Source organism: Momordica charantia (genome assembly GCF_013281855.1).
Source record: "Momordica charantia cultivar OHB3-1 chromosome 11 unlocalized genomic scaffold, Mcharantia_2.0 BLBB01000011.1, whole genome shotgun sequence".
In the NCBI taxonomy this organism is placed as follows: domain Eukaryota; kingdom Viridiplantae; phylum Streptophyta; class Magnoliopsida; order Cucurbitales; family Cucurbitaceae; genus Momordica; species Momordica charantia.
In genome coordinates this window covers 7562966-7632287 of record NW_028275159.1, presented here as the reverse complement: position 1 = coordinate 7632287, position 69322 = coordinate 7562966, and the positions used below count along the sequence as shown (strand labels likewise).

The window sequence follows — 69322 nt, the reverse complement described above, 5'->3', positions numbered from 1 at the left end:
ATTTATTTTGCCCTTTTTTTTCCTCTTATTAATAGCTAACATTTTCCAAGCATATTTGGTTTAAATTCTAATTTGTTCTGGATATTTTTAGCTTTTCTCAAAACTTGAGTCTATTAACTTTTTATTTCTTTCTATTTTTTATTATTGTGTGTTTTCTAATTCTCCCTTTTATCACTAAACTATTTTGGTAAAGTAACAAAATACTCTTCTTATACTTTTAATCTTACCATTAATTTTTCATATCTAGAAAAGTTTGTTTCATCCTCTAAAATCATTCCTCTTAAAAAAGTTTAGGTATTTGCTTAGGAGAATTAATGTCGTTGAAAAACTATTTTTGACTTTTTAAAAAACAAATAATTTTGTCTTGAATATAAAACACAGGTTTTGATGTGTTAAGGAGTTTTTTGGATGCATGTTTAAATTTTTGTTTTAGAAGAATTGTTTTGCTAACTGATTTTAAAGTTTTTAATATTGTTTTTAATTTTGAAAATATTTTGTATTTTGTGTTTCATTTTTGTTTTTTTTTAATAGGTTAACTTAAAAATACAACACATTTAAACAAAATTTTAATTAAAAAGACAAGTAGTGATTACGTACAATTAGTTAATTTTAAAAATATATGTAAACAACAAAATACTTTTTCTTATTTTAACTATCTTTAAAAGTCATCATACCAAATCAGTTTTTACCCTTAAAAATTCTATTTTTTAATTACTTTGAAAACAGATTTTAATTTCTCAAAATAACCTTTTTTTTTGTTTTTTGTTTTACTCTAACAACTATATCAACACAAACCTGTCGAATTAGTTAAAACATTATAATCTTAATAAAAATTCAGAAAATCAAATTCCAACCCACAAATTGTTGAACTCCAAAGAAAAAAATATATGACAAATAACTTTCAATAATTATTATTATTATTTATTTTTTTTACAAAAAGTTAGAGTATAGAAAAATAGATTTAACAATCGCCAAATAAGACGTACCAACTAGAAAGTTATCCACACAACTAAATAACAAAAAAAAAAAAAAAACAACAAAAGAACGCCACATACCTCATAAATGAAAGCTTTAAAAAAAATGAAAGAAAAAATAACAACTCATTTATGGAAATAAACTTCAAACAGACTCTATCATTAGTGGAGAGTTAAAATGGATACTAGATCTCGTCAAGTTGTAGCTCGGGTATAAACATCACTCTAAACAAGATGTAATTAATAATCATCAAGACTAGATAATCGGACTACTATTTATTTCCGATTACTTTTTCTTAAAATTCATTTATAAATAGTTGAGGTAGGACTAAAATAACTCAATAAAATCTATTGTATTTTGACTTAACATCTCTTTGCAAAATAAAAAATAAAAGTGAGCAAATTAAACTTAACCCCACGTAATTATTATAATAAGAAAAAAAGTTTTATTCTTTTATCCCCATATTTTAATGCTTTATACAGGCTGTGAGGAATCAAGGCACGAGGTTATATATATATTGTATCAAATAGTCTTTCACTTGAAATAATGTATTTAAAATATATATATTTGAATTATTAATCTTAATTTGTGAATTAATTATTGATGATTCAAAAGCATCCAAAGACAATGTCTATAGATAGTGGGAAGGAGGTTTCTTACACATATTGATATTATTGATGTGGTATTCTATTTCTAATTCTACCCAAAAAAAAAAAAAAAGTCTTTTAATATTTTATTTTATAAATATTTGTCAATGATTCTTCTAGAAGCTACAACTAAATGTAACATTTCTTTTTATTTCTTCTTTTTCTTCCTCCTTTTGGAAAATTTCTGTTTAAATACTATTTTGGTTCTTATACTCTCGACTTTGATTCATTTTGGTATCTATATTTTTAAAATATTTATTTTAATCTATATACTTAAAAAAAGTGATCATTTTTGTCCTTTCATTTTTAATTTATTTTTTCTTACTTCTTTTGATCATAATTTTAACATGACACTACTCACTAAATTTCTTAAAATGTAACCACAAACTTGTGTTAAAGAGTTTCCAATGTATATAAAATTTGTGTTAGAATTATGAAGATAAAACACTAAATTTGTCATATTTTAAAAGTATATTGATCAAAATAGATATTTTGAAAGTACAAAAACTAGAATGAACAAAAGTTGAAGGTACACAGAAACTAAAATGAATGTTTTAAAATTATTGGAACCAAAAACTAAAATTACACGGAAACAAAAATTCAAAAGTACATGACTAAAATACCAAATTTGACGATCCTTCGTTTTGGGTTTGGATAATCACTTAGACAAACCTGAAATCGTTTACTTTCAACTCCAATCATCATATTTTGTATTTGTAAATTAGGAAATTTAATATTGCTTGGGTTTAGGTTTATACATTCATTCCAATCTTATGATTTTAACTTAAATTGTATGATAAAAATTTTGAAAAAAAAATAGTAGAAGATATTTTGTAAAATTATTATTTTTTTAGTATATCACGGGATTGTGGAAATTATTTTGATCACATAAACATAGTTTATATAAAGAAAATAAAGACGATCACACATGTTATTTAAAAGTAAGAATAACATTTTCTGAAACATCTTCATCACACCAGATGGTGTCTAATAACATTATTAGATTCGAAAACAAGTAAGTTTTTAGAAATCCAAAAGAAAGAAGGAAAAAAAAAACTAAAATAACCCACCAAAGAGATAAGATTTAAACCTAATTTTTCCTTTTTGGAAAGGATTTAGACCTAATTTATGATACATGGAATGCAATTATAAAACATGAGGAAAGTACAATATGAAAGAACAATTCATTTGACCTCAAAAATTAATTTTGTTTGGAGACTGAACCTATCAGAAAAAAAAGGCTGCTCCAATTCCACCCAAATAATTAATCACACTACTCAAGAAACACCATTACAACACACACAGCCTATGGCTGTGTGCTTCCAAATCCCAAGAACTCTTAAGATTTTTTCTTTTCTTTTTTCTTTTTTGGTGAAAAAAAGCTCATTGGCTATATTTTTTTTTTAATCCCCACTTAAAGGGTTAAAAGGAAAAGATCAATAAATATTTAGCTGAAATTTTGGGAACATTTATAACACAAACTTAAATAAGCTTTGATAAAAATTTCTATTTCTTGTGTCTCGTTCTATGGTCTGAACAAGGCGTACATACGTCTTAGTATTGTTGTTTTCTGATGTTGAAGGGATTCTGTAGTAAAATTATATAGTTGAGCCTTCGATGTAGGTTAAATTGGTCCAAATACTTACAAATATATTTTAAAACATTCCGATTTTACCTAAATTTTTTGAGTGTACATTTCATTTTTTGATTATGGTATCTAGTTCCATTTTTCGGTTATTTTATTCTCAATGGTCAAAAATTTGATTAACCTCTTTTCATTGCTTCTTAATGATCTATGGATTCTACTTTTTACAAATACTTGAATTCTTATTTTAGTCTATCAATATTATAGTTGTTGTGGCTTATAAATTATTTACCCAAAAAATTGAATCTATTTTGAAAATTAAAATTTGATCTATTACATGTGCTTTCAAATACTTCTATGCAATAAATGTCTCCTAATTCAACTAACATAAGCATAGTTCAATTGATTAAGACATCTATTATTCGACTAAAAGATCGCAAGTTTGAATCTCCATCCTCACATGTTGTACTTAAAAAATATCTTATAATCATATAAAATTAACAAAAAAAAAACATGCCTATAATATATTTCCCTTAAATACTTTATATAAAATATATATCATGAATGATAACAATTTTTAACGTAAATTTTAGAGATAATTTAGATACAGTGTATTTGAAAGTTTGGAGACTACTTTATTTTTCTACTATGTCTCAAAATAATTGTTAGTTAGATAAGTTTAGAGATTGATTTTCAAAATGGGTCTCGTATGGTTCGTTACTCACATATTTTCAAAACTAAACATTAAATCATACAATTTCAGTTTGTGAGTTAAAAAATAAAGTGATACCATATTTTCAAAACTAATTTTGAAATAATAAAAATTGAAAATTATTTTGAAACAATTTCTAAATAAATATTTGAAATTTTTGCTTATAACTCTCCTATTAATTAATTTTATTATTTCCATCCAATTTTTTTTCTAAAATAATATATAATAAGAAAGAGAAATTAAGAGTTTGTTGGATAACATTCATGATTTTTTTTTTCATATTTCTCCTTTCTAGTTTTTAAGAAACAAAAATATATATATTGGAGAAACACAAACATTTAATAACTATTTTCAATTGTCTGTTTCGCATTCTTAATAAGCTTTCTAATAATTGTGCATAAATTTTATAAACAACAAAATCAAGTTTTTGTTTTTGGTTCTTATTTCCAAATACTATGACGTAAATAAAAAAAATTATTCTATCATTCTTAACTTATAAAATGCATGCTAAATATGTTTAGAAATAAATACAATGTAAAATTTTTTAATATTCGATTTTAAAAATTAATTTTCATACAAAAGATTTTCTTTTTCTAATTTAAAATTTTAGAGTAGGAAAAACAATAAAATGTTATCAAACATTTTTTTAAAAGACAAGAAATAATAAATAATTATAATATAGTTCTATTTTTATATATTAAAAAATAAAAAACGAGAACGATAAAACAACGTTGCCAAATATGTTTGAAATTATAAAAAGAAACTAATAATATTCCTATCACCAAACACATATATGATCAATCATAGTTAAAAAAGAAAAAGAACATACACTTAATATTTTCACAACAAAACAAAACCATCATTATTCCTCTACATCACTATCACATCTTTATGAATCATATGCTATAAATTCAATTCAATTGTATCAATCACCAAAAATAATATGCCCTAAAACCTTATTATATAACAACCACACTCAAAAAAGAAATGGCTACACTCAATACCCATACATACTATGCAATATATATCATACAAAAATGTGAAGAGATTATTTTTCTCAATCTCCAACACAATCAAAAACTTTTAATGCTGCAGCTCAAGATTCCCAATCTGATATATATATATATATATATATATATATATTAATTTTTGAATGGTACAAACAAATATCTGATGGGGTTGGAAAAATCACCCAATCAAAATGAATGCTTTTGACTTTTGTTTCTATGTATGGACAACATTGTTACTATCCCCACTCTACCTGTTCTCTCCCTTAGCCTTTTATTTATTTTTGTACTCGTACTCTCATTCCCCTACTACCCCCTCCCCCACCTAACCCCATGGCTCAAAATCACCCTTTTCGATCTCGTTCGGTCTCTCATTAGTTCGATTTTGAATTTGGGATTTCCTTTTTCTCTCTTTCTACGTTCAACGATGGATCGAAAGCAACATCAAAAACTTCGAAATAGGTCTGATTCTGTTAGATTGGATAAACAGTGAAAAGGACAACACAAAGTTCGAGGAGAGATGCGTTTTTTGAATTTGATATGTTTTGATGATTCAAAAAGTCAATCAATAAATTCGTGGAACTACCCTCTGGATATATCTATGAACTTGTATTTTTAAGAAAAGACACTATAGAAATCAAAACAAGTTACAAACTTTATTATCCAATCAATCCAAGCAGAGCACAATGGTTAAACACACATATACATATCTCCCTTGAGGTCAAATGTTCAACCCTGAAAATCCAGATATATTGACATGTCAACAGATAACTCAAACGTTAAATGGAACAATACGAAAACGAACCGAGAGTCATTGGTTTCGGGATCGAGACAGGTCAAAGTAAATGGGTTTGGTTTTAAAAAGTCATCTAGCAAGGCTAGTTTAGAGAGAGGAGAGAGAGAAAATTTAAAAAAAAAAAAGTTTTCAGAGAAGCATTGATAAGATGGTCCCTAAAGTAGTTATAGCCTTGGGGTGTCAACTTCAGTTACCAGTAATGGGCTGGACAGCTTGAGGACGGTTGGGAGTACAGTAACTAGTTCACCATAATAGTTTCTACATTTCTGCCCTTTCCACTTCTTCATTTCTTGGGCTTCTCAAAAGCCCACTTACCATTTTTTTTCCACCAAAAAGTATAATACAAAGTTTAGAGACGTAATTGAAACTTTTTAAAGTTTAGACACGAAATATATTTATGTGGTTGCTACCAGAGCATAGTCGAGCGGGTTAAAGTATATGTATATAACTATGAAGTTGATAGTTCGAATTCTATCCCCACATGTTGTACTAAAAAAAGATTTATAAGGTTAGATTACAAATTTAGTCGTTTATCTTTTAAGATGGCAACTTGAAAGTTCATGAACTAAATTTGTAAACTTTAATTTATTGTTGAACATATTTATTAACCTACCAACAAACATAGTACAATTAGTAAAAATATTTATGAGTTTTAGTAAAGATTGGAGATTTGAACTTAAACGAGAAAAGAGCTCATTAAACATCTTAATAATTGTTTTCTTTCTTTTGGTCGATAAGAGATCAAACTTTTGATCTTAAAGAAAGCAATGGGTGTCTAATTTACTCGCCATGCTGACAAGTATTTGATTAGTGCTTGTACAACGGACAAAATAAGGTTTTTATTAGGAAGAAATGAAAGAGAACTGTGGCCTTGGCCTTGGTTGGTTTAGTACAGTAAAACTGTTGGGGGATTGACATCTTGGGTTCTTCCATTCTAAATGCCTCTTTTCTTATTTTTAATTGACAAAATTCTAATTGCCTGTTTTGAGAAAAAAGAAAAGAAATAAAAATGTAAACTTGTTAAAAGAGGTTCCGTCCATGTTCTTGTTGCATAATAATAATTTTAATTCCGATGGTTTCTTTTTGGTGATACCCAGTTGGTGAAGAGAAGAGAAGAGACGAATTTTATTCCTTAATCCCACATTTTTCTTTTTGGTTTTGGTTTTGTTTTTCCATTGGAAATCGCTCGCTTTTTCTCTCCGTATGCGTGTTGGTTTCTGGGTGTGTTATAGTTCTCCAAAGTTCCCAACACAGACAGCGCAAAATCCAACTCTTTTGCACAACCCCAGCATAGGGCTTCGTTCCCCCACTCCCTCTTCTTTCTCTCGCTCTTTTGTTGGATCTGACTAACGAACCCATAAGTTTTTTCTCAGTTCCATTCTCTTCCCGTGTCCGATCCCCTTAAATTTCTCCCTTTCCCTCTTCCCCCACTGCTCTCTCTGTCCTGAAACTTATTGGGGGAAGACCCATTAACTTGGGATTCAGGGGGGGCGGCATTTGGGGGAACCCCATCTCTGATCCGATCGTTTTTGGGGCATTTTCCATTGAGATGGCAATGCCCATTGAAGGATGAGCAAATCCGGGGACGAAGACGACGAAGAAGAGTGTTTCTACGAGTCCCTTGATCGCATTGCCTCCTCATGTTCCTGTTCCACTTCCAATTCCGATGACGACAGAGATTCCAACGCCAACTCCCCTAATTATGATTCGGAGCACCCGTTTCCGATTCCCAAATTCCCAATGGCCGTTTCCAACTATGATATTTGGATCTCGGAGCCGGCCTCTGTGTTGGAGCGACGGAGTCGTCTTCTCCGAGAAATGGGTCTCAGCGGCGACCCATCTCTCTCCCGGGCTAATACGGCGTCGCAATTGGATCACACGGAAAAGGGTGTCGGGGATTTCGGTCGATCGGCGTCGTCGGACTACTTGAGTCGTCAACAACAGCCGCCGCCGCCCCCTGCCATCATCCGCTCGAAATCGGATGGTTCGGCAGATTGCAGCAGGAACAAGAGCTCTTCACAGGCTTCCGGCAGTGATATTGGTGATAATCAGTGTAATTATTCGTCGTCCATTAATTCTCCTTCAATTCTTTCATTTCATTCGGTCAATGAGACCTCCACTTCATTTGAAAATAACCGTAATCATGTAGTTGTTAAGTCGCGAAGCTGCAAGAGCGAGGGCGCTCCATCGGTTGCTTATACTGTTTCACAGCATAAGCCGCCTTCTGGGAAAAACTGTAGATTTGCGGATGAGATTCGAAGCGATTCCTTGGTTTTGAATGCCAATTCTGATCCTAATCCATCGTCAATGTATCAGAATGCCGACAGTAGACGAGTGCTTAGAGAGGACTCGGCATGTTCTACTAGTGGCAAGGTCAATGAGAAAGCCTGCACTATCAAAGATCTTGACAATGGGAAAGAGTTCGTTGTGAACGAGATTAGTGCAGATGGTATGTGGAACAAGCTCAAGGAAGTGGGCACTGGGAGGCAGTTGACCATGGAGGAGTTTGAGATGTGTGTTGGGCATTCACCCATTGTTCAAGAACTGATGCGGCGGCAGAATGTGGAGGACGGTTGCAACGAGAACATCAATTTAAATGTGAATGGGGTTATCGGTAGCAGTTCGAAAATGAAAAAGAAAGGAGGTTGGTTTAAGAGTATAAAGAGCACGGTGAAGGGCCAAAAGGAGAGACGGAGCAGTGATGAGAGGGATACTTCATCTGAGAAGGGTGGACGGAGGTCAAGCTCTGCAACAGATGATAGCCAAGATGTTTCCTTTCATGGACCAGAGAGAGTAAGAGTTAGGCAGTATGGAAAATCAACTAAAGAATTTTCTGCACTCTACAAGAGCCAAGAGATACAGGCCCACAGTGGGTCAATATGGACAATTAAGTTTAGTTTGGATGGAAAGTACCTTGCAAGCGCTGGAGAGGATCGTGTAATTCACGTTTGGCAGGTAGTTGAGTCGGAGAGAAAGGGGGATCTACTGATGGAGAAACCAGAAGAAGGGAATTTGAGTTTCTTATTTGCAGCTAATGAGTCGCCAGAGCCCACTTCATTATCTCCAAATGTGGATAGCCATCATGAGAAGAAGAGAAGAGGGAGATCTTCTCTAAGCCGGAAATCAGTCAGCTTGGAACATATCATGGTGCCGGAGACTGTATTTGGGCTTTCAGAAAAACCAATCTGTTCATTCCAGGGGCATCTTAATGATGTGCTTGACCTTTCTTGGTCCAAATCACAGGTTAGTTTGTACTTGAATTTCTGTTGATGCATTTTTTGTATTCTGGTGGTATCGATATTTTGGATGCTATATGTGCCCCTCTTTTGGTACTCATCTTCAAATTAGTGATTTCTTAGATCCACAATATGAAATATTTTCTGGACATATTGACAGAAAAATATGAAGTAGAAGGCAGTAGCTTATATAATTCTGCATTGTAAAATATTGGAGATTCCTTGTCATGCTGTTTATCATCAACCAGCTATTTAATAGGAAAACTTTTACGCAGTACTATTGTTGTAGAAACTCGTTAAAATGAAGTAGGATGTGAGGGAATGATTTCATCTGTTCATATCTGAAAAATGATATATAGAGATCTCACCAGGTTATAACTTCTGAAAGTGACTTCCACTTCCAATATTTAGAGCTAAATATGTGAAACTTGAAAGTAAATAATTTATGATATTATGTGGACATGCTGATTCTTGTGGATATTAAATTATATTTAAGGTTTAAACGCTATATTTATTAGAGAAGGAAGTCAACTTAGATTTAGTACTTATTTTGACTACTCCAGGTGATAACTGAAGCCTCTGGGCTGGGGCATTTACTTAGTATCAGTGCCCAGAATGGTGGAATGGTATTCTCAATATGGTATCTCAATAGATGAGATTCTTACTTCAAATATTTGCGTCATTCATCCTCATTTTTTAAATTTACAGTTTCCATATTGGGCCCTGTTGGTCAATTTTGAAGCCAGAGCTCGTTTGGAAGAGGGAGATTGGGAATTAATTTGAATTAATAAATTACCGTTAACCTAACAACTTGAGCTTCTGGGATTCGTATATTATATGAATGATTATAACTAGATGTGACAACCAATTGTGTCAATGTACAAAGGATGTGGATAAGCCGGTGAGTTTGTTGGATCTAAGAAAGATATTGAAAATGACAACATGGTAAATAAGGGATTGGCATTTTTAACTATGCTGCTTTATTTGTAGTAGTAGCTAATATTGTTTAATACTTCAACTTTTCTCATGTGTAAAAGGGGACAATATTCACTAGATGGAAATTTGACAACCTTTTCACATTTATTTTTTTCTACTTTCTCATATTTACTTGACTTTATGGAAGAGTAATATGTTTCTTGAACTCAGAAACATTGCGGCTGCTTGGAAGCTAATATGAAAAGTAGTTTTCCTTTTTTTTTTTTTTTTTTTTTTTTTACTTTCACCCCTTCTCTACAATTTATAGAAACTTATGTTTGGCCATCCTTTTATACGGAAAGCTAATAAAATGTGGTATTGCTCAGGAGGCTCTACATTAGGAATGTTGATTGGAAAAAAATAAGAGCGCCTTTATATATATATATGTGGTTTGTTTAGGAAATTTTATATATATATATATATATATATATATAAAATAAGAGCGCTTTTATCATGTTGATAGCATTAGATTGCTAGCTTTTATTTGGTGAGCTCTTTCTAAAAACTTATGTAATTATAGTTATACTCTCTTTTTGACATACGCCAGTTGGAGCTTCTTTCGCAAAGCTCATTGGCTTTAGGAAGGATGTCTTATCTCCACTTCTGTATGTCCTCTAGTAGAGTAGAAGTGTCTAATGTAGTGGAATGTAGTGGAATATTGTAAGAAGTTATTGAAAATGATTTAAGGGATTTCTTGTGCAATGTTCTTGGTGCAGATGAGGAGAGTCTTTTAATGAACTCAAAAATGTTTTGCAGACCTCTATCCTCAAGAGGCTTAGCCCTTAGTGTAGAAAATCCCAGATGTAAGAATGTAGTCTTTATCTAAATGGCTTCGGGTATTTTGAGAGATACAGATCTCTATGTTGCAAAATCACTTCCAGCTAGTTTGGGGAGGATGCTTTTGTTTGGTTCATGGATTTTTCCTCCCATGGTAATTCTAGATGCCCATGGCACTAAATTGCTATGTGTTGGTTCTTCTTTTGGCCAATACATTATTTGAGTGAAGGTCAGTAGCTTGATGACAATGCCTTTGTATGTTAACTTTCCTAGACTCTATAGAATTACTAATAACCATCTGATAAATGGTCATGAAGTTTGGAATTGGGATAGATGAAGCCATAATGCTAGGAGGCCCTTGCCAAAGTCAACAAGTCTGATTAAGTCGAGATGGAGATCCTGAATTTGACACTTCTTCCCAGATGATTTTTGTTTACAATAGAAGTGGAGAAGATCAAAACCTTATTTTGTAGACCAGTTTCCACCTTTTCAATCGGTGTCCTCCATCCTGTATTCAGATGTGCGTCATGCAATTATTTATAGGCCACAATTTCAAAGGGAAAACAAATTCTGTGGGTTGAATATAGTCATGGTGTGTGTTCCTTGGCTTAAACAGAATTGTAGGAATTGAGAAGTAGCCTAAAAATGCTTATTAAAACTTTAAAAGAGAGACAAAAGTCGTCTAAGAATGAGGTTAAAGTTGATTGCTACATAATGTATTATGTCTTGAGAAATTTACTTTTTTTTTTCCCCATTATTTGAACTAATTGGAGACCTTTTTTGGTGGTCTCCTTTAGTTTTGAAGAGGGTAGAATCAATAGTATAGAAATGTGTGTGCTTTGTGCTGGAGTGCCCAAGAGGCTCCTTGCTTCACATGATGCGAGGCAACCTCAAGGAGAGTGCCTTGCCATCTTTGGTTGTGCCTCTCTGTTTCTCTCTAATTCTAAGGAAAGAATTCCAGAGTGCCTATTTCTGAAAATAATCACTTTTAACCGTTGAGGTGCAACAAACTGGCCTAGGCTCATTTCTTTAACTTTTCCTTACCTGCCTATATTGAAATTTTTGCTACAGCATAATTTTGAGTAGATGATTAGTGAAGCATCTTTCCATTGCCATGCTCTTGGAGCATGTGGAAGATAAGCCGAATGTCTATTTTGAAACACAACTGTAGTTATAGTTTGTCGTAGTACATGTGTATATATATGTTCATTCGGATGCCTATTTAGGTTTACTTTGGATGAGAATATTGTTTTCCCAAGTGTGGTAACTGTAGATGGTTTGAGGCAGCATCTTCCAGTGCAGAGTTTTGAAATGCACGTGTAGTCGCATCTAGGCCTGGGGCGCAAGGAAGGAGAGGCAAGGCATCCTTTGGACGGCGCGTGCGTGTCTATTTTGAAACACAACTGTAGTTATAGTTTGTCGTAATACATTTGTATATATATGTTCATTCGGATGCCTATTTAGGTTTACTTTGGATGAGAATATTTTTTTCCCAAGTGTGGTAACTGTAGATGGTTTGAGGCAGCATCTTCCAGTGCAGAGTTTTGAAATGCACGTGTAGTCGCATCTAGGCCTGGGGCGCAAGGAAGGAGAGGCAAGGCATCCTTTGGATGGCGCGTGCTGTGGCACACCTGTAATTTTGAAACTTTTTTTTTGAATTTTTGTTTATATGGGAAGAAAATAGCTTCTGGTTCCCTTTATATTTATTCAATCTCTTTGAAAAAAAGCCCTCATATATATTTTTTTCATTATCTCATTCTTCATAACGCTATATTTTTCAATTTTCATATATAAATCTATTTTCATATTGTACGCTTCAATAGAAACAGGCCTTTTTTTTTTCCTGGCCCCTAAGGACTATTGCATTTCTATCTTTAAAAGTCATTGTTCCAGATCCATTTCATTTTCATCTATGAACCATCAGGCATCAATAAGGCCAGATGTCTACTATTGGAAGTTTGGAGCCTGAGATTGGTTGAATCAGAAGGTGCTAATAGAAGCCTGAAAGTCTAAGAAAGTATATTTAGGATTTAACAGGACAATGGAAATGGCTGTGATAACTGATAAGGAGAGGATTTCCCACTTGTGGTGTTACCTAATTATATGGAAATTTGGATGTTGTATAATGTTATTTTTGGCTGAATGAAAGTTTCGTCTTCTATTTATCATCTCTTCTTTTAGTCTTCCCTTTCACTGATTGGAAATTTAGAACTTGAAAACTTGTATTCTGGTTGAAGTACTTTTGTGTAGATATAGATATACCAATTGTAATTCCCAATACAAACGGGAGCGTTATTGTTTGAATTGGGCTCATTTTAATCTTCACAGGTCTGGAAGGTTTCTCAGTGCTTGCTATATTTAAAATTTTCTTGGACATTATAAACTGAATATGCCATTGAATTATTTTCCAGACTCTTTCCTAAGTCCTAATATTGTAGTATAAAATCTTGGCTTTTAATTTTTCAGCATTTGCTCTCATCTTCAATGGACAAAACTGTGCGGCTCTGGCAGTTGTCAAGCAAATCCTGTTTGCATATCTTTTCGCACAGTGATTTTGGTAAGTTCCCTACATGTATTTCTTTTGCTTTGTTTTTTCCCCCCATCTTTCTGTTTAAAACCATGTGCCCTCTAATTCTATTAAGTGACGACCCAATGAAAGCTTTTATTTTTTCTTTTTAAGCTCGATTTATCAATCAGAAAACAATTACAACCCAACTCAGGAAGACTTTGGCCATCTAAAATGCCCAAGGAATATTTTTAAATTTTCTATGGTCTCTTGATGAACTGACTTGTAGCTAATAGCAAGTTTGTTTCTCGCATGTACCTTGCCACAGTAACTTGCATCCAGTTTAATCCTATTGATGATAGATACTTCATTAGTGGATCGTTAGATGCTAAAGTTCGTATATGGAGTATCCCAGATCGTCAGGTTGTTGATTGGAGTGACTTGCACGAGATGGTGACCGCCGCTTGCTATACGCCCGATGGCAAGGTTGAATAGTTGGTAACTTTGCCTTGTTTCTGTATAACCTATAGTTCTATTTATTGCTCAAAAAGATTCTTTTTTCCCACTTTAAAGGGTGCATTGGTTGGTTCTTACAAGGGAAGCTGCCGATTGTACAGTACCTCTGGTATATTTATATTCTGTCAACTCAATTATTCCTTCCTCTCCTAATTTCCCAAAAGTATATACGTGTGAATGATATTTAAAATCGACAGACTGAGTTCTTCTGTGCATTTGGTCATTGACTGAATGATGATTCTATTTTTCCAATTTTTTTCCAGAGAACAAGATGCAGCAAAAAAGTGAGATAAATCTGCAGAACAAGAAGAAAAAGTCCAGTCATAAGAAAATCACTGGGTTCCAGGTAATTTGATGGGTTATTTTAGTGTTGTTTTCTTCCCATATTTTTCCTACTAGCATGGACTGAAATATGTTGTTACTACCCCTTCGGCCCTGTCCACTCGGCTGAAGCATGCACACAAAAAAAGAAAAACTAAAACATTGCTATGATTCCCAACTTTTCTTCCAGTTTCTGATCATTTCCAATTTACAGTTTGCTCCAGGAAGTTCTTCAGAAGTGCTCATTACCTCTGCAGATTCACGCATCCGAGTGGTCGATGGTGTTGATCTGGTACAGAGGTTCAAAGGTATGGTTTAAGTTCATTAAGATGTTTTCAAGGATTACTTTTCAGAGTTCTAGCAACTGTAGAATATTTTTTTTTAAATTTTTTTAATTTTAATTTTAATTTTTTAAAAACCATTACTATGACTGGGACTAGTTTTGTGGTAAGCTCCTTGAACCGTGGAGATTGAAGCGAAATCGCCAACACTCTGAGAATTTGGTCCTTGTTTAATTTTCACAAGTTCAGTCGACTTGTCGCCATGTAAAATGTGACTCTGCACAATATCGGCACATGGCTCCACAATCTTGGTCATCCTATTTTTTACCGGCATGCTTAAATGAAGTTTTAGAGATGGATGATCCTACAAATATTTGTTTCCCACTACATTATTCTTCTGGCCATGCTTTTTGTGATCATTTGAGTTCGGTTCCTTTGCCTTTATTCCTTGCTTTCGGATTCTATTTTCACAATTCTTTTATGAAGCTCTAGAACTCCCTTTTCTGTGCATCAGTTCATTGCTGCAATGTCTCTACTCCAAACGTTTTAAGAAAACCAGTTAAATTGACCTCCAAAGTTCATAGGTTCATCTCTAACAATTGATGGTATTGGATTGTATTTACTGCATTTTAATGGGATTTGATTGTGATCGTCTTCAAAGTTCAGTTTCTATGCTGCTTATAAATTTGCATATCTCACTGGCTTGGATCAAAGAATGATTATTTCTACATCAGTGGTTGTTATGTCTATTATTTAAGATTGTTAAGTTTGTAACAGGGTTCCGAAATACGAACAGCCAAATCTCGGCCTGCCTTTCGGCGAATGGCAGGTACGTGATATCGGCCAGCGAGGATTCTCATGTGTGCATATGGAAGCATGAAGCTGATGCTCGGCCTAGTAGGAGCAAGGGTGTGACAGTCGTTCGATCGTACGAGCATTTCCACTGTCAAGATGTCTCCGTGGCCATACCGTGGCCCGGTATGGGCGATTCTTGGGGACTTCATGACGATTATTGCGGAGACAACAATGCGATCGAAAATCACCTCGACGAAGTCTACTCTGCTAACCATCCCCCTACACCCGTGGAGGCAGCAAACGGCAGTGAGGATTCCCTATCGGCATCTGGTTGCACGAACAGCCCTCTTCACGGAACTCTTTCGAGTGCAACCAACAGCTACTTCTTTGACAGAATCTCAGCAACATGGCCGGAGGAAAAGCTTGTTCTGAATCCTCGGAACAACCGTAGCCCTCATTCCAGTGTGGACATTGCCAGCGGAATGTTTCAAGGCTCTTCGGCATGGGGTATGGTGATCGTAACTGCCGGGCTCCGAGGCGAGATCAGGACTTTCCAGAATTTTGGATTGCCAGTTAAGATTTAAAGAGAGGTTGTGAAAATGAAACTGGAAGCCTCTTAGAACCAAAACCCAAATGGGAAGGGAGTAGAAAACTACTCCAATGCCATTACCATTGCCATTGCCATTGCCATTCATGCCCCTCCCCACTGATTGGAAAATATGTACAGAGACAGAGAGATGATGGGGTGACATTTGTAATGTTAGCAGAATTAAGTGTCTAGTTACCCTGTGCTCACGCTCCTCGGGCGGAGCAGAGATCGAGAGCCAGTCGAGTGGAGTGGCGGGAAAGAGTATAGATTTGTGAAGAGAAAAACTGAAAAAGGGGAAGAAAAAGAAAAAGAAGAAAGAAAAGAAAAGAAAATTTACACTATGAATTTAGCAACAGATGATGTGATTTCTGTAATCGGGAATTGTAGAGTTTTGAGCACTGCAAAAGCCTTATTGAATTGAAAAGGAGAAGGAAAAAAGAAAAAAAAAGAGGATTTTTTTTTTTATCAGGAATGTTGTTTGGATTGGTTTTGAGGATTATTTTCTCTTAACAAAAATACACAAGGCCAAGGGTAGTCTGGTAAATTGAATTGAACTTTCCAGCTATGTTTTGTCTGAATCTGGTAATGTCAATAGTGAAACTTAGATGTTCTATATTTATATGAAAGAAGATAAAAGTTTTACAAGGACGGTGAATCATAAGATTCCTTTTTTGGAAAATCTGCACTTTTCCAAATCCAGAAATGTCGAGGATTTATCCTGGCAGTCAATACGTTTATGCATACCTCTTAACAATTTGCTTCTAGGTCAATTTGAGCATAATTCAATCAGTTAAGACACTTATCTCTGATTAAAATATTGTGAGTTTAAATTAATGTTTCTTAATTGACTTTTCAAATTAGTTTAGATTTTTAAAATATTTTTAAAAAGTAGATAATTAAGTAAAGAAATACATGATTAAGCTAAAATCTAAAAAGCAAAAAGCAAGATGATGGAAGATGAAGATTGTCATTGGATCCATTATGTCTAATTTTGTGCAAAAAAAAAAAAGATAATTATGTGTAGAAAATGTATCAGGAAAATAACATGTGCATGTCATTTTTTCCTCATCACATATTTTAACTCGAACACTTAAATACTATCACCTAATCAATTCTAAATTTACACTTAAACCCATAAAGGTCCAATTAATTTAAAATTTTGAAAGTTTTTTATTACATTCAATTTTTTTTTTAAAAGAGGGAAACTAAATTGAATAAGGTGTGGATTTAGATTCGAGCTCCCACTTCAAGTGCTTACAAATAAAGGGTTGAGTTGAGAGTAGTAGAGGATTTCAGATTGATTTGGGTGGACTGGTTAAATCAAACTCGATCGGATCAGATTTAATCGGGTGGTTCAGATGGCTCAATCTATTTCGCCTCCTTGGTCTCACTTGAAGTTAAACTAGTACGATAATTTTACCCATAACAAAATTTTAAGAATAATATTTAAGTGCTTATCTTCTTACTCACCACCATTAAATATTGATAGCTCATTTATTTTTTTAAATGATACATTTTCTATCTCTTTTAGCTATTCTATTTTCAATAGTAATAAATAGAAAAACCTAAATATTACTTAATTTTAAAAATTAAAAAGTGGGAGTTCTAGAAATCTACCATTTTTATTTTTACCATTTCACAGACAGTCCAAAAATATTTTTCTAAAGAAACAAAAGTGAAAATTTCAATAAACCAAAGCAAAAAAGAAAATCATCCTTAGAAAATTCACTACACCATAGTGATGAATGATGATAGTGAAAAAAAAAAGGAAAAAGAATGAAAATCTCCCACCCATTCCCCATCCCTTTCAGTTCTGGCGATTTTTAGCATCATCCCGTAATTTCCTTTTTCTTTCAAAAGAAAATAAAAATATATATATCTGAGGAAATCCAGTTCTCTAATTCTGATTGGTGGGTAGGAATTGATTTGGCAGAAGCCCACGTTTCACCAATTATCTTATCCCCTCTTTGATTTTTGATATCTTGAAGCCGTGACTCCTTTTTGTAGGCAATGGCTTCTGATCTTTTCCCCTATATAAACCACTCTCTAGATATTCTCTACCCAATGCTTAACCCAATTCACCTTTCAAAATCTCAAATTTCAGCTCTTTGATTTGGGTTTTAATGGCTCTCCAGGCTGCTTCTCTGGTTTCCCCTGCTCTCACTCTTCCCAAAGAGGTCTGTCTCTGTTACTGTTACTCACCCAAATACAAATGGTGATGTTTTCTTGAATCTGGGTTGTGTTCATTTTGGTCTGACATACATGCATATGGGTTTTTCCAGGGAAAGTCTGGTGCATGCTTGAAGGATTCAAGTTTGTTTGGGATTTCATTTTCAGACCATATCAAATCTGAATTCAGTTCTTCTGCATTGAGGTGTAAGGTAGTGGGTGTTTATTTTTTGTGTGTTATTTATCTGTTTTCTTTTGAAATTCCGTGAGAATTTTGTTGGTATGGCTGAGATTTGGATGTTGGTGGATTGTAATGAATGTTATGTGTTTGGTGAAACGCCAGAGAGAATTCAACCAACAGGTTGGTGCCATCAGGGCTCAAACAGCTGCTACCACAACTCCAGCAGTTAACAAGGCTGCCCCTGATGGGAAGAAAACTCTCAGAAAGGGCAGTGTTGTGATTACTGGAGCCTCTTCTGGGTTGGGTCTGGCCACAGCCAAGGCTCTGGCTGAGACAGGAAAATGGCATGTTATTATGGCTTGCAGAGACTTTCTCAAGGCTGAGAGAGCTGCAAAGTCTGCTGGCATGAGTAAGGAAAACTACACCGTTATGCATTTGGACCTCGCCTCGCTCGACAGCGTCCGACAATTCGTTGACAACTTCCGGCAGTCAGGCAGGCCGCTTGATGTGCTGGTGTGCAATGCTGCAGTTTACCTCCCAACTGCTAAAGAGCCTACCTTCACCGCTGAAGGATTTGAGCTTAGTGTTGGGACTAACCATCTTGGCCACTTCCTCCTCTCCCGTTTATTGCTTGAGGATTTGAACAAATCTGATTACCCCTCGAAACGACTCATCATTGTTGGATCGATTACGGGTAGGTTCTATTATTCGGGGTTGCTCTGAATCTGATATTTTGCCTTTTTGGGAGTGCTGAACTTTGATTTCATGATCAGGAAACACAAATACCTTGGCTGGAAATGTACCTCCTAAGGCCAACCTTGGAGACCTCAGGGGACTTGCTGGAGGATTGAATGGCCTAAACAGCTCTTCCATGATCGACGGTGGTGATTTCGATGGTGCCAAGGCATACAAGGACAGCAAAGTGTGCAACATGCTCACTATGCAAGAGTTCCACAGGCGGTACCACGAGGAAACTGGCATCACATTTGCTTCCCTCTACCCGGGATGCATTGCTACGACTGGCTTGTTCAGAGAGCACATTCCCTTGTTCAGAATACTCTTCCCTCCCTTCCAAAAGTACATCACCAAGGGCTATGTCTCAGAAGAAGAATCAGGAAAAAGACTAGCTCAGGTAACTAAACTTAACCTCACCATAGGCAACGAAAAACTATCTCGAATGTCCAATTGTATCAGTTCAAGAATCTGATCGTTTGCTCGTAATGCAGGTTGTGAGCGAACCGAGCTTGACAAAATCAGGTGTGTACTGGAGCTGGAACAAGAACTCGGCTTCATTCGAGAACCAGTTGTCTCAAGAAGCAAGTGATGCAGAGAAGGCTCGCAAAGTTTGGGATTTGAGTGAGAAACTTGTTGGTTTGGCTTAAAAATCAGAATGACTGAAGTTTCTGTGATGGTCTTTGGTTGCTAAAACTAAAGATCACTGAGCGCGGGAATTCGTAACTGTGGTGTTGTTTTGTAAACAAGTTTTCTGATGTAAAAGTAGTTGGTTGACTTGAGTTTAGTCCTTAATAAAAGGCATCATCCTCTACCAAAACTGTACGGTCCTGCTTGAACCACGAACCACGAACCACACGAGCAAGTTAGGTACGAGGGGTAGATGGCTCGTAGCCTCATAGTCGTAGCACCCCTTTTCTTGATCCAGTCTTTTCTTCGCTTCAGTTGTGAATTGCCTACTCAAAAAGGAGTGATGTTCGCACACCGTAGCCTAACCTTACATTTCAACAAGCCTTGAAATGTTTAATCAGTGGCAGTTTACCCAAATTCCAAGCTTGAAAGCCCCATCTCCAATTACAATATTAAAAAGATTGAACATATCAATTAGTATTTATTTGAGTCAATTAATATTATAAGAACGAGGGTAAATATTTAACGTTAGAAAACATTAGTTTCAATAGTATTTTTAATTGGGACAATCCGGCTAAATAGCCTTTTTCAAAGGCCCAGAAATGTGCTCCCTCTCTGTAAACATTTTCTGATATCAATTTGGTGTGAAAATACGTATTTACTCCCTTCATTTTTTTTTCCAATTTATTACTTTCTCCTCCTTCCTCTCTCGTATCGTTACAATCCCACTCTTTTTCTTCACCTTCTCTGAAAAAACAAGCAACAAGCTTCATTTATGATTTTTTTTCGATGAGAGACATGCGTTGAGAGCGAGAGCGAGAGGAGCGACAGCCTTTTTTTGTGTGTTCTATTTTTATTTTTTTTTTATGTGGGGGGAGGGGGTTTGTGTGAACTCTTTGTTCTTGGTTCTTTGTTGAGTTTTTACTTCTCTTTTAGGTGTGACCCGTTCTTTTGTGTGCTGTGTATTTTTTATTTTGTTTTTTGAATTTTAAGCTCCAACAATGGAGTCAAACAAGATTGAGAGGAGATGAATGAAAAATAAGGAAGAGAGAGGAGAGAGAAAAGTGAATGCCTTCCAAATCAAACAAAAAATCGAATGGGATGTTGTGTAGAAAAAAATGGAAGAAAGAGATATCTCAAATCATAGAGAGAGAAAAGGATCTACAGAGGAATGTAAGAATGAATAAGAGGGAGAGAAAGTTGAGAGGAAGAGGAAAGAGCAGAGAAAATGAGACAAGGGATAACTTGTAATTTCACTTGACGTAAGCAAATTGTTAAAAAACATAAAATTTGGAGCTTGTGATACATTTTATAGTTAACCTTTGAAAAAGACTATTCAATCCAATTTTCCCTTTTAATTGTCCCACTACTTTCATAAATTTAATTAAGAATTTGATAGAAAGAGAAAAGTTAAAAAATTGAGAATGACAGCTGAAACCGATAGGATTCCTCATCAAGGACTACTTTAACGACACAAGGCAAATCAACTAAAGGATGACCTATTCGAGTAACTCTCCACACTTCTTTAAGAAAGCACACCAAAATATACCTGATAATCCCCTCTGTACCAAAAGCAACATCATAGAGAAACACCCACAAAAACCATAAAACTACCTAAGGAAGTTGGAACTTCCCCAAAAGACACCTCGTCCCCAAGGTGGAAATGAGGAAATCCTCCCAAGAGTTGTCACCAGCTAGTAAATCCTCCCACAAACCTGTCGAATGCCTAAGACAGCTGCCGGATGAACCTGCCACTCCAAATTAGGTGCTGAAATGAGATGAAAGAGGTTGACGAACATACCAGTACCAACTGAGATACATGAAAAAACTGGATGAATTTGGGCCGAAGAAGGAAGATACAATTTACATGCAATCGAACCAATGCGTTGTAAAACTGGAAAGGCCCAAAATATTTAGCAGCCAACTTCTCATTGCGCCGCTTGGCCAAGGATGCCAAACGATATGGGCGTAGTTTTAAATAAACCATATCTCCCATGACCAGCTCAATATCTCGACGATGACAGTCAGCCACTTTCTTCATTTGGATTGGGCACGCTCCAAATGGGCAGATCAAGTAGTGCTTGATTGCAGGAATTTGCAGTAGTACTTTGTTAGAACCCAAACAAGAAATACTAGAACTACCAAGTAATTTGAGGTACTTGGACCCTCCCTCCTCTCTTGAGTATTCTTACTCGAGCCTAAACCATACTCAGTCCATTGGATACCTTCATCCTTGCACCTCCCTTCTATTTATAACAACACTCCCTAACCACTCTCCTATCTAATTACTAAAGTACCCTCGATACTCTAATAATATCTCTTTATTACCCTAAGGGTGATTCCTATCATACTTTGACCATAATGGACTAAAGGAGGGAGTGAGCCCGACCATACAAAACCTAAAAAATGGAGTAGTACCGGTACAAGAATTGAATGTAGTATTGTACCAATATTCTACCCAAGATAACTAATGCTGTCACTGTGTTGGTTTTTCATGACAAAAACATCATAAATAGGTCTCTAAAAACCGATTAACAACTTCCGTTTGAGGATGATAAGTACTTTTGCGCAACAGGGTTTCATGCAAACGAAACAATTCACTCCAAAAATGGCTCAAGAACACTGAAACAGTTGACAAAGCACCACTTTTACGAATACATCTGCTACTATCTTTGCAGAAAAAGGATGTTTCGAGGGAAGAAAATGAGCATATTTACTCACCCTGTCTGCAACCACAAAAACAATTGACAAAGGTTAGGTACGTGGGGTAGACTACTCGTAGTCGTAGCACCCTTTTTCTTGATCCAGTCTTTTCTTCGCTTCAGTTGTGAACTGCCTGCTCAAAAAAGAGTAATATTTGCACACCCTAGCCCAACCTTACATTTCAACAGGCTTTGAAATGTTTAACCAGTGGCAGTTATGCCATCTTTTACCCAAATTCCAAGCTTGAAAGCCCCATCTCCAATTACAATATTAAAAAGATTGACGATATAAATTAGTATTTAATTTGAGTCAATTAGTATAAGAATGAGGGTAAATATTTAACATTAGAAAAGGTTAGTTTCAATAGTATTTTTAATTCTCCCAACACTTTCATATATTTAATCAAGAATTTGATAGGAAAAAAAAAAGTTAACCTACCGAGGAAGAGTGTTTAGTATCTATAAGAGATTAAAATTTACCATAACTTATCCGCTTAAGTTCATGATACATTTCACTAAAGGCCAGAGGGAAAAAGTCTTACAAACTCTGCAGTATCTAAAATGTTGTCAAGTTTCAACTGAACTAATTTTTGTACATTGTAAGTGTCTCACTCTCAAATAAGTATAAAAAACCTTAAAGTTCATAAGATGGGAACCTTGCTACAGAGGGCTCAACCATGTCAAAAAAGAGATATGCCATTCCCCCAATTCCTTCAAACAAGGAATAAGGGCGATCTCCAGAATGCATCTTCCCCTCTGAAATTAGCCTTTCTGCATTCTGATGCAGAAAGCATGCAAATGCCTTGGCTCTGTACAAGTATTTGGTATCACCAGTCAACCTGTAGAGCGAAAGAAACACGTACGTGTTACCGCTAATTCCATGGCAGATCCCAACTCGTTTAAGCAGACCCCGGTTCCAAATGACTTCCGCAGCATCCATTGCTGCTTCCAGAAACTTGTCATCTCCAAAAATCTGGTGATTGTTTGCAAAGAGATCAGTTGATAGTTTCATTTCATATAGTGACTGAATCTCTTACTAAACTGGATAACACTTAAGTAAAAAGTTTATACTCCTCGGTTGAATCTGCCCAACCCAACAGAAGATAATCCGATTACTACGATATTACAGGCATTGTGAAAGCACGAACGGAAACGAATACCTCAACTGCTTTTATGAGGGTAAGTGCAACCCCAGGGGCTCCATGGCACCAGTGCACCAGACGGTCGGATTCATTTCCTTCGCTTGAGCAATAATTGCCACTCGGAAACCGATCTTTAATCATGTAACGTATCGTACTTTTAACATCCTCAGCCTCATCTGGCTGTAGTTTCACATTCATCAAGACATGCATAATTCCAGCTAGTCCATGGGCAGCACCCCAGTACTTCTTCCCATGCCATTCATACATCAATGGCGATTTCCCTTTCTTACCCAATTGCCTACCAGCCTCAATAACCTCATCGACAACTGATCTCTACCCAAAATCTCAATCCATTAGACGTCGAGTTATGCAGATTCTCGAGTAAAGAAGATCAAATGTAGTTTATTGTCAGCATAATAACATACCATAATGGTGTTAGATATGGTGTTGTGACCAATGTGCTTGTTTAGGAACAGACATGCCCATAAGAACCCTGCTCTGCCATACAGCAGTTCATTTGGTAAATCATCGGGTGGTTTGATCTGCTCTCACAGGCATGTAAATGGGTCTCAAGTTCAACAAACATTCATAATCAAAATGAAATGAAATCAATGGTGAAAAAGCATTACATATTCAAATTTTTCCAAGTAATGGCTGACTTGCCTTCCATTGTTGGCGAGCTTTGCTGCAACTGCACCAAGAGCACAAACTCCAGCTCGCCCACAAATGAACGATACACGCCTATACAAAGCAAGCGAACAACAAATTTCACCATAACATGGAATCAGATCAATACAAGACAAGCAAGTGAACCAGAAAGATCACCTCGAATCTGTAGAAACAGAATCACAGGCTGTGACGATCTCAGAGCATAATTTGAGATCAGTTTCATTGTTGGAAACTAGGTAGGATTTCAAAGCCAGGAAAGCCGTCCCCAATGCCCCAGTGTACAGAGTCCAATCCCGCGGATGGCTTTCTTTCGACGTCCACGTTTCCCTCACGACCTGAAACCGAAAATGTCAGACGCAGAAACAAAACCCTAGAGAACCCACAAATCCAAATTCTCAGTACCGTTTCTTTGAGGTCGAAAGCGGCCTTTCGAAAGTGATCAGAAAGCGCTGCGTAGGGCAGAGAAAGGAGCTCTGTGAGAGTGAGAGCATCGGAATCGGATGCTGCGAGTTCTTCCGCCGGCGCTTCGGCCACGAAGTCCGGCATTTGGTTTGGGAAGAAACGGTCGGCCATTTCCGTGGGCTTTCTCCGATGGTGTCGGTCTCTGCAGAAAGCTGAAGCCCGTGGCAGACGATTGCTGTTGCTGATTCCACTGCCGGAGCCAACACGTGTTCATTCATACCATTTTTTTTTCTGAAAAATACTCTGATTTTACTAATTTTTTAGTTCCCGCCAAATATACGAGCGAAAATTAAGTTTTTGTGACTAAATTGTGTCATTGTGTGTGAACAAGTTCGTGAAACTTCAAATGCAAGCGTGGCTCTATCGGACCGTCTGTTTCGATCGACATTTTGGTAAAAATTTGGACGTTTTTTGGATTGCGATTCAAGTGGGTTCATATCTACGCCTGAATGTTGATAATTTGATTAATTTCTGTGCGATTGATTAGGTATCGGCGTTTGATGGAGGTATCATCATCATATTTATCACTTTACTACACTGTAAGAACAAGAACAAGGTGGATTCGAGCTCTTCAGCCTATTTTACGAGGTCAGAAACTTCCGTCCTTCATTCTATCATACTAGTTTTTGAAGTATATCTGCCAAAACCAAATCGAGTTGAAGCTTTAGCTTTCCACAGAGTTCTACAAGGAACTACAGAAAGAAGACAGAAATGTCATAGTGCCGGCCAAGTGTTTGATAAAACGTTTCTTACATTTGAGCTTCGTTTCTCATCAAATTCACTAAGAACATCCTCAAGTTTTCATCAATTTTATTTGTTTATTCACATTTGAAGAAGTTTCTGAGCTCACTTTGGGTGACCAAGTAAGAAGGCAAAGACAAATTTTTATTCTCTAAGTTACATGAGATGTATCTAGTATCTTCTAGTTGGTGTCCCATTCAGCCCAATTAGCTTCACTGCCTCTTCTTGGAATGCTGTTCACTCTTGTATACACATCAACCTTGAAGTTGGCTCCACACATGGCTCCTTCACTGTCAATTCTAGGCATTGGCTTCATCTTGTTCAATGGATGCTCAAAGCTCATTAGACCTCCCTCACTGTGGAACATGCATCCTGCTCATTCATTCAAAACAAAATTCTCAATCACAAGAAAAATATTCCACTCCATTCCCATAATCAATCAAAAACATTACCAGTTGGGAAGGGTGCATATGACTTAGCACAGCCTTCTTTTATGACCTCCACATCATCTGATATCACCACTGACCCATCTGCTGCAATGCCCCAATACAGCTTCACTCCCCCATCAGCACCCTGCTTAGTGAATCACCCATCAATTAGCCACATTTTGTGAATGCCAAATTGCCCATTTGAAAGAGTTAGATAGATAAATGAGAGAAGGGGAAGTTGTGTAGATACCAAGGCAGCAAAAACAGCACCAGCCCTGCTGTCATAAACAACAAAGGCAAAGCTGCCATCAAGGTCCTTGAGAACCTGATCAGCTGGATAAGGACCTCTGTCCCGAAGTGTCCTATAGGCCTCAATCAAAAACATGGCCTCGTTTGAGCCTTTTGATAGACCGTATTGCTTGTTGAGTGCACATAGATTGCTTAAGCTCCCCAAGAACAGACAGTATATTTCATCAAACCCACAGAACAGCCTGCACCCAAATTCACCCAAAAAAAACTTCATCTACTGTTTGGATTCATAAATCATAACCAGTATTCTAAAGAGAGAGAGAGAAGAAGACGAAGTTACCTCTGGTGGAGAGAGAAAGGTCGGTCAGGAGGAACATAAGCTAGAACAGCCGCTTCACCAAAGTTGACAGAGAAAGTGTTGTGAGGGTGACGAGAAAGAAACTCTTTTAGTGTTTCTTCAGGAAGCTTAGGAGTCTTAGAGCCACTGAAAGATGCAGGGCTGTTGAGTTCCTCAGGTGGGTGTGCAAAAGTTTTGTGAAAAATGGCCAACATTTTGAGAAATACAACTTATTGGGGGGTTCCTCAAGATCGAAACCAAACCAGAAGCAGAGAGAGAGAGGGGAGAGGGAGAGGACTTGGAGCTACCAAAGGCCAGCCTTATAAAAGGCAAAAAGAAGGGCAGAGATGGTATGGAAATGTTGTGTAATTATTGTGGGCGTGGATTTTCCATTGTGTGATGGAATGGGATAAGGTTCTCGTTTTTCAAGGAGTGCTTATCCTTTTCTTAGTATTTTAGTTTAATGTTCGTGGGGATTGAGATTTATCTGATTTGTTAATCAACACTTCAGAGTCAGAACTGTAAATCTGTCGGCTCAGGCGGTGGTAATTGGCAAAAGGAATCCACAATATCAAGGACGTGTCAGGACAATGATAAGCATTAATGTGGACCTTAATGATACGATTGTTGCTTAGATCAAAATTTAAAACGTGATAAGTATGAATTCTCGTCCTATATCAAAATTTAATAGTGTGAATCTTGTGGTATTATTACATCCAAATTTAGAAACAATCCTCTATCAAGTGAAATCTAACATAGTTAACTAGACAATAGAAGAATCATAACATAGTTAACTAGACAATAGAAGAATCATAAGTAGATAAATGAAGAATAAAACGAATCCTTTTGAATAAAACTACAAGTAAAGTTACAAAGGATTTGGATTTAGAGTAGGACAATAATCATAGAGACGTCGGTTGTGGAAACATGTATAGATTCAAACAAACAAGCTGTCTTCACATGGGGATAGCAGCCAAGAACAGTAGAAGTTTGGTTAGAGGAATAAGTGAGTGAGAGTTGTGATGATAATGGTAAAAAAACAAACATGGAATTAGGTTGTGGTTTGGTATGAAAGGTGTCATCCAAATCTTCCAATTCTGTGGGTCTGTTTTTAGAAGATGAGCCCAACCCAGCACCCAGATATAGCTATGTCGTATTAGAGTATTATATTCTACAGGTAGTTGTTTGACTCGCTAATTTTGGACTTGGTATGACATAATTTTATCATTGTGTAGTCTATATATAAGTTTTATATTTGAAAGTATTTGGATACGTTTTTTTTTTAATATACGTGTTTCTGGAATACGTGAAAGTGGAGATGTGATTTCTCTAACGTTAAATGGTAGGGATTCGAACTCACGACCTTTTGATTAGAGATACACGTTTGAATTATGTTCAGATTGGCCATGAATTGATTCCATTAATTGATTGAATGATTTGAAATAATAATATTATGAGAGTGAAAATGACCAAATTTGTTGACAATTTGTAAAGTGGTTGAATTTTAACCAAAGGATAAATCTTAATTAAATGTATATGGATCATAACTTTTAATTTCTTTTTTTATATATAGTTTCATTCTTCAAAATAAAAAATGTAAACAAAATCATTAATAATTTGAGGATATTAATAAATTAGAAATTGAAAAGAGATCGAAATAGACCGAAATTAAAATTGAGGGACAAAAATGTAATTAACTTAGTATTTTTTGGGGCGCTCAGAAAAGGCCCAAAAGCCCAATCTCTCTAAAGGTCCACTTCCTAATAAAACTCGAAAAATAAAAAGAAACAAACAAACAGAAGCCTTTAGCCTTTACCTATCAGAGCCAGGTTTCGATCCTGGGACCTGTGGGTTATGGGCCCACCACGCTTCCGCTGCGCCACTCTGATTATTGAGAATTGAGTGCTTTAAATTATATATGATTATTAAGTTACACTTTGAGATTTTTAAATGAAATGGCTTTAATTTGGAAAAAAAAAACAAAAATATCTCGGATTTTTAAACTTCTTAATCTATAGATTTCAAATATATATATTTTTTTTCTATAAAAAGTTTAAAACTTCAAAATTAATTTCACTCTGAAATTTTATTTTACCCAATAACACTTTTAAATTAAATAAATGAATAGTTTCAAATAAGTGTGCAGCATCTTTTTTTCTTTTAGCAGCTAGATTTGATGAATTTTTTCAAATTATCAAGTATGACGCTAAATTGGTAGGATATCTAATTTTAGGTATCACGCGTTTGAACTCATTTCTTTTTAATTTTTAACTTTTTTATTGACTATTAATAACCACTCGATCACCCATTGCGGTTTATATAGTCTATATCTTGACTATGCGAAAAGAGTATGTTATAAGAATTTTAATTTTTGTGTGGCTTGTAAAATAAGTAAATTTGTACTGGCATAATCTTCTTAAGATTACATTAATTTAATTCTTAGGTCAAACAATCCCTTTAATTACTGCCCTTTTACATTTGAAAAAAAAAACAATATTTAGTAAACATCCATTTGTTTATATATATAACTAAATTAAACATAGTAGGGAGGAAATTTCAAACTTAAATTGCTGGATTTTTTTTTAGCTCAACTTTTAAAGGAAGATGTAAATACCTTAAATCCATTAAGTAATGTTGTTGAAGGAGAATTACCTACAATCCTATTGATGGTTATTTAACATTCAAAGTTTCCTTTTTGTCGACTTTTTTAAAATTTATTTATAGTTGATAAAAAAATAAACAGTGATGGTTTTGTCTTTCTCTTTCTTTTTTTTTTTTTTTTAATAATTTCTCTCCATCTTTGCACAGTTTCTCATTAATCTATTTCTTGCCATTTTCATGAATATATATATTATTAGATTTATAAATAAATATGACTCGACTTGGACATAATCTAATCAGTTATATTTATAATCTTATTGATTATATATTCTCAAACAAAATATTAATGTTCGAATGTCATATATAGATATCCCAACACAACCTTGAAAATTAAAAGGTTGATCCATCCTTGGAATTATGAGCCATTTTTAATTGGGCTTGTTGTAATCTTTTCAATTACAATGGGCCTGAAGACTGACCAGGCCCAATGGCTACTAACTAAAAAATCTCTCGTAGAGCCTAATACTTGGTTGGTTCTTAAAATTTTCTGACTTCTATACCTTTACAATTGAAGTATTATCAAAATTTCTTATCAAATGAACCAAACTGATTTGATAAATATTTGATGAATTTTGCTGATTGGTACAGCTTAGCTGTTAAAATTTAATTGATGATCGAGCAAAATATACTTTTAGTTGATAAGATTTGAGTTCAGTGTCCTTTTGATTCTTGAAATTTCAAAAGGTAAATTTTTTAATTCTTAAGATTTAAAAAATGGTTTTAAATAGTCCGTGGAGTCATAGCAATTATATGTTGATTAGGCTTACTTGCTTGACAAATTATATTAATATTATTTTTTTTTTTTTTTGGTGATTAGACTATAAGTTGACATCTTCTTCCTTTTTCTTTTTTCTCTCTTCTCCTTTTCCTTCCTTTCTCCAATGGCATTCGTTGTTGTCAGCATTATGGTCAACATGGTTGTCGTCTTGAAATCTCCTCTCTATCTCTTCTATATTCTTTTTCTTACATGGCTTTTCTCCGGCGAACTTCGCCTATGCCATCGACTTCCAAATCTAGCACGAAGTGGAGAGCTCCCTTTCATTTCAGATCGGAGAGCTCCCCCTCCCAACTTCCCCCTTCGTTCCTTTCTAGCCCTATCCCTCGTTCCAGATCGATGGAGCTCTTTTGACATTTATTAGTAAACATAATCAAATAAATTAAGGAAAGAGAGTGGAATTCATGATGTTTTAGGAGAGTACCGAGATTACCCTCTTTAGGAGGATTGATTCACAAGTTTCAAGTATGTTCCATTATTTGATTTTCATTCCATCTATTAAAATAATACGGGCTTAACAAGTGCTATAATTAAAAGTTTTTAAGTATAATTAAAAGTTTTTTTTAAGGAAAAGTAAAAGTCATGTCAATTATCCAAATGAAAAGTAAGTGTCTATAAATTTGAGACCTTGTTTCCTTGGAGAAACTCATACCACACAAAGTGCTTAAAATGACTGTCCTGAAGAAGGCAGCCAAGCATTTATTTTGTGGAAAGATAAAAATTACTTTGTTGCAATTTTTTGCCCTTCTTTTTGTTGATGTAGGAAGCAAAAGGAAAGATGCCTTTCCTTTCACCATAAATTTAATTGCAAGTTTTTCCTTTGCTGTTTTGTTTTATATGTATTATGTTTTTGATTGTTGATAATTAATTGATGGGTAAAATATATATCAAACACAGAACTTATGATATGATCTATCATTTATGAGACCAATTATTTTAAAATAAGTGATGTTAGTTTGTGACAAATGTATTATTTGTTAGGGATAGTGGAACACAACCTTCCACGTGGCAAGAGAGGAGATGTCTGAAGGAGGACGAAGTGAGAGAGAGACCTCGGACCTCAACATAACCTTTAATATATAGTTGTTGTGTGCTGTAAATTCCAAAGTAATAATATTTGCTAAACGGCATCCCATGATGGCAGAACCTGCATCCTAATTTTCGAGGAAGTGTCTGATAACCTCCAGATAGGTCCTACCTACCAACAATATAAGTAGGAGTCGTTCTCATATTTAAATACGTGCGTGATTGGTAGCTGGTCTTGAGATAAATGATTCGAGCGCTAGAGTCAGATTTTTTTTCTTTTTTTTAAGAATGAAGAAAAAGAAAATTGATAGAAACAGAATCCACGTACTCAAACCTATAACCATTAACTACCACCTACCTAGACCAACCAAACTAAGTCACATTTATTAGTTTCATTTATCACTCCCTTACGCCATGAAAAAATTATTTGTGCAAAAAATCATACAAAGTCAAGTTGTCCCAAAGAAAATTAAACATAAATTTTGAGGGACAATGCGGTCTTTTTTTTTGTGACAATATAATATGCCCCAAATCTAGGATTTGGATCAAAATTTCAGCACTTGATTGTCCTTATATTCTCCTGCAACTAGGAAGTCACTCGACTCAAGATTGTTCCAAGCCACGCACGCTTAATTTTGGAGTTCTTATGATTCAGCCACCAAAAAAGAAAGTGCAGCTTATTGGTATAGACAATCACTATTAATTCTTTTAAGTCTTTCTTAACCATGTTTCCATGTTCTCAGAATTCATCTCATTTAGATGTGGTATCGATTCATCCATATAACCCTCCTTTCTACTCGAGCATCACAAAAAATCCATTATTATTCAAAAATGGAATAGGTCATGTGAAGTAGGCATATTATAGATTTCATGAGTAAAGGTATCTAAGTCACCAAATCAAAAACATAGGATAACTACAACTTAGTTTTAAAAAAAAAAGATTTTAAAGTCAAATAATCACTTTATCTAATCAACTTTAATGTTTAATGTTTAGTGAGATGGCAAAGACTTGATTGAAAGAAACTAATCACATCAAAGATGAAATTAGAACTTTAGAAATATTAGAAACAAAAAGATGACACAATTATTATTAGGGACAAAATTAAATCTTTATCTGAAATATAAATAAAGACAAAATATAATTAAATTAAAAATTTATTATCTAAATCTAAGCATTTCAAATATCAAAATCACAATTCTCTCTCTTATATAGATTTCAGAGCTACAAAAAGTTACTCAATATGATTATTATAATTAAGGTTGTCTCGAAACAGGTTTAAAATTTTCCTGTCCCTAATAATTATTCAATATATAATACAAATTTTAAATTCTCTCTCATACTTTCTCTAATGTAACATTACAGTTCATATTGTTTGACTGTTGTAGCTCATAATTAATTTCTGAATAAAACAAATAAAAAGTAATTTGATTGGACACAAAAACTGAGCCACATATATTTGAAATCACATGAAGTGACTTTTGTTGAAAAAAAAAGGACAAAACACCAAGTAATTAACCTGTTTGAAAATTAAAAAGAAATTATGTAATATTTTTGGAACTGAATTAGAGTAGGAAAAATATAGTAACAATAACAAATTTGCAATATAGCCTGGTTTCTTCAAAAGATAAAAGTTCACTCCCTTGTATAAATAAAATAAACACTCTTTTTCCATTATTTTTCGATGATCTACTATGATTGTTGATGTTGATTTTTGGGCAAGCTCTACTTATTACGTAAGTGTCATGTAGGTGCCACGAATACTTTCGTCTACAAAATTTTGGTTACTTGCATACAAAAATCTAACACTAGTGTGGTACTCTACCAAATGCACTCTACTGCTTAGTTAGAATTCAATTTGGGGAGTAGACGGATATGGAATAAATAGAGTAGAAACACAATTAATTTCGAGGGTGAGAATTTGCTAGAGAGTGTGTGTCAAATCCTCACAAAGAGTTCTATAGGAAAAGATGACTTGCCTCAATCAGGGTGATTGCTATTTTTCTTATAAATAGAGAGCAAGCAAGTGGGAGTGGAGTAAGGTAGACAACCAACCGAGGGTGTAGGGATCCCTTAGATATTTTGTGTTTCTTTTTTCCTGCCATCACAAAGTGGTGCGGCGACATCTAGGGTACACTCTTCACACCGTACTAGATATTCGTTGGGTGAGTTTGTTGATCCCTCTAATCATATTATGGGAGTCCATACGGTGTGTTCTACATTTTCTTTTCAGTGCGCTCAACGTCTTCCTTCAGGTACGCTCGGCACTATTTCGGTACGCTCTGCTCACCTATATTTTAGGTGATGGAGGCCCGACATGTCTCACGTGGTGTCTAGCTCATAGCTCCCCCAACAATAATAGTATATATTTTTTAATTTTTGAACCAAAATAAATAATGAACCAAGGCCAATATGTATATATATTTTTGTTAAAAAAAACTCCTAAGTAACGATTTAGTTTTAAACTTTAGTTTGAAAACGATTTAGTCTTTATACTCTCAAAGTTTAGTTCTTGAACTTTAGTAGATAACAATTTAATTCCCATATATAGTTTAAAATTTGTAACAATTTAATCATTTTCGTGAAAAATCCCATCAAAATTAAATGTAGATTTTATTATGTAGCGATTTAGTATTTGTAATTTACACACACATTTGGTCATTCTTCAATTTATTAATCTACATGTATAAGAAACCTTGTTAAATCTTAACACCATTTTTTCGGATAGAGATTAGTCGTAAAAATTTTGAAAATACAAGAATTAAACTAATACATATATACTAAGTTCATTTAGAAATTTGAAATGATTAGGACTAAATCCTTACCAACTAAATTAGCTCTAAATCATTACAAACTAAAGTTAACATTTTTTGTTTTTACAACAAGTGTTGATGTAGAAGATTAAACCTTCAATTTCAATGAAGATAATTTAAATATTTATCCTCGAAGTTATGTTTTCAGTCTGAGGATGTGAACAAAGCTAGATCCATGGAAGGGTCGGGGGAACATGCCCTCCTACAATTTAGATAAAATACAATATTATGAAAAAGAAATCAGACAATTGTAATGTTATTAAATTAGTTCATTTACGAGCCTACAAATATTATGAAAAAGAAAAATCGCAGTTATGTTACCTTACCTTACTTGTATGTGTTGTGCCTCTTAAGTGAAAATTTTGGATCGGTCGTTAAATCTAAAAATTTAAATCTCCAACCTCAAATAAAAAAAGATATCGTTACTGCTAAGCTCGGTTGTCTAGAGATTATTACAGATGAAACCTAAGATTTATAGGATATAGGTAAAGGGATTGGTAGAGAGAAGAGGAGTTTTCAAAAGTGTTAATTGTACTTATCTGTCGGCATGTGAGAGGTACGGACCATTGCCTCACTTTTTCCCATTGATGATCCCACGTGGCACTTTCTCTCTCCTACGTTTTTTTTTAAAGAATCTCTCTCTCGCCATAGTTTGCTTTAGCCTTTGATCCTCGTCAATATTTAGGTAAATATTATGTTAAGTATCATTAATCAATAAACATTTATAAACGATGAGAGACTAAATTAAAAAATGTTAAAACACAATAGATTAAATTGAAACTTTTTAAACAATAGGGATTAAATTTTTAAAAAAAGTACTCGAAGAGGATTAAACATATATTTAGTCTTTTTTTTTTAATTTCTAGTTGTTAATTCTACTAGCAAAAAGTATTGATATGAATAAAACATATAAATGTTACCTAGTAACCTTCAATTCAATAAAAAAAGACCATACTATAAATATAGTAAAAATTTTTACTTGGAGAGGAAAGAAATAGTGAGAGGGGCTTTTGTCATGGAAAGAAAGAAAAAATTGGTTTGGCTTCAAATTTGTGCAATTTAGAATTATTGATTCTCTGTCACTACTCATACACATGCATGAATTGATTATAAAACAAGATTGAAGCTTTTTCTTAATACACAAATGGACAACTAATTAATTAGGGAAGATTTCATTTGTGTTAGGTTATATTTTTGTGGGTTGGCCTCATCTTGTCTTGATTGAAAGGACAAAGTGGTTTCTCAAGTCATAGTGCATGCATGTGAGAATATTCCCTTCCCCCCTAACCACAAAACTTTTACACTAATTTTAGTGGTATATGCTATAAATCATAAATATATAGCCAATCGGAGTATAGTTCACCTGGTTAACACACTTATTTTTTATCAAAAGGTTGTGAGGTTAACATCATTGACGATGTGCTAAAAATATATATCAATTTTCCTTGATGAGTAATAAGGGCTCATCAATAGCTTTAAGTTAATTGCTTCGTTTTTAATCTTTTGTTAGGAAGTACTCTTGAGAAACGCTGATTTCATGAGTATATATAATTTTGAGAATTCTTCAAATATGTTTTATTTACTCTTGTTTTTGAAGTCTTTTTCCCCCTTTTCCCCTTTATCTTTTATCATCTTTTGATTCTCGATCGTAAGACTTATTGTTTTATTATCGACAACGTCACTTTCACTACTTTAGTGATCTCTATGTTTGACATGCTCTATGTGTCGTCTCTATTCCTCTCATGTCATAAAAGATCGATAAAAAAAGTTGTAAAAAGTTTCTCTTCTTATAGGAAAGGTTAGACTTTTTTTTTAATTTAATGTAGTATAATCATGCATGAGTTGTACATATACCTTAAACTTTAGTTACGATGTCAAGCTCATTAAATTAATCAGGTGGTCCAAGATGCATAAATTATAATTAATTTAGGTGTCTTTATAATGATAAATATATTCACACCGCGAGATGGCTAGTCACCTAAAAATATATTATAGAAAATTTTCAATGTAATATACGTAATATTTTAAAATTTTAAACTTTTACCATTAACGTATTTAAAATCCTCAATGGGGTCATTTCTTCTAAATAGCAATCCCACCTGTCGAAATATCCCTATCAAACAAAAGATTAACAAGATATAAACTTTTTGTTAATAATTTTTTTCCAAAGGGTAAATTTAAAAATTTTGAAAGATTAAAAACTTAATTGTGACATTACTTAATAGATTAAAAATTATTTGATATGTTTTGTCCTACAAATTTTTGCCCTTGAAAACTCTCTCTCTCTCAGCCTTTCCAACTTTTCTGGGTGTAAACCTGACATGAGTACTCTTTATCACAATCAATGTCCATAACTACCAAGACAACAAGCCAACAACAATAAGTGCAGAAATGGTCCCATTTTTAAGTGAACACACATCCGTTATTTTACCAACCCTTTCTATTGGATATTTTTAATGCGACGTCGATGGAAACATTGAAGCCTCAATTTTATAAATATCGATTTAAAGATCAATGAGATGAGATAAATATTTCGGGAGAAATTATAAAAATTAAGGTTTCATTTGATAACCATTTTGTTTTTTGATTTTTGAAACGTTATTTTCAGTTATGTGTTTCTTTGTTGTGTTATATAGCATTCTTTAAATCTATGCTAAATTTTAAAAACAAACCTTTTTTTTTATTTTTTGACATTAACTACGAATTCAAATATGTTTTCAAGATAGCGAAAAACTTACTAGTGAAATTGTATTAAATCGAAAACAAGGATAATTTTTTAAAATAGAAATTATCAAATGATACCTAATAAATTCATAAAATATATTTAAAATTAACAAATAAACATTTCAGTCTATTTAATGAGTTAAAATTTCTTATTATTGATATTATGTTCACATTAGTGCTATTTGTATTAATGTTGAATGAACATCGAAAATTTGAAACTCTATTCTTAACACCATATAAATTAAAAACAAAACATCCCTCGAATTCTTGCCTCAAGGATAGATCCACATAGGTATCGAGGAGGCTGTGCCCCTAGACTTTGATCAGTTTAGATATATTGTACATCGTGACTAACAAAAATTCATTTGGTCGGCTGGCTTCCTCACTGCTAAATTGTTATTCAACCACGTTCCTCTACCTCCAATTCTCGTGGTCAAGCTTCAAATCCTTTGGTGTTGTTTACTAAAACTGTATGAAGAATTGAGATTATACTTTTTATGAGTGATTTTCAAATTTAAAATTATTCTACCAATTAATTTCATTCTTACAGTTTAATAAACATAATTAAATTAGAGGATGAAAATTTTGATTTAATTGTTCATGTTCTTCAAATAACCCAGGCATAAACTAAAGCCAAAAGAGCAGGGAGGGGGAGAAATTTTTTTAAGTTCTTTTGGTCAACAGGAATATAGTCAACCAAGATGGCAAGTGTTTTTTCAAGGGGCAATTATAGACCCATGTTCAATCATTTAATAACATAATAATCGTTGTGATTTTTTTTTTCAAACCCAATTTTATTTCTACCTCATTTTACAGCTTGCTATATATTAATTTTCAAATTTCATTTCACCTAATTGTTTATATTTTTTTTTCTTCTTATCAAATTAAGTTTGTTTGTCATTTTTATATTTATAAAATGCATATTTTAATTATAATACTTTCCACCGTTGTTTATTTTAGTTTTTTATTTCAAAATATTTGTTCTTTATTGTTGTATTTTGAGAAGTAACAATTTTAATGTTTATTGGTAAAATTTTAACACAAATTTTATACACGGGAAATTATTTTAATACAAAGTTATGGTTATATTTTTCACTTAAAAAATTTTCATGGTTGCCCGAACATTCACGGATATCAAAAAAGAAAAAAAATCATTATTGTTGATTTTAGCTCATAGACCATATTCCTTGTTCTTGTTACCTACTGAGAATTTTATTTTTATTTTCTAATACAACATACAGAAACATGAATTCGAACTTATGACTTTTTGACTGAATTATGCTCAAATTGACTTTTTATTTTATTTACTTATGTTCACTTTGACATGTTTTTAAATTGATTTCAGCATTTTTTGTTTAGTTTTGTGGTGAGCTTAGATATATTTTCATGGCTGAATGAACATTTTATCATTCCTACATGATTTTGAGTCTTTAATTGATTAAATATTGTGTGGTTTATTGGTCGATTCATAGATAATTTTTGTCAAATCGAACCCAACTTAGCAGTAATTGACATATATTTCTAACTCGGTTGTGAGTTCGATCCAATTTTCACTTTTATCAATACATATCAGATACTCATATCAGTAATATATCAGACATTCATATCAGTAGTAGATGTATATCATATACATATTGTACAGATACTTGTATCAGTAGTATATTAGATACATATTGCAAGTATATCAAACAATCATATCAGTAGTATATCACATATCAATAGTCATATATATATTACAAATATACTATAGATACATTACAGATATATATCATTTGGGTAAAATTGTCATTTTAAAATTGGACCTCCGTTTAAAAAAATGCTATATTTGAAAAAAAAACTAAATGTTGTTGCTATTTTGTTCATTTTACTAAATATTTTTTACATATTTACAACTGTTCCATTGTATATTTTTAACAAATTTCTAAGTTTTCATTATTGCATAATTTCAAAAAAAATTACTAAATATCTTTGTTAATAAAAAAAAATATCGTACTAAAATGTTAATTTAAATTAAAATATATATATATATATATTCATATCTGACATATTTTTAAGAAAGTACTATACTAAATGACATAAATTTAATGTGTCTATAAAAAAATCGTTATTTTTTATTTTTTATTTTTTCGAAAATACCAAAAGAGTGATTTTTTTTATGGTCTCGTATAATTGTATAAGTTCACAGTGGATGTCACTTTTATGAAATTTTAAACTTAATATTATATATGTAAAATACATATTCTTTTTAGACTATTTTTGTAATTCTCTTTTTATAAAATTGAGCATAAGCATTTAATACTTTCTAAATCAATCCGTTTTTCTTAACAAAAATAGAAAAATATCTAAATTTTAGCATTTAAATTACATGAATTGTCTAATATTTAAATTAATCTATTTTGTCTACTTTTTAAAAGTATGAATTTTTTGTTAGTATTTAAATTACACAAATGATCATAAGTATTTAAATTACACAAATTATCTATAAAAGGTATGAATTTATCTATGTTGTCTATTTTTTGGTGAAATGGTTAAGAGAGCAAAATTAAAGAGTTGTGGGATGATATAAATAAATTTCAAATAGAAATAAATTAGTTATTATATATATAACAAAGGTTAAAATAATTATATAAAAAACAAACTTCCACATCTATACTTTTTTTTATACAAGAAAACCACATCTTATTTATAAATAATTTAAATATATATTTAGTATAAATGATCGTAATATTTTATATCTACTCAAAAAAAATTTAAAATTAATTTTAATGTATGATATAATAGGCTTATCGCGTGCAAAGTTGCAAACACATTTAAAAGATTTGTACTAATAAGAGTGTGAACAAAAAGAAAAAATAAAAAAGCCTATTCTAAAATATTATAGACAGTCTATAAAATTAATTTGTTTGCTTTTTTAAAACATATTCGAAATCTTTGATGGCATGTGATATATATGACATTGATTTATTACAAAAAAATTTTACTTTAATTCCTTTTTCTTCTTCAAAAAATAAAATTATTTTGAGGGAATGTTCAATTAAATTCATTTGATCAGGAAATTGACCAACTTTGAGAATTTTGTCTTGGATTGAGAATTACTCGACGGATGAGTTAGAGAGGAGTTGAGTAGGGAACCTGCAAAACAAAACATACTCCGATGTTAAAGTCAGTAGCTGGTCGAACTAAACTCGAGAGAATTCAGTATTCGCGTACTTGAAAAGGAGACAAATAGGTTCTATTTATAAATGTCTACTCCGACAATATCCCCAACAAAGTCTCAACGGCTCTTCAAGATAGTTGTGAATTGCGGCGTGTTGTTGTAGAGTCTACCGGAGACTAGGACTGAGCCGAAGTGAAGCTAGCAATTCAACAATGAGGGAATAAGACTTTCAAGAAAGCTTGGTCGACTCAGTCATAAGAGATTTTAGCGATGTGATGAAATTTGAAGCTTATTAATGAAACTCACGTGCAACTTTCGTTATCCAATCATTATGTGCAATTTGTGCTGAAGATCACCTCCAACAAAATTTTAAAAAAATATATTTTTAATTGTATAAAATTTTTGAAGAAGAAAAAGGAATAAATGAAGTTATAAAATGGAACAAATAATATTCATTTTTTGGGGCGAATAATGAATAATTATGAGCGGGGGTAGATGACATAATATTGGTCTGTACGACGTCGTTACAGCATGGGCATGCCGTACGCGTAGCAGTGTGTCGGTCACTCTCTGGCTCGCACGTGGTGGACCCCACACTATCCGATCTTATTATTATTATTTTTATTATTATTTCCATGAAAAAAGAGGGAAAATTTGAGAAATTTTCTAAATTGATTTATTTGGTCAAGTACATTATTAGAAAGCTGATTCAAAAGAGTAGTAAATCTAGCCCGAGTTAAAAATATTTGTAACACGTATATTTGATGTAGATCAATCAAATATACATCTATATTAATAATAAATACGATAAAGTTATCACTCTTCATGTCATTTTTGTGTTCTATTTTCTTTAGAGAAGCTAATGTTCAATTGAAATTAAGAAATATATAATATTTGTTTATTTATACAAGTATCTATTTCTGTCGGTTGGCTTTCTTGCATACTTTCATATCTTTTCCCAAGAATTCGAAATTTTTACAAAGTTTACATTCGTATAATTATTTAATATACAAAATCGATAATTAAAATAACTCTACCAAAACTAATAATTATTTTTTTAAAAAAATTTGTAATGACATTTTATCTTACTCCTACCAATTTAGTACTTAATATATATTTTATAATTCATTTGACACGTATGATAATACTTTTTCCTAACAAATTTCTAAAATGAAAATCTACCATAGGTACAAATCACAATACTTTTTAAAATTAAAAGTAAAGATTGCAATTCAAGTTTAAGGTGCAATTTAATGACGTTAAAGTTTGATCCACCTTGCCAAATTCGAAGTTAATTTTAGTTTATTTCCATTATATTTATATATATTTGCCCTTGACATAAATAGTTTAGGTCTGTTAGGAGTTTATATTTAGTAAAAGTACTTCTTATAAGGCCTTTAATAATAATAGAAAAAGAAATAATTAATCATTTAAAAGTTTAATGTTTGACTTTACATTCTTAGAAACATTTTAAAGTATAGTAAGAGTGAAAAGAAAATTTTAGTTCAACACGTTTGGTGAAAAATCGAACTGTCCACTTCTCATATATGTTAATTACTGCTGAACTATGTTCGTTTTGGCAGAGAAAAAATACTTTATAAGTATTTTTAGTTTTTTTCAAATAATATTGTGTAATATTTTTTAATTAAATCGTCAGATGTGCAATTAATTAAATTAGATAAATTATAAATAGTTTTTCTTTCTCAACACTTTAAATCATGTTTAAAATTTTAAAATTACTATTTCATGTTTGACCTATTAAAAATAATTATTCATTAAATAATGACAAATCATTATTAAATAGTTTGATCTAAAACGTGAATTGGACGTTGATTGATTATTTTTCTTTTTTACTTATCTCTCTAAACAAAGTTTGTTAGGTAATATTTAGTCATTTTAAAAATGCAAGTTGTCTTGAAAACCCTTCTTTACTTTTCTCACATATGAATTAAATATAGTTTACCGAATTCCGATCAGTGTAATTTTTATTATATAACAATCTTGAGTATTAATATATACAATTTTTAGAATTATCGTATTTTTTTTAGAATGGCAGGAAATATAACCATCTTAAGCATATAAAATTGACCTTTTAATATTTAGCAACCAAATAATGAAAATATTGTTATATTTAGCAATGAAATGGTATAATGTCACAATACAAATAACGTATAAGGAAAAAAACGACGAAAATAAATCGTTGCATAGTTATTTTTGCTACTTTTGTCGTTGGAGCTACCGACGAAAACTAGTTTCATCGCTAGATGCAACCACGAAAGCAGTGATGAAAGCTACTTTCGTTGCTAGAGGCAATAACGAATGGTGTTTTCATCACTGAAGTGTGCAGCGCTTTTCGTTTTCGTCTCGGGATTCTTCTATTGATCTTGTTCAAGCGAGATGGCGACCAAAATCTCTCTTCAGTGATGAAAATACTTCGTCGCTAAAGTCAATTTTTCTGGTAGGGATTCTTTTGCTCTCTTACTATTTTTTTTAAATAGATATTTTTGTTAAATTATAGTTGCATGTATTTCACTAATTTCAACCGTTTAGTTCCTAACATTTATTTTTTCAGAATACATTTTATTTATTTTATTTGTTCAAACTGTATAAATTTAGTTTCTAACGTTAATTATCTAATTAAATGATAATCAAGAGTAGATCTTACACTCTTGGATGTCAATTTTTGGGTCTTCTCTGGACGTCCAAAATCTTGATGATGTCAAAATGCGTTAATCACGCTTCTTTCATTTTAGTATTGGACACTTTTCTTTAATTATTTTCATTGTTTTTTAATTCTAATTTTTTTTGAATGAGTTTTTTAATTCTAATTTAAACATATATACCACTTTATAATTTGTGAGACATCGACATGATGCATTTTTAATAGTCATGATCACATCAAAGTTGTATCAATCGAAAAAAATTCACTACCTAAACATCTTAGCCCTCTTGACTTTTCCAAACAAATGCTATCCCGACACGCCTCTTGAAACTCCTTTGCACGTTTAGGTTGGAAAGGAAGTTTTCAAAGTCATTTGAAGTTGGAACTAAAACGGGAGTTCTAAAATTTAGAAGAGACAAAATTAAATTAATTCCCGTTTTTTTTTTTGTTGAGAATATAAGTTGAAAATAAATCCTTATATTTTTACTATACTCATCACGACTCTCTAAAAAATTACTAGATTATTTTAAATAGTTTAATAATCTCTCTTTCAATTTAAAAATATTAAACACTTTTGTTTAATTTTTCTTTTATATAATTTAATTTGAACATATCACGTTACAATTTGTGGTAAGATATGCATTTTTATAAATGATGACTTATTTTTTTAATATAATAAATATGGAAATGAGAGGTTGAATCTCCCACTTACCTGCTGAACTAATGTCCATATTAGTTATTGTTTATGCAAGGATATGCACAACAGTGTATTTCAGATTGCAGCTCGAACTCGGCCTCCGGACCGATCTGAATACTTGGGCGGACCTGCACAAAAAGGTGAGCACTCCGACGATCAAGTCAGTATAGGTCGGATTCCCAGTTTAGTTCGAGGTCAGAAATCATCGTACCTGATCGTGGAGTGAGGTCCTCTACTTATGGGTGGTAGTCTCGCTAATCTCACGACGGTTACACCCGGTAATCTCGGGATCGTCGGTTACACCCGGTAATCTCGGGACCGACGGTTACACCCGATAATCATGCCGCTGACAGTAGCTCACATCGGCCCCTACCGAGCTTCCCGGTAGGTCGGACCTCGGCCAGGTTCACCTCGGCCCTCATACTTAGCATCTGTCAACGCTAGTGGTGGTGATCTCGACGGTCCGAGCTGGGCATGACTCATGAGTCATCTTGGAGCACCAATAGGGGCCTTCCACGTGTCCAGGGTATTCTCTTCCCCAAACATTGGCCCCCTCTCTGTCTGGTCCGATCTCGACTTGGCAGAGAAGTTCATTCGACTTGCTTTGGACGCGTGGCGACTTCCTATTCGTGGGAAAATATAGTCGTTGCGGTAGATTTATCGTCGGAATATTCAAATATTCCGACGTTTCGGATCTCAGGGAGGATCCTAGCCGCTCGTTGATGACACGTGTACGGTGGGGAAATTTTTCCGACAAGCTATAAATACTCCCAATCCCTTAGGTCATACCTTACGTTCCCTGAATTCTTGGAGTTCGATCTGAAGGTAGCTCGAACCCTTGGTAGGTCAGTCTCTTCCCTCACTTTCTCTTTCGAACGTAGTTGCCATGTCGTCCTCTTTTAGCAGCAACTTAGGATCCGATGAGGATTTGGCTCGTAGGTTAGAGTCCGAGCTCGAGGAGATAGAAAACTTTAGGTTCTCCGATGACGGGGAGGATAGTGATGCCTCCACCTCGGGTCAGGGTTTGGAATACCCTTCTAGGCTACCTGAGCACTACCTCGGATCCCTTCGTAGGGGGTTCGCTATCCCTGAGAACATCCTTCTTAGGATTCCGGAGGAGGGGGAGAGAGCTGACAATCCTCCAGAGGGATGGGTCACTCTCTACTTCAAAATGTTTGAGTACGGCCTCAGACTTCCCCTTCACCCTTTCGTCCAAGAGTTTCTTTTCCGAACAGGGCTGGCTCCGGCTCAAGTGGCCCCCAATGGGTGAGGTGTCATTTTCGCTTTGGCCATCCTTTTTTGGCTACGAGCTAGGGATAGTGAAGAGGCCGAGCTGTTGGACGTAGACCAGCTCCTCGCGTGCTTCGAAGCGAAAAGGATAGCTAAGAAGCCTGGTCGGTTCTATATGTGCGCAAGGAAAGGCGCAGGCGGTATAGTTAAGGGGCCGACCTCCATCAAGGGATGGATGAGGAAGTGGTTCTACGCTTCTGGGGAATGGCTTGCAAAGGACGAGTCAGGTCGTTCCTTCTTTGACGTTCCCACTAGGTTTGGGAACCTAGGTACGGAGTAGTTCTTACTTTTTGTGATAACTTTCTTTCTCGTTATTCAGGTCTGACTCAGATCTTGTCTTTGGGCAGTTTCAATCCGACCAGTCCCCGAGCTTACGCAAGCCTTCTTTGACACGCTGAAATACTACAAGGAGCGTTTTCCGAGGGGTAGGAAGGTCAGAACCTTGGTGACCGACAAGCTGCTGCTTGAGTCCGGGCTGCTAGACTACAACCCCGCAGTTCGTCCCATTGAATCCTCAAGGCCGAACTCCGAACTTGGTATGCCGAGCTTGCTTCCCTCCTTTTTCCTCTAACCTTGTGTTGACCCCTGTTTTTATTTTGCAGCCATGGTTTGCGGATTTGCAAGCAACGTGAAGCGCAAGTCCAAGGGCCGAGCCCATGCTCTTGAGGCCGCCCAAAGTTCGAAATCTGCCACTCCCGCTGTGGTAGGGCCAGCCTCGGAAGATCCAACCCCAGTGATCGAGCTGGAGTCTTCTGGGGGTCCCTCGAGGGAGAAGCGCCCCAGGGATCAGACCGAGGCGGTGGACGCCTTGCCTTCGGGCGAGGAGGTGAGGGAGGAAGTCCCTCTGAAGCGAAGGAGGAAGAAGAAGAAGACAACCTCCCCCTTGGAGGTCGGAGCTCGTGGGGTCTTGCCTGCGAGCTACGCAGATCGGGTGGACGATCCTGAGGCCAGGATGGGCGGGACGTCCGATGTGATGACACGGTTCAGAGTTGAGCCGTCAAGTTCTGGGGTGAGGGACCAGGGTGTCCCGCATCTCGGTCGCAAGTTTGGACCGCTGCCTAAGGAGGGCGTCCAAATTTGTGAGCGACCCAGGGTCCGTTCTGCAGAGGACCATCGACTACGCTGCTGAGGTAAGACTAGTGTGTCCATTTTTGCTTAATTTACCTAACAGGTAGCTCGGTCTAATTCTCTTCTTTGTACCTTTTCTCAGGCGTTTGTTGCTTCCATTCAATCAGCTCTGGCTGTAAAGGCCGAGCTGGATGGGAGGGAAGCTCTGGCAGCGAGGGAGAAAGAGGAGTTCTCTGCTGCCTTGGAGGCTGCTTCCTCCACCATGAAGGATGAGCTGCTGAAGGCTCACTCTGAGGTGGAAATTTTGAAGGCCGAGGTGGAGACCAAGGCCGAGCTGCTGAAGAAGGAAGAGGACAGACGCAAGGCCCAGCTCCGAGCTGCCCATGCTATCACCAGGGGCTTGGAGAAGGAGAAGTTCTAACTCCTGAAGGAGAAGGACGACATGCTCCAGGCGCTTGAAGCGAAGGAGGAGGAGCTGAAGCGTGCGACTGCCGAGCTGGAGACGGTGAAGGAGCGTCTCAGCAATGGAGTCCTATTGGAGGAATCGTTTAGGCAACATCCTGACTTCGATGGATTTGCCAAAGACTTCTCTGACGCGGGCTTCAAGTTTCTCATGAAGGGCATTGCCTCCGACATGCCTGACCTTCAGATCGATCTCGGTGGTCTGAAGAAGAAGTATGCTCCGCAGTGGGCGTCTGGGCCTAGTGGCACCCCTGGCCCCCAAGCGTTGGTGGATAAGTACGTCAGAGATCTGGACTCTGACTACTCCGACCTCGAAGAGGATCAGGTCGGCACCACTCAAGAGGACGCTCCTCAAGCAGGCGCTTAGGCGACCACCCTTCAAGAGGCTTTTCGCTGTCTTTCTTCTCTTCTCTTTTGTTTTTTGTTTGTAAGTGTCAGGGCAGAGCTGCAAGGTCTATAAGCCTTGGCTCTGCTCCCCATTCAATAAAGAAGCTCCCATTTGTTTTTACTTTGTTGTTGGCAACATCTTTCCTTTCTTTGCTTTTTCTTTGAACTGCAGCCAATGTCACCTCGCACCTCTTACTTTTGAGGTCGCGCCTTCAATAATTTGAAAGTTTGAATTTGAATCTTTGTCTAGCTTTCAATGCATTGCAGCAACTCTGGATTTCTTTACCATCGCACCCTTAACTTAAAAACGTTAAAAGGCTAAAATCCTAAGTCCGTAGCTGTTCTTCATATCGTACATCGTACCCTCAGGTTCAGAGGCTTGATCATTTTGAACTTTTCACATCGTCCCTTTACCTTGAAGGTTTGAATTTTAAGTTCATCAGTGATTTTGGCATCGCACCTCGTACCCTTAGGTTTTGGAGGGTTGAATTTTAACCAACTGCTGGAATGTGATCGCGTGGGAGTCCGTGGCCCCCATTTAATTTCTGGTCGAGCTCGGAATCATGAAATTAAATCATCACATTTATTCCGATCATAATTCTTGTGAAACAGTTTTTATAGATCCATTGAATACCCTTTTGGCATTTCAAGGATAATAACGCTTCAGGTGCTCCGCGTTCCACGGGTGCGCGAGGACGTCTCCTTTCAGATCGGCCAATACGTACGTCCCAGGTCGGATTATGCCCTTGACCTCAAACGGGCCCTCCCGGGTCGGATCAAGGGCACCCACATGAGTTTGGACCCTCCTTAAGACCAGATGTCTGACCTGAAAGGTCCGAGGTCGAACGCGGGCATTGTAATGTCTGGCCATTCTGCCTTGATATTCCGCCAGGCGTAGCTGGGCCATTGCTCTTCTTTCTTCCAACAAGTCGAGGTTGAGGAGCAGCTCTTCCGCATCTACCGTAGGCTCGTAATGCTCTACTCTGTCAGATGGCATGCCGATCTAACCGGGACTACAGCTTCGGAGCCGAAGGCCAGGGAGAACGGGGTCTCACCCGTCTATTCCCTTTGGGTGGTCCGGTACGACCATAGAACCTCTGGTAGCTCCTCGGCCCACCTGCCTTTCTTGGAGTCCAGTCTAAGCTTGATGCCTCGCTTGATGATCTTGTTGACTGCCTCCACTTGTCCATTTGCTTGCGGATGTGCGGGGGACGAGCTAAGGTGACTTATGCCAAGCTTGCTGCAAAAGTCTTTGAACTTGACGTTCTCAAACTGCTTCCCATTGTCCGTCACAATGGCCTGCGGTATACCAAAGCGACATATGATATTTGTCCATACAAAGGACGTGACTCTGGATTCCGTTATGTGGGAGAGCGCCTCGGACTCGGCCCACTTTGTGAAGTAATCCACAGCAACCACGACGAACTTGGTCTGGCCCTTGCCCAAAGGGAAAGGACCAATGATATCTACCCCCCACTGCGCGAATGGCCACGGGGCCGAGATGGGGGTGAGCAGCTCGGGAGGTTGGTGGATTATGGTTCCGTAGCGTTGGCAATTGTCGCAAGTTCTAACGAACTTCTTGGCGTCCTGGCTGAGGGTAGGCCAATAGTATCCTTGTCGGATCACTTTGGCTGACAGCGACCGGGCGCCTGAGTGATTGCCGCACACTCCTTCGTGGATTTCTCTGAGGACGTACAGGCCTTCTTCAGGGGTTAGGCATCTCAATAAAGGCAGGGAAAAGCCGCGTCGGTACAACGCTCCACCTCGGACCACGAACCGAGCTGCTCGCCTTGCCAACTTTCTGCGCTCCTTGGGGTCTTGTGGTGAGTTGCCCCTAATGAAGTCCGCAATCGGGTCCATCCATGAGGACTCTGGAGCGCCGATCTTCATCAGATCTGGCTCTGAGATCGAGGGATTATCTAAGATCTCGACGGGGACCGACCTGGCCAGGTCGGTTTCGTACGCCGATGCTAACTTGGCTAAGGCGTCAGCATTAGAATTTTCTGCTCGGGGAACCCGGCGTACTTCGTAAGTTCGAAACTGGGCGAGGTACGATCTAACCTTGCCCAAATACTTCTCCATTCGGGAGTCTTTGGCTTGGTACTCTTCCTTGATCTGGCTCACAACCAGCTGGGAGTCGCTGAAGACCTTAACACAAGAGGCCCCCAATGCTCTAGCGATTCGCAGGCCGGCAATAAATGCTTCATACTCAGCCTCGTTGTTAGAAGTCCGGAAGCCGAACCGCAAGGCATACTCAAATCGCTCGCCTCCTGGTCCGAGCAAGAGGACCCCGACCCCACACCCCTTCTCATTGGAGGATCCGTTGACATATATTGTCCACGGTAGGTCGGACTCGCTCAGCTCGGAAGGTGCTGTGAGCTCGGCTATGAAATCTGCCGCTGCTTGTCCTTTCAACGCAGTTCTGGGTTCGAACTGGATGTCGTACTCACTTAGTTCCATTGCCCACTTCATCAGGCGTCCAGAAGCTTCTGACTTATGGAAGATGTTTTTTAGGGGCAAGTTAGTGAGCACCACCACGGTATGGGCTTGGAAGTATGGTCTAAGCCTTCGGGCCGAGGTGACTAAAGCAAGAGCCAACTTTTCCATTTGAGGGTATCTGGTCTCGGCTTTGGTCGTAGCCTTGCTTGTGTAGTAGACCGGGTTTTGCCGCGCTTCCTCTTGCCTGATTAGGGCCGAGCTGACGGCGCTGTCAGACACTGCTAAGTACAATTGGAGCTTGTCCCCCGACATGGGCTTGGTGAGCAAAGGTGCCGAACAGAGGTAGCTTTTCAACTGCTGAAATGCTTGCTCGCACTCCGCTGTCCATTCAAACGGCCCTTTCCTCCGTAGGACTTTGAAGAAAGGAAGGCACTTATCTGTCGATCTTGAAACAAACCGGTTCAGGGCCACAATCCTGCCATTGAGGCACTGAAGCTGTTTCAGCGTCTTAGGTGCCTCCATCTCGAGCACGGCTTTAATCTTTTCGGGGTTGGCCTCGATTCCCCGGTTGTTCACCATGAAGCCAAGGAATTTTCCCGAAGAGACTTCAAAGACACATTTAGCTGGGTTGAGCTTCATTTGATTTGTCTTCATAACCTCGAAGGCTTCGGTCAGATCGGAGAGATGCGACTTAGACTGCTTGCTCTTGACAAGTATGTCGTCCACATACACTTCCATATTCCGGCCGATCTGCTTGGCGAACATTTTGTTCACCATTCTCTGGTAGGTTGCTCCTGCGTTTTTTAACCCGAAGGGCATGACCTTGTAACAGTACAGACCTTGGTCTGTTATGAATGCGATATGACCTTGATCTGGGACATGCATCTTGATTTGGTTGTACCCAGAGTAGGCGTCCATGAAGGTGAGTAGTTCGTGCCCGGCTGTGGCGTCCACGAGCTGATCAATCCTCGGCAGTGGGAAGCAATCCTTCGGGCATGCCTTATTTAAGTTCGTAAAATCTACGCACATTCTCCACTTTCCGTTAGATTTTTTAACTAATACAACATTGGAGAGCCACTCGGGATACGAAATTTCTCTTATGTATTCAGCTTTCAAAAGTTTGCTAACTTCCTCAACAATTACATCACTCCGCTCCTTGTTTATAGGTCTTCTTTTTTGCTTTACAGGTCGGAATGACGGATCTATGCTGAGGCGATGCGTCATAATTTTCGGGTCAATGCCAGGCATGTCCTCATGGGACCACGCAAAGACATCCGAGTTGGATCTGAGGAAGTGGATTAGCTCCTCCCTGTCGGTGGCCCCCAGCTTGGTTCCTATGCTTACTTGCTTCTCGGGACTAAGCAGAGGAACAAGCTCGAGCTCCTCAGTGGGTGCGGCAAACTCCCTCTTCGGCAGGTAAGCCTCGAACCCGAGCGTCCCATCCCTACTGGTGGGAGTTTCAAGGGCGCAGACCGATGAGCCTTTGAGTGCGGAGGCATAGCACTCCCTTGAAGCGGTCTGTTCTCCTCGGACCGTGCCCACGCCATTGGGGGTGGAATACTTCAAAACTTGATGAAGTGTCGAGGGAATGGCCCGAAATGAGTGGATGATGGGTCTCCCAAAGATGGCGTTATAGGCCGATCTACCGTCAATCACCACGAACTCGACCATTTGGGTGACCCGAGTTTGGTCCTGCCCAAGCGTGACCGGCAAGTCGATGCAACCCTCTGGGACGACTGATTCTCCGGAGAACCCAACCAGCGGTGTCGGGCTTTTCTTCAATTGCGACCTCGTCCATCCCAGAGCGAGGTAGGTCGGTAAGGACAGGATGTTAGCAGATGCGCCTCCGTCTACCAGCACCCTCCTGACCACCACATGATCAATCAAGGGAGCGATCACAAGTGCATCATTGTGGGGCAGGTGTACCTCCTCCAAGTCTGCACCGTCGAAGGTGATTGAGCAGGTCGGCCTCTGCTCCCTGATGATACACACCTCGCGCCTGGTTGCACGAGCTAACTCCTTTCTTTTATGTCCGGACTGACCCCCGCTTGGCCCTCCGAAAATGGTATTGATGACCGCAGGTCGGTCAGTGCGCCGGGGCGGCGTCCTCGAACGCTTCCGCTCTTCCTTTTTCTCTGCCGAGCTGGTCCTGGGCTTTCCCACAAATTTCTTGAAGTAGCCATCTTGAATTAGATCCTCAATTTGGCGCTTCAACTCCCAGCAGTCCGACGTGTTATGGTCGTGCTCCCGATGGAAGCGGCAATACTTGTCCTTGCTGCGCCTCTCCGGGGCTCCCCGAAGCTTCTCAGGACGTTTGAGTAGTTTTTCCATTCCAGACTCCTCGATGTTCGTTAGGATCTCGGAAATTGGAATCGTGGTCGGGGTGAAGTGTTCGTAAGGTCGGCTCCTGGTAGGTCCGTTCTCCACCCTCCGATACTCAGCTCGGCCGCTGGAAAAGGATCCTTTGTCCTTGGACTTGGGATCTGTCTTTTCTATATCTTTTCCACTTCTGCCCCGGCCGATCTTTCGTTCTGGTCGGTCGGTTTTGGTTCGAAGGAGCTCCTGTCCATCGATGACTTTCTTCGCTTTCTGAAGCACCTCGGCGAAGGTGGCCGGGGCCTCCTCTCCAAGTTTCACCGTGAGGGCCTCGTCGGCTAGACCGGTGAGAAAATAGCACATGGCCGAGTCATCGGAGCAGTGTGCGACCTTCAACTGCTCCTCCTGGAATCTGGTGACATATTCTCGCAGCATCTCACCCTCCTTCTGTCTGATGGTGGCGAGATGGGTCGCTGTCTTTTTGTCATAATGCCGAGAAGAGAACTGGACGAGGAACTCCCTTCTCAGCTGAGAGTAGGTCGAGATCGACCTGGCTGGCAGTCTCCGATACCACAATCACGCGCTGCCAGTAAGCGCGATCTGAAAGGAGCGCCATTTGATTGCGTCTGATGCCGCTTGGAAATCCATGAGGCCTTCAAAGACCTCAACATAATCCTTGGGGTCTTTCGACCCATCATAAGGTTTCACGGTAGGAGCTTTGAACTTCGGAGGGATCGGTGCTTCCAAAACGTCCGAGGTGAAGGGCGATTCTCCCAAGTCGCCATCGTTCAGTGGACCTTCTTTCTGCTCACACTTGGCCTTTAAGGCCTCCACCTGAGCGTCGAGCTGGCCCCTCAGCTGGTCGAACTCCTCCCTTGTAATCATTCCTGCAGAAGTTACTGGGTTGCGAGAGGATTCAGCCTGCTGGTTGGAGCTCCTGTGTGAGCGGGATGGTGACTGTCCTTTTCGGAGAGATGAGCCTCTCTTTCTGTTGAGGTGTTCACAAAGGTCTCCTCTCTGGCGAGTGTGTCCCTCGCTCTCGTTGTCTTCGGGATGTTCCTCCTCGACTGGGCCGAGGTGGGAACCCCTTTGCTCGCGTATGTCAATGCGCGTCATTCGATTTTCAGATCGGGACCCTGCGCCTGCAGCTAGTATCATCTCGTTATACATTTCCTCCATGGACCGCATTTGTGTGCGCATTGCCTCCATTTCTCTCTGGAGTGCGTCAAAGTTCTCACTTGGTGGAGTCGGGGCTGGTCCCCGAGCGCCCTTCTTAGAGGTCCCACCTCGGCCACAGGTGGCCTTGGATGTCCTTGGGTGCGCAGGTGGTATGACAGGCGCGGTGATTCGTGCCGACCTGCGGAGGGGTTCTGTTGCTAGGCCGTCGTGACCTTGCCCCTCTACCACTACTGCTCCGACCTCCCTCTGGTGGGCATCGCTGGCAGCTAGAGTCCTTCGATCTCCCGTATTGGTCGAGTTTGCTGGTTGAACCATTTTCGCTCGCGTATTGGTTTAAAAGGATTGGGATGACTTAGATTGTCGTCCCCACAGACGGCGCCAAATGTTTATGCAAGGATATGCACAACAGTGTATTTCGGATTGCAGCTCGAACTCGGCCTCCGGACCGATCTGAATACTTGGGCGGACCTGCACAAAAAGGTGAGCACTCCGACGATCAAGTCAGTATAGGTCGGATTCCCAGTTTAGTTCGAGGTCAGAAATCATCGTACCTGATCGTAGAGTGAGGTCCTCTACTTATGGGTGGTAGTCTCGCTAATCTCGCGACGGTTATACCTGGTAATCTCGGGATCGTCGGTTACACCCGGTAATCTCGGGACCGACGGTTACACCCGATAATCACGCCGCTGACAGTAGCTCACATCGGCCCCTACCGAACTTCCCGGTAGGTCGAACCTCGGCCAGGTTCACCTCGGCCCTCAAACTTAGCATCTGTCAACGCTAGTGGTGGTGATGTCGGCGGTCCGAGCTGGGCATGACTCATGAGTCATCTTGGAGCACCAATAGGGGCCTTCCACGTGTCCAGGGTATTCTCTTCCCCAAACAGTTATAATTGTTGATGTATTAATTAATTGAAATTTTCTTAGGTTTGATTGTTAGGCTAGATATGAAATTTGGAATTGTACCTTTGCAGAAAAATTTATAAAAAGATTTGGAATCGTAATTCAAATGCCAAGGTCCCATTAATCCACTTTGTTTTTTTGTTGTTTTTACTTTATTTTTCTCTCTATTTAATTTTTTTTATCCCTTCTAGATAACGAAAAGTAGAAACATCTTTGATAGTTTTCTTTTTAAATTAATTCTTTAAATTGAGTTGCTTATCCACCTTGTCAAGTGGGAGTAATAAACTTTTAAATTAATGTAACCTTTTTTTTCTTTAATGTGACGCAATGTGAAAAATATTTGCCTATTCTTATTTCCATGAAGTAACATTAAAAAATTAAAAAGTAAAAACCCCTTTATCCTCATCTAAAAATTAACATTTACAAGCTTTTTTTTTTTTTTTTCTTTTTCTCTGCCATCAATCTTTTAATGTGTATACATGGGCATGTGTGAGGCTCAAAATACGTTGCATTGGAGTTAGATTTGTCCAAGATGGGCTAAATTACTATCTTAGGCCTCACGATTGATAGTGGTTATTTTAGTGTCGGTGAGTTTCACAGAAAGAAACTTAATCAAAAGACTCGAAAATCTTTTGGTGAAGATTATGAGATGATGTCCAAATTAAGTATTAAACAGACATTTTCTTTTCAAATAGAGTTTGCATAAATTGACAAAAGAATATCGTGACAAAGCATAGTAATTCTAACGAAAAGCTATCACGACATTTTCGTGAACTCTCGCATCATCACTGCCAACCGTTAAATCTTCAACAAGTAGAATATATGTAGTAGTGGTGTTTCTTGTGCATTAATTCAAAATCAAAACACAATGAAAACTCAGCTTATTAAACCTAGTAGGTAGAAATTACCTTAAATCACAAAAGTCCAATTAAAGAGGACATTAACAATTAATATAAAAATCAATCGTTGTTCGATCAACACCTCATCTTCCTAAATTGAAGCGAACATAGCTCAACGATAATTGACATATATTTCTAACCAACTAAAAAAAAGCTTTATTTTCCTAAAATCACTAGTGAAAAAGACATGGCTTACGATTTTAAGAATAATATAAATGGTGGTTGGTTATAAACATTAAGGCTAAAACTCTTGCCAATCTGAACATAGCTTGGCATGTTAAGACACATTTGTCCGATCAAAACGTCATGAATTTGAATTTCCCACCTCCAATATATTATACTAAAAAACGACTAAAACTCTGGTTGAAAATCATAATCAAACCATTTGATAACGATGTTTTGCAACCAATCAAAGTCTTTCCATTTTTAACATAACCATCCAATTTTCTTTCACCAAAAGAGCATGTCAAAAGGTCAAGGGATTTATAACTAAAATATATCAAACACATAGTACTAAAAATTAAACTTGGAGGCCAAACTAAAATTAAAAAAAATAAAAATAAAAAAAGAATTCCAAAAAGTATCTACCAAATAAAATGAGCCATTGGATCAATCTCGTTTCTCTTTCGATTAAAGAACTCTAGTGAATGGTTAAGAGGAAGTGCCTCTAGTATTCAGTTTCGAACATGGCCTTGATCAAAATTCTCATTCGACACCCTTTTCCTTTTTTTTTCTTTTTTTAAATTTGAGTATAATTCAAATGAGTGAGGTATTTGATTAAAAAAAGATGAGTGAGGATCTTTCCTCTTGAATTATAGTTTTGAATTTCTTCTCTATATTTTTAGAAAAAACAACTCTATTAAGACAACAATTAATTTGATTGGATTCCATCCATTCAACTTTTAAGGAAAAAAAGTACGTAAATTTATTTTTATTTCTTTTAGGTTTAATATAACTCTAATCATTTAGGTCTTTTTAAATTTGGTTCCTTGAAAACCAAAAATAAATAATAATAATTATTATAATAAATCAATAAATCAATTTCTATCTTTTTATGTATAGTTTTTTTAAAGTAAGTTTTCATAATCACAAAAGGTTGAAATTGAAAGTTTAAAACGAAAATAGGTACATATTTGGCATCACAGTGTTCAAAAGACCCAATGATAAGAAAATCTCGATCAACCTTGAGTTATAAACTTATTTGGGTTAAAACACATGAGTTTTGTAGATTTAAAGCTTCACCTAAAATAAATTTAGCTAAATCGAATCACCGGAACTTATTATTATTTTTAAACAATTTGTTTCACTTACCATAAAAATTATATACGAATATATTTATTTTAATTCTATTTCATTCATATCTTTATAGATTATTTATTCTCCCACAACTTTTTAAAACAACTTTCTAAGAACTTAGAAAGTAAGTTTTCACCATATAAATAAACATACTTGAGAAAAATGATTCAAATGACTCGAACTAACTCAATTCAAATATTTTGTGGTTGGATTAAGTTAACTTCATTATTTAATTAGAGTTATTTGAGTGGTATAAATTTTTCATAAAAAACAATTAAATCTGATCTAGAAAATACTTCAATCCAATTCAATTCAACTCGGGACAAGAAAGAGTTGATTATTTAACTATATAATTTTAATAGTAACAATTACAAAAATTAAATAACTGCCCAAAAATTATAGTTTATAAAAGGAATTTTAAAAAAGAAAAATGAACCACCACCACCACCTACCATTTATATTCATACCCTTTTTTATTTCCTTAAAGACCCATATTATAGCATATATTAATATTATATCAATTTTCATAATAATATTACATTAAAGTAATGACAAAGACAGAAGTGGGCCCCAGTTCTAATATATATTTTTTTGGGTACCCTTTTGAGTACCGTACAACTCATATATAACTTTTTTGTTATTTATTTATTTATTTATTTTTCTGTTTCTTTAAATCTCTTATAAATATTCCACTCTTACACTCCCTTTTCTTCTCAATCTTCCTCCCATTTCTCCGATCGTCCGCCATTGCCGGCCGCCGCAGCTCCTCGGAAAATTTCCACCATTAGGGGGTTTCTTGAAAACTCTTCCTCTTAGCTTTTGTATGGCAGTGAGCTTTTTTTCGCATGACGTTTCTGATCTGTGTCTCGGCAAGCCCGCGCTGAGGCCGCTCTCCCTCTCCGCCACCGTCGCCGACGCCTTGCTCGCTCTCAAATTCTCCGAAGATTACTTCGTCAGCGTCTGGAGTTGCCGTCTCGCGAAGAACGGTTGCGGCGATGGTACTTGTGGTGGTGGCGGTGGCGATTTCGGGTGCTGCCGATGCATCGGGAAGCTGTGTATGGTGGATGTGATTTGCTATCTCTGTAGGGAGGAGAATTTGTTGTCTCCTTCGGCCGCATTGAGCGCTTCTGTCGCTGAAATTTTGCCTCAAATTCCTGCAATCGTGATGCACTTGGAGCCCTCTGCTAGGTATAGATTCTGATAAAATTCTGGATCTCACTCTTTTTCTTTTTCTCATTTTGGGGATTCTTTTCACAGAATCTTAATTGATTAGTTCTTGAAAGATTTTTTAACGCCTGCTGGAGTTCTGTTGATGTTTGTGTTAGATATTGATTATATTTTATTGCGTTTCTGAAGTTTTTTATCAGTTACTGATCTGAAATGGGAGTTACACAACCTTTTTTTTTCAAACTCTGTTTCGAATTATTTGTTTTGTTCTCTTCTTAGTTCTTCAGGAGAAAAATGCAGTCCCCTCCCATACGGTTTTCTTTTACTCTTCTTGTGAAACTTTTTATATGATTCTGAATTCATAAAGAGCCCAGTAGGGTTGTGATGTTGGAATTGGGCAATTCCTGAAGTTGAAGTTAATTGAAGTCTCTGTGTTGATAATCTAGCTTGTTAGAGGCCATTGATCTGGTTCTCCAAGGTGCTCAAAATCTTGTTGTCCCAATCAAGACTAAGCTAAGAAGAAAACAGCTCAAAAACTCCACAAATGTGATCCATGGCGGCCGTGAATTCTGCTGGCTGACTCAGGAAGATATAATTAGATATCTTCTCAGCTCTATTGGCCTCTTTTCCCCCATGGCTGCCCTCTCCCTTGACACCCTTGGCATCATCTGCACCAATCCCTTGTCAGTGAACTACCACTCCCCTGCCTCGTCTGCCATCGGAGCCATTTCCCGCTCCATCGCCAACCAAACCTCGGTTGCAGTCGTCGATGGCGAAGGAATTTTGATCGGTGAGATCTCGCCCTTGGCCCTTGCTGGGTGTGACAAGGCTGTTGCAGCTGCGATTATGACCTTGTCGTCGGGAGACCTGATGGCCTACATAGACTGCGGTGGCCCTCCAGAGGATCTTGTCAAGGTAGTGAAGGCTAGGCTGAAAGAGAGCAACTTGGAAGGAATGCTGGAGGAATTCACCAATTCACCATCCTCAGTTGGGTCTGTATCTTTCACTTCTTCATCATCAGATGAGGAATTCTCGCCATCGCCGAGCTCAAGAAAGTACAGAAGATCATCAAGCTACTCAGCACGGATCACCCGTCGTGCAGAGGCCATAGTTTGCCATCCAAGGAGCTCCTTGGTAGCTGTAATGATCCAGGCGATCGCACACCGTGTGAACTACGTCTGGGTTATTGAAGATGACTGCAGTTTGATCGGAATCGTCACATTCCTTGATATGTTAAAAGTTTTCAGAGAACATTTAGAGACAACTGAGTAGACTTTCAAGCCATTTGGCTCAGAAATTTTGTGCCCCCCCACTCCATGTCTAAAAGAATAAAACATTCAAAATCCAAGGTTGTGTTGTCAAATTGAGACAATTTGGGACACTCAAATCACTTGGGTTCGTGTTGTTTGTGTTGCTTTGTATGTCTAAACTTTTGGGATCTGCTTTTTTTTGTTTCAGCCTTGTGTTCAGAAAGCTCAGGAACAGAGTAGACAAAGATGGATCTTTCAGTCCAAGCACTTTTTTGTTTGACTAATGATGTATAATCATGATTAATTAACTCAAAACAAATCTTGATTATTGCAGAAGTGGACCAGAGAAGATAAAAAAATGTAGCCATTTTGTGAAGATGGGATGACAGCTCATGTCTGTCATGTGAAATACCCAAGCTTGAGTTCTGCTTTTCATCTGTCATTCTAACTCTCCACTCAACCATCTGCTGAAGCATAGCATATCAGATTTGGATCTTCCTTGTAATCACAGAATGATTCTCACATGTGTAAAGGAAGATCAAATTTAATATAAAGAATTTCTTCTTTCTTTCTCTCTCTCTCTGTTTTTAATTTTATAATGTGAAGTTGAGATGAGTGTAATTAAAAACCACTCATTCTGTTGAGCTTTCATAAAAATTTTAAAAATACCTGGACTTTGAGAAGCAAAACTCCGACTCTCATTTATAATAAAATAAAAAATAAAAAAAAAAGTTTCAAAATAATCATTTGAGCAGACATTCACTAATATTTTGAACGGAAAGTTGACATGACAAATCTAAAACGATATGTCAATTAACGCAAAAGATTTGACATGACTCTCATCTATTGTGGGTCTGTCATTGTTTCTATACATTTAACGTTTCGAGTTCCATATTCTGTGTTTGCTTGGCTCTTTCTCGCTATAAAGTATCTTTCAAATTTGGAATCTTTTCCTAAGACATTGTTTATGCGATAATCTGTGTTTAAAAGAAAATTAAAATGGCATTAGCTTAACTTCTACCCAAAACAATTCTCAGCCACCCATTTACTATTTTCTAAACTTTCCCTCTTTTACCCACAGCACCATTTTATAGCTTTATATGTTCTATTTGATTTGATCTTTAATCCACTACAAGTCTTATTAAAATATTTAGCCACAAATACAGTGATAAACTATTTTAACAAAATTCCACTACCCAGATGATTCATCTGGTTTCATCAACCACCAAGAAGTGAATTATTGACGTGAATAACACTTGCTCTTGCTGAATGGTTTATCAAGACATCAACTATCATGGGTGGGTCCAGACACTCACGAATATCAAAAAAAAAATTAAGAAAATAACACTTGCTCTAGCTACAGAGTAAAAGATTACAATTTTCACTCTTACCATGCTACATTCTATATTCTATAGGAAGAAAAAATCAACAATAAATTAGAAATAGAAGGTTTTTTTTTTTTTTTTTTTGGTTTTTGTGATTTTAATTTAAGCACTATTTTTCATCTCCTATCATTATAGTTAATTAACCTAGATTTCGTACCAAATACAAATAGGAATCATCAATTAAAGTGTATTCTACTTTTTGCATACTTGCAACTACTTTTTGAATTTGAACTATCAATTTTTGTAATACTAAAGTTTCGTTCTTTTTTGGTACTGTCGCCATTCATCCATAAAAGCTGTAGGGTTAAACGTACATAATCTTCTGAGATGCACGTTTAGCTCAAGATTGATAAATAAATAAATCTTAGGAAAAAGCTACAAATCTGGACAGAGGAGTTAAATAAGTTCCCATGGAAATCCAAGCTTTGAACAAACATGACATCAAATCTTTACAAATGATATAACCTTATGCAATTAAATGGAATTCAAAACTACTTCAGATCTTCCATGGCTAATGATCCACACAAACTCCATTAGAACAGAAGGAATCTACTCCTGTTTACGCAATTACTTCTACCTTCTCTTCTTTCTTTCTACTTTTCCTTGACTCATTGTTGCCGTTTGTTTGTTGTTCAGCCTTTTTCTGTGCTCGAATCATGGCTCGTCTTACACGAGGACGCAGCTCTCTTACATTTCGAGGTGGCATGATATAGGGCTCAAGTGGGCGGTCGCCAAAAGGGTGTTCATCTCCAGCAAAAATTCTCAGTTTCCTATCTCTATCCTGCATCCATGTAATAGATCAAATAAAGCTACTGGTAAAATATGAAATGCCTGTAGAGATTCCGAAGCTAATTCAAACACCAAATAAAGTTAAAAACTAACATCACGCAGTTCGTTTCTTGGAAGCATGCGCAATACAGCTTTCCGAATGACTTCTGTAGGGTCTTTGGCCAACTGATCCTTCAAACTTCTTTCCTTGAGGTTTCCAACATACCTACAAGCCACCACAGTTGAAAACAAAATATGAAATTCTGTGGACAACATATTATTATGAAAGCAACACAAAATTGATTTCCTGAAACCAAGCCATTTAATTTAAGAATTTTTTTAACAAACTTGAGAATCCATCCCAATGACCAACTTTAAAAAGACTTACTACTTACCCAGTATGCCAGTGATAAAATTTATCAGTGAGTTTTCTTCCAGTGACACAGATATCCTTAGCATTAAGCACAATACACATATCCCCATCATCTCGATTTGGTGCATATGTTGGCTTGTCCTTGCCTTGAACTACGGTAGATATTTGAGATGCCAATCTCCCAAGAACCTAGTAGAAAAAATTACAAGAGTTCTATTTGTTTCTAGCCATATTATCTCTAAAATCTTGCATAACCAATCAACGCCAAGTGAAGAGTTAATAGAATACTACATTCTAACCTGGCCTTTGGCATCAAACACTCTCCACCTCAGACCTTCCAAATTGATGCGTCTCAAGCCAGCAAGTGCTTTCTGGAACATTGTTAATACATAACAATATTAATCTCTGAATATGTATGACAAAAGTATGTATCCCAAGAACGCCAAGGGGAGGCTATTATAATTTTCTTTTTATAAATTAAATAGAAAACCAAAAATACGAGAACCCTCTATCCTCTGCTACAAAAGTCTTCCTATTTCTTCCTACTATAATTTATACTTCCTAGGTGATAACTAAAAAAACTGATAAGAACAGATACTACACTTGATCTTAGCCAAAAGGCAGAGAAAGGTATTCCTAGGTGATAACTTTCAACCAAGTTCTCCCAAAGATCTGAAAAAGAAGGTCCAAAAAGAAATCTGGACGAATAAAAATGATAACAAAGCTATCTATCAAAAAGACCACACTTCCAAGTATAGAAGCAATGAACAAAAATGCTTTTTTTTTTACCCCAGAGCTCCACCAACAATCTATCAGTACCCAATAATTCTCCGGTTTCTTTCCAACCAACTATTCCACGTAACAAGAAACCAACATGGCAATGTAAAACAACTTCCTCAATTATCCATTCAAACACTCCATATCGTAGGAAAACCCTTGGATGTACATCGTCACAAAATGCAATTTTTAAGTCTTCACTTCTCCTTCTAACAAAGTATGCATATAGAAACAACTCAAACTAACAGGAGGAATCCCTTGGAATCATCCAAATCCAGCAACCATCATGAATGCAACTCAAACTAAAGCCTCTTCTTCAAAACCAGATAGACAATTAAAAAACATAATCTCAAGCACAACTTAATGGCACATCCAACAGCAAAATAAATTGTCAAACTTCACAATCTCATCAATTGATTGCACAAAAACGAAAATAAAATCCACAAGTAAATTCTACTTGTACATACACTTGGCGTGCAGTAAACAGGAAGCCAATTTCTAACCTATAATGAACACAAGTACGCATCACAAAACCATTTCCTATAAGTAATATGCATAAGTGTTCAAGTAAAGAAACATTGCCTTCATGTTGCCATTGAAAGAAGTAGCTGCTTGGCTTGCCATGTCTGAATATCCTAGTTTTTTCACTGTTCCACATCACAGGTAGATTAGATATTCATCAGTTCATTCAATTCGTAACAATTGACATACAAAACAATTCACTATAATCTGGAATAAAGATTACAGAAAGCAAGCCTCTGAAAATTGCATAAACTGGGGAGGGGTTTTGGGATTCTGGGCAGGCCGAAGAGGATGCGAGGTGACGGTGAGCGAGGGCTTTCGATTTGAGTCTAAAATCTGAATGGGAACTTCGAAGCGTTGAGATGGAGGCGGCTTCCACTCCGGGCTGCTGCGCAGGGGTTTTTTTTTTGAAGTATAATACAGTAGAAATTAAATAATTTTAAAAATAGGCTCATTTTTGTTCATATCTATACATATATCTATGTGTATACTATATATAAATTAGGCCCAGGAGAATTTTTCTCTATCAATTTATGTCTTCTACATGTTTATTTGGTCATTCAAACTTCAATTTTACCCTCAAATTTTTAATATATACCCATTTTGCCCTTCAAACTTTGATTTGACAGAAGATGTGACTATTTGAATCTTTGTGTTTATTGAGAGTAGAGGTACGATCGAGACCATAGAATTGTGTCTTCGCATATGAGTGTGATGGAGATTAGAGAGTTGTGTCACACATTCTTCGAAGTTAATACAATAGAGGTACAAAACTTTGTCGAAGAATACAATAGAGGTACAGCTCTTCGACAAAGCGATGCATCCATTCGTATATAGGTGCAATTGAAACCATCTATAAATTAAAAGAAAACTAAAGCAAACTAAAGCAGATTTGATTTGATAAATTCCATATATAAATTGCCACAGCACCATTTTATAGCTTTATATGTCCTATTTGATTTGATCTTTAATCCACTACAAGTCTTATTAAAATTTTAGCCACAAATATAGTGACAAACCATTTTAACAAAATTCCACTAAACAGTGATGTGAACAGGATGTTAATCATCTGGTTTCATCGACCTCCAAGAAGTGCTTGAGATTATACTCAATAATGTAATTAAGAGAATAATTGACTTTTAGACTCCCTAACAATACACCAATTTTCTAAAAAAAAAAAACAAGTAAAAACTGAACTAAAACACACTGTTTATAGTCTTTCGCCCAAAAAAGTACTGCAAATACATTACAACAACAGATAAATAGACGATGGAGATTGAAATGTGAATATCAAACATAAAGTTACAAAGATCTAAAGTAAAGATAACAGCTTGGTTAATTGCCCAGATTCTCAGATTCTGAAACAGTAGCCTCATCATCCAAATCTTGGATAAAGATTTCGGTGGGTTCAAGGCAGCCTCTTAGAGATTCATGCCCCAGTTGTGCTCTTTCGTTGTCTCCAAAGCCGAAGATCTTTCCTTTGTCAGTAACCACGACGGTGTGATACAGACCAGTACTGATTTGAGAGACGCGGTGAGATCTCAAGCTGTCGAGGCTTCGAGGTCGCAAGACTTTATCAGATACTCCTCTGTCTGGAAATCCAAGGCTGCCAAACCCCATCCACCCGAAACCATAGACAATGCCAGTGTCAACCAGCACAAATGTTTTCCTCTTCCTTGCACATACCTGGAACGAGAACAAAAACAAAAACGTTAACCAACAGTGTTAAATAATACGATCCTAACACCAATGTTACCAGCTATATGACATCAAAATTTTCAAGCCTGTGATACGAGCTACTTCAACTTTTTTTTTTATCCGTGCATGTCCAAATCAACTTACGCGCACCTCGACTTAAATCAAGCAATTAGGAATTACACAGAAAGCTAAACAGAATCAGTTTAGTAACGATCCAGACCTGCATGGCGAGTTGGTTCTTTAGGCTGTTTAGGGGTTGGGGAATAGTCTTATCAATCTCATCGCCATGGCCCAGTGCACCACAGTAGCCTTTCCCCCAAGTATATACCTGCAATGAGAAATCACCAAAATAGATATCATAACATTTGTTGCAATGGTTCACCAAAACTAAAATTTAGGATGTTGATAATGTTGCTATGGCCATCTCGAGTTTGAGAACTAACAAGTCCATTAGAGTCTAATGCTACCGCATGCTCGTCACCAGCAGAGACAGAAACGATATGAATATCCTTTAATTTAAATGTCTGGAGGACACGAGGCTGGAACTCATTGTGCTGCTCTCCGTGGCCAAGGCAGAAGTTAGATCCTGACCCAAAAGAGTATACTCTTCCATCGTTAACTACGGCCAATACATAGCTTGGACCGGCAGCGATCTGAATAATAGATCCAATTTCCACAAGCAGTTGAACAATCTTCGGAGTGGGTCTCTCTTGAGTATCACCATGGCCAAGCTGTCCATGTGGGTTGGTTCCACATGTGTAGACGTGGCCTTGTCTTGTTAAAAACACTGAAAAGTTATGCCCCACAGAAACCTGGAGAAAATTTATATGTCATAGTTACTAAGTAGTTTATCAGTTTATGAACAACAATCAACCACGAATACATGTTTATTAATTCCCCTATTTCATAAAACTTCATTCCATCAATGAAATATGAGCTTCCTCTCAAAAAAATAAAAAATTTATATTAAGGCATGCTGTTGTTAACTTTTTAACTGCAATCAAGTTCTAACATCAGTCTTCAATTCTCTCAGCATGTTTCTCTTTTGTTGTCGTTCTCTCATCCTCTTTCCTACTTTTGCTCTCTCTAGATGTGCTCCTCTTCTCAACAGCATATGGTTTTCTTATATGTTTTGATAGGTTTTGAAGTTACACATTTGGAATTTATACAGCTGAACAAAAACACTTCTATGGTGTAAATTGAGGGAAAATAAAGAGGCAGGAACGCGGACGACTAATCTATGTTGCTTTTGCATCATATTGGTGGTGATTTCAACATGTCCATGAGGTATCTCAGAGAGGGAGACATATTAGGAACATGGCCCTCATTAATGATCTTGATTTTATTACATTACTCCTAGAAGTTGACAGTTTACTAGGTCTGACATGAAAAATCCCACCTTTCTTCAAACGTTATAGGGCTGATGGGATAGTTTGGCTGATGAAAGTCGGGCTTGTTTTCCTTTCTTGAATAAAATTGAAAGTAGTGGTTACTTGGAAGAATGATAATTTTTTACAAATAACTAAAAAATGACCGATACTAGCATTAAGGCATAACGACACATATATACAGCACTAGTACATGGTGATAGTAGTAGTGAAGAAAATAAAAGCAAGCCATGAAGAAAGATTTACTTCCTAAAGAAAAAACAAAATATTTCTTGCTAGCAATGACAATCTTACATATGATGTCGCTATTAAATTTGAAATTCAAACAAATCGTGGAAGTCCAATATAAATAAGTGATAACTTAAACATAGATTTATAGGCATTTTACCTGCTTGCAAGGAATTCCATTTAATGCTTCAACAAGTTTAGGTCTAAAGATTCGGCAACTTGTATCTCTGTGCCCACAACAAAATGATGAATTTTCTCCACAGGTGAAAACCTATTCATGAAGACAATGCCATATGATTACAAAAGACCCGTTATTAAGAGTGACATCCATGAAACCGTGAACTAAAGTGTCAATGAGTGACAACTAACCATTTCAAAATCTGGTTAACAATGATTGGCAAACAAATGTTGCTTTCATACACCAGTAAGGCTTTTAAATACAACAAAGTGGGATTTTTTTAGCTCAATCCTCTCTCCCCTGGTTTTTAAAGAAGTAATGTCTTGACCATAACTGGTCAGGTTGGAATTACAAGGTAGGAACTAGAATCATAAAAGTTAATTTCACAAATCCAAGCGAGTTTGAAGATTAGATAGAGGAATTTAAGGTTAATTATGGAAATTGGAATTTTGGAAGGTAAGACTGAATCAGCTGCAATTTTCAACATGGTACTTATAATAATTAAAACTAACAACTCAATTAGAGATCAAATTAGCAAATAAGACTGTAAAAATTCCATATCAGGCAGGAAATCACTAAACATCAACTTTTCTTATATTCATTGACCAAGTATCAAGGAGAACCAATAACAGTTTACAGTACATGACAGATCGAACATAGTAATATTATGACATATACCAAATCCAACAAAAGAATCAAATGCTCACCTGTCCGGACTGCGTGACAAATGCAGCATGATTGTGAGAAGCAGAAACTTGCTCCACATATACAGAAGGTGGAAAGTTAATTCGGGTAAACGATACACATTGTGTGGTCTCAGACCCATGACCGAGAACACCACATAAGCTTGAACCACAAGAGTATACGGAAGCATTGCTGATCAGTAACGTATGATATCTCCCAGTTGCAATCTGCATCTGCTAGAATAAAAAAGGAAATAACTACAAATTCTCTTTCACAAGTCAAAACTATAAAAAATAATCAACAGCAAACATGATGTATGAAATCAAAATCATATCATTGAGACGCAGATTATTTTAATACATCTTAAAAATTTGGCAGATGATCATTACCGATGACTATGAGAAACAGTTGTAGTATACCCATTCAGTAGAATAATCAAAACTCTACTTGTACTACTTAGTATCAAGGTCAAATATCTAGGTAAGACCCCTGTTGACACTTCAATCTCATAATTAAAATCCACAGTATAAAATAATAATAAATAAAAATTACAACTGTTAACATTTTAATCAAATCAAGGGGAAAACCTCTGGCTTATTTTATATTTTACAATCTTGATTGAAAGGTTTCATCAAAAGAACCACAAAGAGAATCAGCATATGTAAAATTATTGAATATGAAAGAATAACTAAGTAGGCCTAATATAGAGGAGAACTTTAAACTATTCAGTCATGTTATCTTCTCGTCAAAGTGTGGAGCTAACATTAGCTATATTTCTCAAATATGTACTCATTCAATTTCAAAGTCCATTTTCCATCCAAAATAAACAAAAAATTGATGTCCAATAAATAGCTAGACATTAAGAAAAGAATCGTCCAGAATAATGTAGAATCTAAATTAGAAGATAGTAAATGATTCCTTCATGCAAGTACGCAAAATCCAAGCATACTCATTCGAGTAAAGGAAAAGAAAAATAGTTCTGGAAGAAATTATACATTTCCTTCTGAGGTCTCAACAATTTTGGAAGACTTTTCCACCAATTGCAAGAACCTGTAAACCCGTTTCCACTTCCCATGACAGCGATCAAAGAGCTGTTTCTGGGAATCTCCTCCCATTCTGGAATAAATGTTGTGTGATATACATAATTGAAACGCTGCAAAATCAACTAATGACCGAAACTTAAGAGGGTACAACTCATGGCTCCCTCCAAACATCTTGCAAGTCAACTCCAAGCAAACAAGATCACGAGCATTAAGCCGACCAGAGGTTAGAACTTCTAAAATCAAATGTGAAGGCAAGTCCGCAAATGAAGTTGAATGAAGCCATTTAGCCATATTTTCAGTCAAATTTCTGACTTTTCAAGCTTGGATGAAATCTCAAACAAAAAACCCCCTGAAATACAGTTAACACTGATTCCCAGCTACTTACAGAGACGCTGATAGATGTGACAGATTACAGCCAACAGACAGGGGTTGTCAAATTTTTAGGCGAAATCTTAAGCAATTAAAGCAACATATAAAGAACACATCTGAAGGGAGGAAAATACGGGAAATAGAGTACAAAAAAGGCGTTCTTGAAAAGAATTTCAGCCGTAATGAGTAAAATGATTGGAAACTAATCATCAGATGGGACAGATGACAGCCGCACAAGTTATCCCAAATTTGAAGAAATGCAATATCTTTCCTGCAAAAATCAATAAAACCAGAGGAACCAATTAGAATGCAGTAAATTGCCTCAAATATAATGACAGGGTATCATTTCAAGTTCACTCAATAGTAAAAGATGGTTCATGCTAAAAGTTAGTGGAGACAAGTATAATAAATTGGTTCAGACAACCAATGTTACTAACATTAAAAAAGTGAAAAAAAAGGATGAATTTGGAAATGAACGGCAATGTTGATGAGAGATGAGGCTTCATGATTGCAAAATCTGGAACGCGACCAAGCATGGAAGAGTATTAATACAGAAATCAGAGGCGGGGATGATAATTACACTGATTTTTAGTGCCGGTCACTCACTTTTCTGCAGAAAACTGGAAAATTAACTTCAACGACAAATGCAAAAGGATAAGGGATCATGGGAAGGAGGTATATTAGCGACAATTTTGGATTCTCACCGACAGAGAGAGAGAGAGCAGGCGAGGGTGATAATTACAAAGCTTTTAAGTGCCAGTCACTCGCTTTTCTACAGAAAAGTTAAAATTAAATTACTTCAATGAAAAATGAAGCAGGAATGAGAAGGGGATTATATTGGCGACAAAACTTGGATTCTGGCCGAGAGAGAGAGAGGGGAACTAGCAGCAATTAAAGTGGAGAGAAGAACAAATTAGGACTTAAAAGAACTTTCTTTTTCTAAATAACATACTCTGTTCCTTCATTACAAGGCAGGGAACTTCAAAACAAAGATTAAAGGATTTAGACGATGTGTCTGATAAAATAAATAGTAACTCACAAAAGACAATTCTCGCACAAGTACGCCTACCCAAATTCTTTTAGCTCTCTATAGTCGTCAACGCACCATTGATGATCATTTTGGAGTTGGACCTAACATCCGTGTATTCTTTAGTACAACTCTGATAACCTAAGAACAGATTTCACACGAATCACCTCAACAAAGTTCTTACATGACCTAAAAGAAGCTCGTGCTTTCACAAAATGGCTAAGAACGCGTCAAGTTCAGCTACCATCACACCCACATGCCAAATTGAAAGGCCCCATTAAGAAATGTAAATCATGGTTCCTGAAAGAAATCCGAATTTCCTACTTTCCACCATATAATTGAACAAAAATAAATGGGTCGACCACAAAATTGGTGGTTACGGGAGGAATTCGAGCCCTCGGCGACAACTAAACTCCTTTAATCCACCGCAGAGATAGGAATCGAGATTTTAAAGGACCCCAAGCAAGATCCTCGGGTTTTTGGTCAGACATTATGCCTTATAATCGATTTCATAACAATTCAGATCTTGCTTTTCGCCGACAACAGAACATATGCACGCACGCACACGAAACAACGATTAGAATGAAGATCACTATCCGCTGACTGAGTATGCATAGAATCAATTGGAAGAAACAAAAGAGAAATTGGGAAATAACCTGTGGATGGAGATGCTCGTGCCCTCTGTCTTTTGTAGAAGAAAGTGCAAAAATCCTCCTCGATTTATGGAGAGAGTAGGAACTGCATTGCCTTCAATATACACACACAAAGCTTCAATTTTGAGAGAGAATATGCTCGCCAGTCTCTCTTTTCCTCCGTGAGTAATAATATTATTTAAATATACTTTCCCTTCTCTTGTTGAACTTTAAAATATTCTACTTTTTTTAGTTAAACCAAAATCAAACTTAGAGCTCGAGTTAGTTTAATTGATTAAGACAAATTGAAAGATCGTATTTGAATCTTCCTATTATTGTACTAAAAGAATAAGTGTGTAATAGTAATAAGTGACTTATTCGTTATTTAAAATATTCGTTATTTAATTTTTTTAATTCAACACATGTAGAAATTAAGAGTCGAACACATTATTGTAGTATGTTTTAATCAGTTAGTTATGTTTGGATTAGTTAAAATATTCGCTTCTAATCCTTAAATTTTGCAAATAATTATTTGCCTTTATGTAGAAGTCTAATCTAGCATATGTTGTTTGAGATATTTTTTAAGACAAATATTTAAAATAAAATTAGATGTCAAATTCTACTAAAGTATTCATATTCTATAGTTTTGTATACAAAGTTTTGGAACTAAAATATAAAAGTTTGGACTAAACTATTGCAAAGTCTAAATACCATCACAAAATAAAAATGAAAATTCAGGATCAAGATTCAAAGTATGTCATATTCCTTCATGGCTAAGCATTTTTTAGTGATGAATGAGCTTAACATCACTTTAACTTAGGATGCAAGAATGCTATTCAAGTCCAAGAATGGAATTTAATCTTGGATTTTCTTAACCAATATTGATATATTGTGCTTTTTCTATTTGTAAATTTCTACTAAC

The 69322-nt window shown here is 36.4% G+C and overlaps 7 protein-coding genes, 1 non-coding gene and 1 pseudogene across 17 annotated transcripts; 3 read left to right on the top strand and 6 right to left on the bottom strand.

Moving 5' to 3' along the window:
* The first annotated feature begins 6711 nt into the window (after nt 1-6711).
* LOC111010383 (Transducin/WD40 repeat-like superfamily protein) lies at nt 6712-16296 on the top strand. Of its 2 annotated transcripts, XM_022283768.2 has the most exons (8): nt 6713-7775; nt 7872-8965; nt 13177-13267; nt 13545-13702; nt 13790-13841; nt 13996-14078; nt 14268-14361; nt 15112-16296. In XM_022283768.2, exons 1-8 carry the CDS (start codon nt 7292-7294, stop codon nt 15711-15713), a joined length of 2658 nt encoding a protein of 885 aa, XP_022139460.1. In that variant the 5' UTR covers nt 6713-7291; the 3' UTR covers nt 15714-16296. The 2 variants fall into 2 exon arrangements, with proteins under 2 accessions (XP_022139459.1, XP_022139460.1); XM_022283767.2 differs by having other exon boundaries at nt 6712-8965.
* A 1439-nt stretch (nt 16297-17735) lies between these two features.
* Nucleotides 17736-19620, top strand: LOC111010568 (protochlorophyllide reductase, chloroplastic). The gene is made up of 5 exons (XM_022284026.2): nt 17736-17895; nt 18001-18099; nt 18231-18762; nt 18842-19200; nt 19295-19620. The coding sequence occupies exons 1-5, from the start codon at nt 17842-17844 to the stop codon at nt 19448-19450; spliced, it is 1200 nt and encodes a 399-aa protein (XP_022139718.1). The 5' UTR covers nt 17736-17841; the 3' UTR covers nt 19451-19620.
* A 2998-nt stretch (nt 19621-22618) lies between these two features.
* Nucleotides 22619-24610, bottom strand: LOC111010494 (lanC-like protein GCR2). Its single transcript, XM_022283948.2, has 6 exons — nt 24346-24610; nt 24100-24278; nt 23904-24015; nt 23700-23816; nt 23293-23607; nt 22619-23105 (listed from the first exon to the last, which is right to left on the bottom strand). The coding sequence occupies exons 1-6, from the start codon at nt 24514-24516 to the stop codon at nt 22767-22769; spliced, it is 1233 nt and encodes a 410-aa protein (XP_022139640.1). The 5' UTR covers nt 24517-24610; the 3' UTR covers nt 22619-22766.
* A 509-nt stretch (nt 24611-25119) lies between these two features.
* Nucleotides 25120-26485, bottom strand: LOC111010495 (stem-specific protein TSJT1). The gene is made up of 4 exons (XM_022283951.2): nt 26164-26485; nt 25825-26065; nt 25599-25719; nt 25120-25518 (listed from the first exon to the last, which is right to left on the bottom strand). Exons 1-4 carry the CDS (start codon nt 26373-26375, stop codon nt 25328-25330), a joined length of 765 nt encoding a protein of 254 aa, XP_022139643.1. The 5' UTR covers nt 26376-26485; the 3' UTR covers nt 25120-25327.
* Nucleotides 26486-27977: 1492 nt separating this feature from the next.
* Nucleotides 27978-28049, bottom strand: TRNAM-CAU (transfer RNA methionine (anticodon CAU)). Its single transcript has one exon. It is a non-coding gene; the product is annotated as a tRNA-Met (tRNA).
* A 27536-nt stretch (nt 28050-55585) lies between these two features.
* LOC111010567 (CBS domain-containing protein CBSX5) lies at nt 55586-57904 on the top strand. Of its 2 annotated transcripts, none has more exons than XM_022284024.2 (2): nt 55586-56099; nt 56525-57592. In XM_022284024.2, the coding sequence occupies exons 1-2, from the start codon at nt 55735-55737 to the stop codon at nt 57348-57350; spliced, it is 1191 nt and encodes a 396-aa protein (XP_022139716.1). In that variant the 5' UTR covers nt 55586-55734; the 3' UTR covers nt 57351-57592. The 2 variants fall into 2 exon arrangements, 1 of the variants encoding a protein (XP_022139716.1); XR_015788674.1 differs by lacking the exon at nt 56525-57592 and adding an exon at nt 57663-57904 and having other exon boundaries at nt 55957-56099.
* A 1205-nt stretch (nt 57905-59109) lies between these two features.
* LOC111010318 (uncharacterized) lies at nt 59110-61602 on the bottom strand. 2 transcript variants are annotated; one of them, XM_088119378.1, is made up of 6 exons: nt 61388-61602; nt 61214-61278; nt 60154-60225; nt 59877-60043; nt 59596-59707; nt 59110-59494 (listed from the first exon to the last, which is right to left on the bottom strand). In XM_088119378.1, the coding sequence occupies exons 2-6, from the start codon at nt 61253-61255 to the stop codon at nt 59273-59275; spliced, it is 615 nt and encodes a 204-aa protein (XP_087975504.1). In that variant the 5' UTR covers nt 61256-61278; nt 61388-61602; the 3' UTR covers nt 59110-59272. The 2 variants fall into 2 exon arrangements, with proteins under 2 accessions (XP_087975504.1, XP_022139365.1); XM_022283673.2 differs by having other exon boundaries at nt 61377-61601.
* LOC148208061 (U2 spliceosomal RNA) lies at nt 60378-60488 on the bottom strand (annotated as a pseudogene).
* Nucleotides 61603-62345: 743 nt separating the features above from the next.
* On the bottom strand, nt 62346-68584 carry LOC111010448 (Regulator of chromosome condensation (RCC1) family protein). 7 transcript variants are annotated; one of them, XM_088120096.1, is made up of 8 exons: nt 68425-68580; nt 67446-67513; nt 66325-67012; nt 65353-65565; nt 64628-64738; nt 63295-63663; nt 63072-63179; nt 62346-62839 (listed from the first exon to the last, which is right to left on the bottom strand). In XM_088120096.1, the coding sequence occupies exons 3-8, from the start codon at nt 66661-66663 to the stop codon at nt 62489-62491; spliced, it is 1491 nt and encodes a 496-aa protein (XP_087976222.1). In that variant the 5' UTR covers nt 66664-67012; nt 67446-67513; nt 68425-68580; the 3' UTR covers nt 62346-62488. The 7 variants fall into 7 exon arrangements, with proteins under 7 accessions (XP_087976222.1, XP_022139580.1, XP_022139583.1 ...); XM_022283888.2 differs by lacking the exon at nt 67446-67513 and having other exon boundaries at nt 68425-68584; XM_022283891.2 differs by lacking the exon at nt 67446-67513 and having other exon boundaries at nt 65353-65562; nt 68425-68584.
* Nucleotides 68585-69322: the final 738 nt, after the last annotated feature.

What these genes read in the sequence shown, in the direction of transcription:
- LOC111010383 (XM_022283767.2), top strand. Translation starts at nt 7,292, where the DNA reads ATGAGCAAATCCGGGGACGAAGACGACGAAGAAGAGTGTTTCTACGAG. An exon ending in GCTATACGCCCGATGGCAAG is followed by an intron (nt 13,703 to 13,789) that starts GTTGAATAGTTG and finishes CCCACTTTAAAG; the next exon opens with GGTGCATTGGTTGGTTCTTA. An exon ending in CCGATTGTACAGTACCTCTG is followed by an intron (nt 13,842 to 13,995) that starts GTATATTTATAT and finishes ATTTTTTTCCAG; the next exon opens with AGAACAAGATGCAGCAAAAA.
- LOC111010568 (XM_022284026.2), top strand. Translation starts at nt 17,842, where the DNA reads ATGGCTCTCCAGGCTGCTTCTCTGGTTTCCCCTGCTCTCACTCTTCCC. An exon ending in CTTCTGCATTGAGGTGTAAG is followed by an intron (nt 18,100 to 18,230) that starts GTAGTGGGTGTT and finishes GTGAAACGCCAG; the next exon opens with AGAGAATTCAACCAACAGGT. An exon ending in CATTGTTGGATCGATTACGG is followed by an intron (nt 18,763 to 18,841) that starts GTAGGTTCTATT and finishes TTTCATGATCAG; the next exon opens with GAAACACAAATACCTTGGCT.
- LOC111010494 (XM_022283948.2), bottom strand. Translation starts at nt 24,516, where the DNA reads ATGGCCGACCGTTTCTTCCCAAACCAAATGCCGGACTTCGTGGCCGAA. An exon ending in CTTTCGACCTCAAAGAAACG is followed by an intron (nt 24,279 to 24,345) that starts GTACTGAGAATT and finishes TTTCGGTTTCAG; the next exon opens with GTCGTGAGGGAAACGTGGAC. An exon ending in CCATATCTAACACCATTATG is followed by an intron (nt 23,608 to 23,699) that starts GTATGTTATTAT and finishes GATTTTGGGTAG; the next exon opens with AGATCAGTTGTCGATGAGGT.
- LOC111010495 (XM_022283951.2), bottom strand. Translation starts at nt 26,375, where the DNA reads ATGTTGGCCATTTTTCACAAAACTTTTGCACACCCACCTGAGGAACTC. An exon ending in CCTTTCTCTCTCCACCAGAG is followed by an intron (nt 26,066 to 26,163) that starts GTAACTTCGTCT and finishes ATTTGGGTGCAG; the next exon opens with GCTGTTCTGTGGGTTTGATG. An exon ending in ATATGCACCCTTCCCAACTG is followed by an intron (nt 25,519 to 25,598) that starts GTAATGTTTTTG and finishes ATGAATGAGCAG; the next exon opens with GATGCATGTTCCACAGTGAG.
- LOC111010567 (XM_022284024.2), top strand. Translation starts at nt 55,735, where the DNA reads ATGGCAGTGAGCTTTTTTTCGCATGACGTTTCTGATCTGTGTCTCGGC. An exon ending in CACTTGGAGCCCTCTGCTAG is followed by an intron (nt 56,100 to 56,524) that starts GTATAGATTCTG and finishes TTGATAATCTAG; the next exon opens with CTTGTTAGAGGCCATTGATC.
- LOC111010318 (XM_088119378.1), bottom strand. Translation starts at nt 61,255, where the DNA reads ATGGCAAGCCAAGCAGCTACTTCTTTCAATGGCAACATGAAG. An exon ending in CTTTCAATGGCAACATGAAG is followed by an intron (nt 60,226 to 61,213) that starts GCAATGTTTCTT and finishes ACAATGTTCCAG; the next exon opens with AAAGCACTTGCTGGCTTGAG. An exon ending in TTTTATCACTGGCATACTGG is followed by an intron (nt 59,708 to 59,876) that starts GTAAGTAGTAAG and finishes GGTGGCTTGTAG; the next exon opens with GTATGTTGGAAACCTCAAGG.
- LOC111010448 (XM_022283888.2), bottom strand. Translation starts at nt 66,663, where the DNA reads ATGGCTAAATGGCTTCATTCAACTTCATTTGCGGACTTGCCTTCACAT. An exon ending in TTGTCACGCAGTCCGGACAG is followed by an intron (nt 64,739 to 65,352) that starts GTGAGCATTTGA and finishes CTTCATGAATAG; the next exon opens with GTTTTCACCTGTGGAGAAAA. An exon ending in ATGGAATTCCTTGCAAGCAG is followed by an intron (nt 63,664 to 64,627) that starts GTAAAATGCCTA and finishes AATTTTCTCCAG; the next exon opens with GTTTCTGTGGGGCATAACTT.